The 72089-nt window shown below is 37.0% G+C and overlaps 1 protein-coding gene across 1 annotated transcript; it reads right to left on the bottom strand.

The window, feature by feature from the left end:
- Window positions 1-26214: 26214 nt before the first annotated feature.
- On the bottom strand, window positions 26215-26810 carry LOC131046984 (disease resistance response protein 206-like). The gene has a single exon (XM_057980800.2). The coding sequence runs from the start codon at window positions 26799-26801 to the stop codon at window positions 26217-26219; it is 585 nt and encodes a 194-aa protein (XP_057836783.2). The 5' UTR covers window positions 26802-26810; the 3' UTR covers window positions 26215-26216.
- Between the last annotated feature and the right edge of the window lie 45279 nt (window positions 26811-72089).

The raw sequence follows: 72089 nt of genomic DNA, 5'->3' as shown, positions 1-72089 counted from the left end.
GAGTATGAATATGTTGATGTTGATAAGCATTTATCTAATGAATTTTCTAAAGCACTTATCCTAGCTCCTAGACAAGAACACCGTGGCTTGGGATATGAACATAGCCCTTGGATCTTGTGATAGCTCCATCTGCTGTGTTGGATGTTCCTCCTCTAGCGTGTTCCCTACCTTCCCGAAATATTGATCAGCAAGATCGGGGGGTAGATGACATGCTAGACTAGCTCATTAGCATAGCAGACTCTCTCCTCCTCTCTTTTGTTACTTCTTCTATGTGTTATTCTCATTCTTCTATTTGTTGTCCTTGGTGTTGTCTACTTGAGGACGATGCAAAACATTGAGATCTCTTTTGGTCTCTCTCATGTTGACTCAAAAGACACATGTGTTCCCTTCTTCTAGGTGACCTTTCTTGATTGGGGAATGAAGAACAATTATGCATACATACATATGATATACATGAATTATCATACAGCATACTGACCCCAAGGAAAGCAAAGTCACCTCGTGCTTTGTGTTTTGTGTCTATTATCCTTGGGCTTATCTCACAATTGGGGGCTAAATCCTTGTGATAACCTGCTCCTTTCTCATTTCTTATATGTATCACTACCTTAAAGCAATCACCCTCGGTGAGGCATGTGCGATCGCTTTAACGTAGGGGGGCATACATCCCGTCCATATCTTTTCAAGATACTTGAAAATTTCTTGACAAATTTAGCTTTGCCTTGAAAATTTTTGATATCTTTCTTGCATGACTCATAGTGAGGGAACCTTACTACTGACAGTCATGGTTCTCCCTCGTGATCTTCCCTTTTACTTTGTCAATCGAAGTTGTAAGATCCTTAGTCCACTGGGGGCTTGGTGTATCTTGCCTCCTTGACGTGGTGAAAGTTTTTCAATGTTGTTTCCTTGTACTTTACCGGAAGTATGAGCGTACGCTTATACTCCCGCTAAAGTGGGGGCTAAATGTAGCATCCTAAAATTGCGACACTTGCAATTTCGACTGCATTTGGGTCTTCATGATGGTGAGACAACACGGAACCTGAATGGAGACCCCGAAACTTGTTCATGACATCAAAAACTGCATTTTTCAGCACCCTGGCCTGATCCCTCCTTGTACCCTGTTGTCCCGGGAGGTAGGACCATGGCACCCAGCGCCCTGGTCCCTGGCCCTATTTTGGACCCGGTCTCTTTTGGGGCATCGGGTCTTTAAGTTTGCAAATTGGAAAATAATGTTTCCTGGTCGGCCTAAGGTCGGGAAAATCAGTCTATCAGCCCTAATTGACAAGTATATAAACTACATTTCCTCTCCCATTTTGGTGGATGGAAAAAAGGCGGAAACGATATTCAAACATTCAAACATTCAAGCATTCAAGCATTCTTTCAAGCAATTGATCATTCTAAGTCTCCATTCAATGCTAAGTGTTGCATTCAAGACAAGGATTCAACCATTGAAGAGGAGATCACATACAACATACAACATACTACATACATTACACCTTCGCATGTAAGAATACAAACATTCTTACAACAAGGTATCAGTACTTGTTTACATTACAAACATTTACATTTACAGCATTCTCATTTCTTGGTTAATTCCAAAACCGGGGTTTGACCTAAAGGAAAACCCCTCATCCCTAACCCCCCAATCGTCCTCTCTTTTCTGTGTGTAGGTTGCAGGTACGTGGCTGTAATTGAAGATCTGGAATCCTTGTGCAGAGATGAACAGATCCCCCTTCGTTTCGCGGATTTTTCGGAGGACCGTGTGCACATCGGGCGCCATCGTCCCATCAACTTTCGCTCAAATTTGCAAAACAGCACCGTCTCAACATTTTACTGCTAATTCCAGGTCTGCAGCTTCATCCCATATCCCTATCTCTGTTTATAAGCGAATCTTTCCTACTTTACATGCATTCCTAGTTCAATCTTTCTATCTACATTCTTTACAAAAGAGGGTATCCTTGATGTCTTAACCCTTGAAACTCATATAGAATCCAATCTTGCATTGCGTGGGATTGGATCTTGTGGGTTTCAACCCCTCTTTTGAATGTAAAGTCTCCCCTAAGTGAAAACCATCAACCCTAGTGACTCTCCCTTTCTCTCTCCTTGGAGTTGGAGTAGGGGAGAACACCTAGGGTTCGATTTTTCCGCTTTACAGGAACCAACTTAAGAAGATGTGTTGTGATTTTTTTGAGTTTCCTTTATCTATTTGAGTGAACCACATTGAATGTTTTGGTCCAGGTGGCTGAATTTTCTCTGGTCGACCTTGTTAAGGTTTTTAATGAAGAATATTGTATAAATGAAAGTGAAAATGTGTAAATTGGTGTGTGGATTTTTGTGAATTAGATGTGAATAATATTCAAGTACAATTGAAGAAGAAAATGTGCAATTTTCAATATGTGATGAGCTTTGATGATCATATCTTTAGTATCATAAGTTTTGTGAGATAGCAAGCGAAGTATGATATGTTTTCCATGATATTGTTTGCTTGACATAGTGGTTCAATGACAATTTCATGATTGAGAGATCTTGTTCATTTCAATTTGTAACATATTAATATTTTATAATAAATTACATGCTCGTGAAGTCAATATGGTTTAATAATTAGTAGCTAAAGGGGTAATAGACGTAGGATGAATAATAGACCTTTAGATATAGTTGCATATAATTTACATTAATTTCCTTGATAATAGATTAATATAGTTAATCTTGGATTTCAAAATGAAATTCATATTTCATTTAATCTTAAAATTACCTATCCATCAATACCAAATGTCATATCGAACAACTTATTTGTGAATATGGACTATAATATAATATGGATGCATCTTACTCTTGGTCCCATGCATCCTGGGAATCCGATAAAACCAAAATTATGGTAAAAATGACATGATTATTTTTATTATAATAACTAGAGAATCCTTGGTCCCATGCCTCTCTTGCATGTGAAGGTATAACTTTGGTTATTTTACATGTTCACATTGAACAAAACTCAATAGAGAATCTACAAATGCATGCAAACACATAAAATAACCAAACTTTATTTCTATTTTTTCAAGACTCTCTTTCTTTATTGTAATCATTGTGTTGTTATCTTTCTCCAATTTCTCCATAAGTATCCATCGCTTTATTCATAAATTCCATAGATTGAGATAGTTTTCAATGTTGCCATACATCTTATTGAATATTAATTCACCACCAATTTCATCTTTTATTGAATTACTTGTCAACTTTTCACCTATCATGAGATTCATTAATTCTTTATAAATGTAATATTTCCTTCCATCATGCTGTAAAGCGGAAAATCGCGATCGAACCCTAGTTGCTCTCCCCTCTTCCAACTCCAAGGAGAGAGAAGGGAGATTCACTAGGGTTGATGGTTTTCACTTGGGAGACTTTACATTCAAAAGAGGGGTTGAAACCCACAAGATCCAATCCCACGCAATGCAAGATTGGATGCTAAATGAGTTTCAAGGGTTATGACAGCAAGGCTACCCTCTTTTGTAAAGAATGTGCATAGAAGAATTAAGCTAGGAATGCATAGAAAGTGAGAAAGATTCGCTTATAAACTGAGATAGGGATATGATATGAAGCTGCGGACCTGGAATCAGCAGTAAAATGTCGATACGGCGCTGTCCTGCAAATTTGAGAAAAAGTTGTCGAGACGATGGCGCCCGAGCGCCACGGTCCTCCGAAAAATCCGCGAAACGAAGGGGGATCTGTTCGTCTCTACACAAGGATTCCAGATCTTCAATTTTAGCCGCGTACCTGCAACCTACACACAGAAAAGAGAAGACGATTGGGGGGTTAGGGATTAGGGGTTTGCCTTTAGGTCAAACCCCGGTTTTGGAATTAACCAAGAAATGAGCAATGCTGTAAATGTAAATGTCTGTAATGTAAAACAAGTACTAATACCTTGTTGTAAGGATGTTTGTATCCTTATGTGTGAAGGTATAGATGTTGTATGTTGTATGTTGTAGTAGTATGTTGTAAGTGATCTCCTCTTCAATGGTTGAATCCTTGTCTTGAATGCAACACTTAGCCTTGAATGGAGACTTGAAATGATCAATTGCTTGAAGGAATGCTTGAATGCTTGAATGCTTGAGTATAGTTTCCACGCTTTTTCCATCATATCGAATGAAAGAGGAAAATGTAGTTTATATACTTGTCAATTAGGGCTGATAGACTGATTTTCCCGACCTTAGGCCGACCAGGAAAGATAATTTTCCAATTTGCAAACATAAAGACCCGAAGTCCAAAAGAGACCGGGCCCAAAATAGGACCCAGGGACCAGGGCACTAGGCGCCCTGGTCCTGAAGGACCAGGGCACTGGGCGCTCTGGTCCCACCTCCTAGGACAACAGGGTGAAAAGGAGGTTCAGGCCAGGGTGCAAGAAAATGCAGTTTTTAGTGTCATAATCAGGTTTCGGGGTCTCCATTCAGGTTGCGTGTTGCGTCACCATCGTGAAGACCCAAATGCGGTCGAAATTGCAAGTGTCGAAATTTTAGGATGCTACATTTAGCCCCCACTTTAGCGGGAGTATGTATGCTCATACTTCCGGTAAAGTACAAGGAAACAATATTGAAAGACTTTCACCACATCAAGGAGGCAAGACACACCAAGCCCCCAGTGGACTAAGGATCTTATGACTTCGATTGACAAAGTAAAAGGGAAGATCACGAGGGAGAACCATGACTGTCAGTAGTAAGGTTCCCTCACTATGAGTCATGCAAGAGAAATACCGAAAATTTTCAAGGCAAAGCTGAGCTCTCCAAGAAATTTTCATGTATCCTAAAGGGATAGACAGGGTGTATGCCCCCCTACGTTAAAGCGATCGCACATGCCTCAACGGGGGTGATTGTTTTAACATAGTGATACACATAAGAAACGAGAAAGGAAAGGAGCACATTATCGCAAAGATTTAGCCCCCAAGTGTGAGATAAACCCAAGGATAATAGACACAAAACACAAAGCACGAGGTGACTTCACTTTCCTCGGGGTCAGTATGCTATATGATAATTCATGTATATCATATGTATGTATGCATAATTGTTCTTCATTCCCCAATCAAGGAAGGTCACCTAGAAGAAGGGAACACATGTGTCTTTTGAGTCAACATGAGAGAGATCGAGAGATCTCAATGCTTTGCATCATCCTCAAGTAGACAACACTAAGGACAACAAATAGAAGAATGAGAATAACGTATAGAAGAAGTAACACAAGAGAGGAGGAGAGAATCTGCTATACTAATGTAACTAGTCTAGCACGTCATCTACCCCCCGATCTTGCTGATCAATGTTTCGGGAAGGCAGGGAACACGCTAGAGGAGGAACATCCAACACAGCAGATGGAGCTATCACAAGATCCAAACAAGGGCTATGTTCATGTTCCAAGCCACGTTGTTCTTGTCTAGGAGCTAGGATAAGTGCTTTAGAAAATTCATTAGATAAATGGTTATCAATATCAACAAGTTCATATTCACTATCAGAATGAACAGGAGAAGTAGCATTTTCATCATGAATAACATTTTCATCTATAGCATTATCAAGATTTATAAAAATAGGGTCTTTAATTCGCACAGGATCAAGACCATCATGCATCTTATGTTTAGGAAATTTTGGAGAAAATGGAATAATGCTTGTTGAAGGTGTTTTTGGAGATTGCAAAGTTTGAGAAGCAGCTGCTTGAGCTCTACGATGACGCTTTCGTCGACGTTCGCGTGCAGAACGATTTCGTCTAGTCTTAGTAGGAAGTGAAGAAGATTGAGGAGGAGGAATGTTCTCATCCTTATCACTTGGGTGTTTAGGTTGTGGTCTCTTAGGCTGGATAATAGGAGAAGAAGAAGGTCTCTTCTCTCTATAAAAAGAAGGAGGAGGAACTGCTCCATATAAGGGAGGAATATTTGGTTTAGGAAGGAGACCAAGTCCATCATGACGAGGAGGGATAGGTCTACTTTTAGAAGGTTTATTAGGCATAGACATAATCACATCCATAGGGATGGGTTGGGAATCTTCTTGAGGAAAGACATTAGTTTTATCTTTCAAAGGAAGAACTTCCTTCTCAAGAACGATAGGAATATCAAGTTTGGGTATTCTAGGTTCACTTAGAGATAGGATCATATATGTTTTCCATTTTTTATAAGATTTGAAAAGATGATCACTTCGCAGAGGAAGAGATTGGAATTGTTTAGGCCAAAAGTAATCAAGAGGAACGCTAGAAGTTCTTTCAGCTGGTTTAAAGAGACTATGATTGACAGTAACAACTTCACCATTATGGGGAAATTTCAAACACTTATGAATAGGAGAAGCAATAGCTTTCATGGAAGATAGCCAAGGATAGCCAAGCTTCACACGAAATTGTTCGGATGAAGGAATAATAGCAAAGTTCACATCAAGGGATTTGTTATGGACCTCAATAGGCAATGTAATAGAACCAATTGCAGGAGAAGAAAATGCATCAAATAGTTTCACAATCACATTTGTTTTGTCATATATTACTTGATTCAATTGCAAAGTAAAAAGAAATTCTTCAGTAATAACATTAACCATGCACGAAGGATCAATAAGCACTCCACGGCAAGGTGTATTCTTGACTTTTGCAACTATGTATAAAGGACCATCAGGTGCCCTAATGGTTTCACTAGAATCAAATGTGATGGAAGGTTCTTTAGGGTTTTCTTGCTGCTCTACAAAGTTAATCACATTTGGAGTCATAGACACAAGACCATCAGATGAAAGAGAGGAATCATTAGTCTCAATCGCATTAGAGGTATGAGAAGGTAATGGATCAATGAAAATCTGAAGATTTTGATTAGAAGGAGCTACAGATGTATTGCCTTTATCATTCACTCCAGAAACAGAAATAGTTTATTATCAATCAAATCTTGAATTTTACCCTTTAAAGAAAAACATTTTTCAGTATCATGCCCAGGCTGACGATGAAATTGACAAAAAGCTTTGTTATCAAAATAAGGTGAAGTAATCTTTGCAGGATCAATTTGCCTTATAGGAGGAAGAGTAAGCACATTTTGTTCCAATAACTTATTCATAATACTATGCAATGATTCATTCAAAGGAGTATACTTTCTTTCTTTCTTGAAAAATTTAGAAATAGGAGGCACACCTGATGCTGCATTCACATTGTTGTTGATGATGTTTTCATTGAATTTGATGGAATCTCTGTTCGGTTTAAACTTCCCAAATGGTTGTTGACTGCTATCACCCTTATCACTCGGAGCCATAGGATGTGATTGTTCCATTTGACTCACAGTCAGTTGATAATTGTGAAGAGTTGCACACAACTGTTGGAAAGAAGTAAACTCAGAAAACAGAAGTTTGTCTCGAATATCTTTTTGTAAATTAGAAATAAAGATTCTTTGAATATCATTGTCAGGCACTAGAAAAGAAATTTGAGCATACAAATGCTTATATCTACCAATGAAATCAGTCACTTTTTCTTTAACACCTTGTTTACAATGCATTAAATCAATCAAAGTAACTTTAGGACTTATATTGTTTTGAAATTGTTGAATGAAAGCATTTGCAAGTTGTTCGAAAGAAGTAATAGAATAAGAAGGCAACGAGCAATACCATTGTAGGGCTTTGTCTCTTAATGTTCTAGTGAACAATTTTGCAAGCAACCTTTGGTCATAAGTAAAATCAATACATATTGTTTGAAAAGTCTTAACATGTGTTAGAGGATCACCTTTACCATTATAAAGCTCCAAATGCGGGATTTCAACATGTTTAGGAGGGATAGCTCGAACAATGTCAAGAGAAAGTGGGCTCGCAACATCAAATGTGGGCACACTAAACTTAGATTGATTCATAGAGGCAATTTGTTGCTGTAAAGAAGAGACAGTTTGTGCAAGATTGTTAATGGTCGCTTCAGTCAAAGAGTTCATATTAGATGTATTAGATTGAGATGGAGGTGTTATGTTATTGAAAGAAGGTAAAGAGTAAGGTGGTGGGACTCTATGATAATTAGTCATAGGAGATGATTGGACAGGAGGAACACTACAAGGAGGAATGGAATGATTGAATGAATTGCCCCCTTGCATCATGTTCATTTGTGGAGATATAATAGGGACACTCATTAAAGGAGTGAATGAAGAAATCGGATTGAATGAAGGAAGAGGGTTAATTGAAGAGGAAGGATTGCCCCCATGACTGGTGATCACAGGAGGAATGTCTTGTGTAGAAGTAGTCATTAGGTTTGATGTAAAGGTAGGTATGCTAGCAATAGAAGTCATCAAAGGAATAGAATGAGTGACTTGAGTAGGAGGTTGTGTATAACCCAAATTTTCAGCACAACTCTTCATAGGCATCACATTCGAATCCACAATGTGTGCAATACCACGTAAAATATCAATTCCATTCTTATCACTTTGAAGCATACATTTTAGACCCTCAATTAAAGGAAGAGCTTGACTATCGGGGTATTCTTGAGACATCCATTGTCGAAAATCATCAAATTGGTTATCCAATTTCAAAATTTGTTCTTCAGAAACCTCATGGAGAGCTTCTTCATCATTAGGAGGATTAGAGGAATTACCCATGTCCTCGTTAAAAAGGCTATTCAAATTAGGTTCCATCTCCTCGGTAATTAAACCTCGGAAAGACTTAATTCTATGGCTTCGTCTAACGGGAATAGTGTAAGTAGGACTTATTGTTGTAAAATTCATGCACTAGAGAGAGAGAAGATTTTGAATTTAGAGGTAGCAATTTTCAGTAAAATCAGCCAATCTTCTAGATTTAAGCTGTTAAATATAATCAGGACAATCTCCCGAAATTTCAAAAAAAATGTTAGGGACCGTGGCGCTTCGGAGTGCACATGGTCCCAGCAACTTTTTTCGAAATTTGTAGGGATGAAAGTTATGATGATTTTAGAGCTAATCTGACAAAATTGAGTGATTTTACGATCTCTAGATAGGCCAAATTAAAGTTGCAATCTCAAAATTGAACCCTACCAAGATTGTCGAAAAATGCAAAAATTTGAATTTTGAAAAAGAGAGGGAAACTGAAATTTTGAATGTTATGATTTTAGAGGGAATGTCAAGAGCAATGCAAATTTTGAAATTTAAAAATTGACTCAATTTCACGCAAAATTCAATTTTGAAAGCGGAAATTAAAGTTGTTGTAATTAAGCACTTAATTTCAAAAGTCACAAATTGCAAGAATTTAAATAAAGCACTGAAATTTTTAATGAATGCAAACACACTTTTCATATTTAGGACAGTAAGAACACAATTTTGACACAAAATTTCAATTTCAATGATTTTTGAATGATTAGAAGCGTTAATCCAAGTAATCCCTAGACCAACTTTGACTTTAATTTTGAAAGTGTTATAATTGATAAAATCAGCCAAAATTCTGGATTTTAGCAGGAAAATACAGTAAGATCTAGCTCCCGAAATTTTGGAAAAAATGTCGGGGACGATGGCGCTTGGAGTGCACACGGTCCTCGTAACTTTTTTCCAAATTTTCAGGGATGAAAGATATTGTGATTTTATTGCGGAATCCAAAGTTACAGCTGATTTGGAGATGTTTTGATCAGTGAAATTGTCGGACAAAGGTTGAATCAAGAGGGTTTTAAAAATTAGGGTTTTGACACTTAACCACTTAATTTTCAAAATTAAAGCACAAATATGAATTGATAATTTGTAATAGAAGGGCAAATCTAAAACAAACATTAACATTTAGACATTTCGCAAGCTTAATTACTAAAAAGAAAATTTAGGGTTTTTATGCAATTAACCTCTAAAATTTGCAAAAGATCAAACATGGAAATGTAATCAAGGAATCCAATCTTCAGATCTAACCATGAATAATTAGAAAGGATGTTCACGTCGGGTTCACCAAAATGTAAAGCGAAAAATCGCGATCGAACCCTAGTTGCTCTCCCCTCTTCCAACTCCAAGGAGAGAGAAGGGAGATTCACTAGGGTTGATGGTTTTCACCTGGGAGACTTTACATTCAAAAGAGGGGTTGAAACCCACAAGATCCAATCCCATGCAATGCAAGATTGGATGCTAAATGAGTTTCAAGGGTTATGACAGCAAGGCTACCCTCTTTTGTAAAGAATGTGCATAGAAGAATTAAGCTAGGAATGCATAGAAAGTGAGAAAGATTCGCTTATAAACTGAGATAGGGATATGATATGAAGCTACGGACCTGGAATTAGTAGTAAAATGTTGATACGGCGCTGTCCTACAAATTTGAGCGAAAGTTGCCAAGACGATGGCGCCCGAGCGCCACGGTCCTCCGAAAAATCCGCGAAACGAAGGGGGATCTGTTCGTCTCTGCACAAGGATTCCAGATCTTCAATTTCAGCCGCGTACCTACAACCTACACACAGAAAAGCGAAGATGATTGGGGGGTTAGGGATTAGGGGTTTGCCTTTAGGTCAAACCTCAGTTTTGGAATTAACCAAGAAATGAGCAATGCTGTAAATGTAAATGTTTGTAATGTAAAACAAGTACTAATACCTTGTTGTAAGGATGTTTGTATCCTTATGTGCAAAGGTATAGATTTTGTATGTTGTATGTTGTAGTAGTATGTTGTAAGTGATCTCCTCTTCAATGGTTGAATCCTTGTCTTGAATGCAACACTTAGCCTTGAATGGAGACTTGAAATGATCAATTGCTTGAAGGAATGCTTGAATGCTTGAATGCTTGAGTATAGTTTCCATGCTTTTTCCATCATATCGAATGAAAGAGGAAAATGTAGTTTATATACTTGTCAATTAGGGCTGATAGACTGATTTTCCCGACCTTAGGCCAACCAGGAAAGATAATTTTCCAATTTGCAAACATAAAGACCCGAAGTCCAAAAGAGACCGGGCCCAAAATAGGACCCAGGGACCAGGGCGCTGGGCACCATGGTCCTGGGGGACCAGGGCGCTGGGCGCCCTGGTCCTGAAGGACCAGGGCACTGGGCGCTCTGGTCCCACCTCCCAGGACAGCAGGGTGCAAAGGAGGTTCAGGCCAGGGTGCAAGAAAATGCAGTTTTCAGTGTCATAATCAGGTTTCGGGGTCTCCATTCAGGTTGTGTGTTGCGTCGCCATCGTGAAGACCCAAATGCAGTCGAAATTGCAAGTGTCGCAATTTTAGGACGCTACACATGCATCATTTTTTGACAATGTGAACCTTTAAAACACTAAAAAATGTCTCCCAAAAGAAATGAACCTTCTCTAATATCACTTGATATGTATACTAGAAGAATATTCCTTAAGTAGTTTGTTAGTAGAGTATATTAATTCTTGAACTAAGAGAGTAAGTACTAAGAGTGGAATTAGATAGCATTCAATAAGGTAAATTAAATTAAATTATAAATGAACTTTATTGATTCATATTTCATGAGGAATAGTTTGTTATAATACATCTCATAGGACCATGAATGATATAAATATCATTCATTGTATTTGTATTATGAATCATTAATTTTTTTGACCATGTTAATACTTCTATGAGGGAAATGTATAGCTAAAACACAATCCTAAAAAATAAAAAAGATGATAAAAATTTTAGGACTATTTATTTATAAAATTGATTCAATCTTTAAGCCTTACCATATTTCCATTTAACTACTTATTCTTTTAATTGAAAAATTTATTTTAAAAAATAATTATTAAATCATAAGTTGTAAAATTAATTGAACTATTTTAAGTTACAGTTATAATTATATTTTTAAAATGCCAAATATATGAAACTATGAAATCGCAACTTTGAAGTTTCTTCTCTCAAACTTCTTTTTCATTTAATATAATTTTGTAATGAAAATAATAATATTTTCTAATACTAAATATGATCCCACTATGTATCCCCTTCCTACATGCTCTCCTTCAATATTTTTAGAAGTAATTTTAAAACAGCGATGAAGTGCAATTTCCCATTTGATAACTTGGTGGGAGCGAATAGTTATGGTTGGTGAGAGATGATTTTAGTTGTGGGAAGGAATAGTCATGGTGGGTGGGAATTTATAGTTCAAAATGAGAAGCATGATTAATCTACTATGGAGCAAGTGTATCTTCTCTCTTCTCTATGTTGAGCCCACATATGAGGTTCTATTTTTCAGTCTTTGACTCACTCATTCTAGCATAAATAAATAAATAAAGTTTAAGATTTAAGAAAATTTGAGATTGACAGTTAGATTAATTATTAAATTAAATGTGAAATATAAATAATTAAGTCAACTTTTTGGAATTTTAATATAAATTCTTATATACAAGTGTAATTTATCTTTGCAAGTGCATATAGGAACTTGTGTACAAATCTAAACTATAAATTATGGATTTGATCTAATTGGATGTGGAATACTAAAGTTCTATCATCTTGAGAAGTGCATATAGGAAATTTTGTGCAAACATAAACTATAAATTATGGATTTGATCTAATTGGATGTGGAATACTAGAGTTCTCTCATCTTGAGTTTTGAAGTATAAATATGCACAAGGATAGGTAGTGTTTATAAACATCAAGTTGGAGAATCCATTAAATTGTGAGGATAAAATTATTGTTATTTCAACAAATAATAAAACTTTACAACACCAACCAAATAATCAAAATATTAATAAAGCATGGATAGACCTAAGGTGACACATATTGATATAGTTCTCCAATAATATATTGCTAAATTTCTTTTATCTGTTTTTTCAAATCAAATTTTAGATACCTTCAATAGATTCTTGAATGATTACAAATAAATGAATAAATAAATTTAAATACAATATAACAAAACATATGAACCAATACAAAGATACATAAGATCAACTCATAACAACTAATCAATAAGATTGAAAAAATAAATTGAATTTTAAAAAACTAATTCAAAGACACTACAAAACTAACCTAAATCAAATATACATCTTTGAATCTAAAATAAGTAAAGACAATCCACATGACATGAATGTAGACCATCAAAAACTTATCACAAACCGGATGATTAAAAATTTCAGAGATTTGATCTTAAAATTCTGAGTCTAGCATTTCAAATATTTGAATGAATGTGATTTGACATACAAGACACTCCCAAGAGAATTTTTTCTCAGATTTAAAACAACAAATGGAATAAAACAAACTTTCCCAGAGTGCTAAAAAATGAAAGTAAGTAGTCCTCCAATCAATCTTCGTCATTCGAATGAGGTAAGAGATCAAGCCTTCAAACTGGGTATCTTCCACTCTTCATCCTTGGCAATACACATAGCTCGACTTCTCCTCTGTTTGGCCTAGTTAACTTTTATTTCTGTTCAAATCCCTTCCTTGTGAAAATCTATGGACATTGAAGAGCACACCAGGGCCTCTCTGATCACTCGAGCTCTCAACCACTTTTGCCAGGCCCTTCGATTGTGGAAATTCAGTCTTGTGGTCAACCACTTTTGCCTCCCGGGTAGGTTTTTATTTATTTTTAAGTGAAATAAAGCAGCTTCCTGGATGGTCCGCATGATGAAGAACACTAGCCTCGAATTGACAGGACTCAGAGTGGTCATTCACGAAAGACCACAAAATATTGCAATGATCATTAATTCAATATCTCATATACTAATAAAAAACAAACCTTCCACAACTAAATGTTTACAAAATATAAATGTTATGCTTTTGTCATAGACCCTTACATATACTAATTTTTCATCTTTGCCATGAAAAAAATATTTTAATTCAAAAATGTTGTACTAGAAATAGATATGATTTATATCTCTCATAGATAAATATATTTGACATCTTCATATTTGTTGTGCCTCAAGTCACATCCCTTGAATCTATATTGTGCTTATAATATAATTGACTACTTCCTAGATATTCATTCATTCAATCATAAAACCCATCTTACATCTAATTTATGAGTTAATAAATTTAATACAGCTATTCTCATTTCAATTCTCAATTTAATGACTAAAAATAATTTAATCTAATAATATTCCAAATGAATAGCCAATATCAATACACAACATACACAATTGAGAAATATTATATGACCCTTACATTTATATTACACTAATGAATGATAATGGAGTATAACTAGACACCCAAGATAGTCACTTCCAAAATAATAATACAATATATGGATAATATATCAATTTTATGGATATTATATGTTAATAGATAACCATGTAATGATTTTAGTTACATATTATAGATTTGATAAGCTATTTCATATAGGTTACACAATCAGGACAATGAGAAGAATTACACAATCTTCAAAGGAGAGATTAATCATAAGGAAATGCACTATAAACTCACATGGATGAATATCCAACGCAAGAAAAGACATTAGTTTATATAAAATGCATCTCAAAAGAAGTGGTAATCTTCAAAGAGAGAGAGAGAGAGAGAGAGAGAGAGAGAGAGAGAGAGAGAGGAGAGAGAGAGAGAGAGAGAGAGAGAGAGAGAGAGAGAGAGAGAGAGAGAGAGAGAGAGAGATCGCATATTCCCCTAAGGAGGGATTATTCATAAGAGACATACCCTGTGAAGAAACCATATCAACACATAAAATTAGATAGAAAGAGAGATGATGAAAAATCCATCATTGTCCCCCAAGAAAGAGGACAAAGAGGAAAATTATGCATCTTCTAGAGAGAGGTTATTTATAAGAGACAGATCATTTCAAACAAAGAATAGGTCCTAACTAAAGAACAAAGATATGCTTGCATGAAGGCTAACTTTATGCAAGAAAGGGAATCAAGTGATGAATAACACAATACAAAAGAATAAATAATTTTCAAAGAGAAAAGAAAAGGAAGAAGAATGAAGGTTTACAAAAAATTTCTAGGGAGAGATTATTCATAGAAGATGCACCATCTCAAGTAGTAAATAGGTTCCGATCAAGGAATAAACATCTTCTCACATGAAGGATAATTCCTTGCAAGAAAGGACATCAATTTTTGAATAATGCAATCACAAAGAACATAGTGAAACTTTAGGAAGAGAAAGATGGGAAATCATGTTGCTACGCCAAGATATTTAATTTTGAAGAAACACCACCTCTAATGACAAAGAGCCCCCCAATTAAGCTAACTACTTGTGTCATATGGTGAGGAGCAACATGAGGGTGAAAGGAGTGCTTAGGCACTACCTTTTCACCTAAAAAGAGAGCAAGATCTGTTGAAATACATATACGAGCATGATCGTATTGTTCTTGAACAAATTCTTTAAATGCTTTACACTTTATAAGAGAATGAGAACCACCATGATGAAAAAGACAATATCCATTTCCTTCTTTATGTTTATTTCTAAACTTCACAAAAGGAAAGACAACATTCTTATCATACTTCAATTTCCAAAAGATTCTAGTTGCTAAGCTTTCTTGATCATTAATAGATGTAGCTTCATTCTTTGGATATTGAGGGCAATAGTTGTTATTAGAAGAGGAAAGATTGCCATCCACGATTTTAACTTTACCACTATCAATAAGTTTTTTTATTGAATTTTGAAAGTCGGGACAATCATCAGCATGGTGATTATGGGTTTGATGGAATGGACAAAAATGAGCTTTTGAAGATGAAGCTCTTTTACGAGCATTAATGGCTTGTTGTCTTTCAAGATGATTTTTGAAGTCTTGAATCATAAGGAGTTCATCCATAGGAGATTTATTATCATTTCCTAGGCCTTATGTGGTGATTTGTGTGGGAGGGTTTATAGGGACTCGAATTCCTTGTTCAAATTTTCCAAGTCCTTGTCCTCTAAAACCTTGTTTTGATATTATGTTAAAGTCATGCCTATAAGAATCTTTTAATTGAGAAGGAAGGGGAACATTATAATAAATTTCTATGAAGTTTGTAGTGTAAGGATGCTTATAAGTAATGAAAGGATTAGTATATGAAGAGGGAATATCTTGTAAAGGAGGGTTTTCCTTTCTTTCATCATGCATGTCATCTTTGGTAGATTGGGAAGGAAGATCCTTATCATCTATTGCCTCATATTTGCTTAATGTTATATGAGGAGATAGATCATGAATAAAATGCATGACATCATCTTCTCTACAAATTCTTTGATGTTTAAGATAGGCTCTAGGAGAATAAGGAGGATCTAGAGAGATGGAAACACCAATATTTTGATTTTGCCTCCCTTGTGTAAGGATATGTGTATGAGTAGAAGATGGGGCCATGTTGCTCTTTAACGCTTGCTCTCTATTAGAGAGATCATTGATAGGATAATTAGCTCTTTCTTCATTCACATTAGATACGCTAGGAGAGCTACAAGTATTAGGTTTCTCATTGTCATCTCTAGGATTAGGATCTACAAAAGCTTTTAGGTGATCTACGTATGAAATGCATTTTCCCAAAAACATCACCATAACACAACATATATGATAAATGAAATCTTTGAGATATAATCTATGAAAATGAATCAACTTGGAAATTCAAAAAATGCAATATGTCCAAGTGCTATGAATGAAAACAAGTAACATGAAGTGAAAGAAGCCATATTTAACACATGATTATAATAAATGTATGAAAAAAGAAATGTAATCATATGTGAAATAGAAAATAGGTAAAGTCCATTAATTACCATGAGTAATATTGAAATTTAAGTCCAAGCAAATAAATTAGGATTTTATAAATAAAACCACTTAATTTGTGTAAATTGATGAGATTCAAATTTGATTTTTTTTTTTTTTTGAAAAATGTGAAAATGAGAATTTGAAAGTTGAGATTTAAAATTTGGAATTTGAATAATTTAAAATTTTAGAAAAATGATTATTCAATTATGCAACCTCCTAGGAAATTTAAATTTATAATTAGGGCCTTCAAAATAACCTCTTAATTTAAATTTAAAATTACCCGCTAGAAGATTTGAATTTACCCCAAAAAATTAAATTTAAAATTAGGGCTTTGTTTAATAACCTCTTAATTTTAAAATTTAAATTTGAAATGTGATCCACAAGAGAATTAAAATTAGGGTCTTGTAAAGAGAACCACTTGATTTAAAATTTGAAAATAGATGTAAGGTGGGAATTTGGAAATTGAAAAATTGGAAAATGCACAAGATTAATTTAAATCTATAAATTAGGGTTTGTTTAATCAATCGCTTAATTTTAAGATTTAAATTTGAAATTTGCTCCAAGGTTGCTATTTTGAATTTTAGTTTTAATTTAGCAACCAAATTTGAAGAGGGAAATTTGAAATTTAAACAATCCACAAGCTCAATTTTAAAAATTTAAAAATTAGGGTTTCTGAAATTAACCACTTGATTTTAAAAATTAATTATGAAATTTGACTTGTAGATCAAAATTTGAATTTCAAAATTGAATGAATGCTTAGATCTGAAATAATTAATCCAAATCATGCAAATCACAAGCTCAATTTTTTAATTTAAAAATTAGGGTTTTAATGAAATTAACCTCTAAATTAAAATTTTTGTAAGGAAATCAAAATTGCAAATGAAAATTTGAATTTTAAATTGCATACACTCAGATCTGAAAACAAAGATCAAAATTAAGAGTGTAAGGAGTTGGGTTCACCAAAATGTAAAGTGGAAAATTGGGAGCTTAGCCAATTCTCCACTTGGGAGTGGGGGAATTTACTAAGCTCAATTTTCACTTGGGGAGACTTTACATTCAAAAGAAGGGGATGAATCCAATAGATCCAATCCCAAAGGATACAAGGATTGAATACTAAGTGGATTGGAATGGAACTAACCCTCTTTTGTAAGTTGGTTGATTGAATTAAGACAAAGTGTTGAAAATGGAGATAAAGTATGTGAAAACAGTGAGCTAAAAATTTGGGATTCAACCGTGCACTTGGATTTGAGAAGTTTGAGATGATTCAAAGCTGCCTTGTGAAATATGACAAAAGTTGCATGGACCATGTGTCTAGACAGGGGCGCCCTCCTATCGGTCCTCTGAACTTTCTGTGCATTGAAAAGGGTTTTTCCGTCTCTCCGAATAAAGCTTAATTCCAGGAGTATAGTTGTGCACCTATTTCCTGCACACATAAAGAAAAAGAAAGGGGTTTGGAATAGGGGTTTTCCTAAGTCAAACCTCGGTTGGGAATCAACCTTGAATGAAATATTGCAAATACTTGAAATAAATGATGGAAAGGTATACCTTCAAATCTACAATAAATGATAATGATGCCTTGCTTCTTGAATGTAATTACATATGCTATCTGAAATGGCATGAACATGAAAAAACCCTAACACACACACATGCTTGCAAATGAATGATGCAATGTTTCTCCAATGGATGGATGAAGAGTATGTAGCCTTAAGGAATGAAGAATTCTTGATGTAGTCTCCCTGTCTTATGATCGATATCATGATCTTGTGTTATGATGATGATGGATGGGAAATGAGAGAGTAAAATCTCCTTATATTCTTGTTTATTGTCAAATATCTTAATTTTTTGACAAAGGCCGACATAGGAGATTCATTTCCCGCTCACATTTAAGATAGGTCCAAGGGAGAGGGGCCAAGATAGGTCCCCTTTAGGGGATCCAAGGGCACCATGCCCTGGTCCTTCCCTATTTTGGGGTAGGATCAAGGTGGTCATGCAAGGTGAAAGGTGAAAAATGAAGGTTGGTTGCATAAAAGAGGCATATGTAAACAGTTCCCAATCAATCATAGGGATTAGACCGATAAGGTGAGGGCCCAAAATGCGGTCAAAATTGTAGGGGGTGGAATTTTAGGATGCTACAATAATATATATTACAAATATATTGGATATTAGATATTATCCGATATCCAATACCTTGTATAGGAAATGGAGAGGGAGAGGGATAGGCAGAGAGAGAGAGAGAGAGAGAGAGAGAGAGAGAGAGAGAGAGAGAGAGAGAGAGAGAGAGAGAGAGAGAGAGAGAGAGAGAGAGGGTAATTAGGGGGAAGGGGAGAGGGGAGAGATGGAAGTATCAACAAAGGGAGATATGGTGGTTAAGGGAGAGAGGGGAGACAAGGAGAGAAGGGAAAATGAAGAGGGGGTTGGAAAAGGATAGGCGAGAGAGAGATTGGTAGGTAGATAAGGGAAAATGGAGAGGAAGAGATAGGGAGATAATGGGAAAGGGATCTTGAGAGACAGTAACTAGACTGAGGGGGATAGGGGAGGGATAGAAGTATCAAAAAAGGGAGAGGGAGAGATAGGGAGAGAATGGGCAAGGGATCTAGAGAGAGAGTAATTAAACTGAGGGGGAGAGGGGAGGGATGGAAGTATCAACAAAGGGAGAGGGAGAGAAGGGGAACGAGATAGAGTGTGGGCAAGGAAGAGGGGGCAAAGGGAGAGAAGGGTAAAGGGAGAGGGCTGAGAGAGGAAGAGAAGTGGATAGGGAGAGGGGTTGGGCGAGAGAGAGAGAGAGAGAGAGAGAGAGAGAGAGAGAGAGAGAGAGAGAGAGAGAGAGAGAGAGAGAGAGAGAGAGAGAGAGAGAGGGGTTAGCAAAGGATAGGGGAACCTTTCCCCTTTTGGACTCCTTTCTCCTCCCTCCCTTGGCCAACCCCCCCCCCCCCCCCACCTCTCTCTCTCTCTCTTCCTAGATCCCTTTCCCCTTTCTCTCCACATCTCTCCCTTTCCCCTTCTGGACTCCTTTCTCCCTTGATAATTATACATATTAGGTGAAAGTTAATTTTAATTAATTTATCAAGGGATAAAAAAGTTGTAATTATAATTCATTTAATTAATTTGATAATGTTATCTAACTTTAGTCAAAATTATATGAAATATTTGACTAAATGATTATAAAGCATAATAGATGGTAAATACTTTAATTTAATAATAATACATAATGTTAAATACTATTGATTAATAAATTAATAGTATAATCATAAAAAATAAGAATTATTTTAGCATCTATACTACCATTTATCATATTATTAATAGGTTGTATAGTCAAGGATGTGCATTTTACGTTCAATATTTGTACTTGAAGATTAATATTTCTACCTACATCCATGAAAGCCTTAAAAACTAATCATTGCTAAACACAAAAATTTATTCGAATATTTTCAAAAACATTTATTATTTTCATTTTGAGTATGTCATTTATGTCTCTCCATATGTACTATTCATCATACAATTTTAGAAGTTTTGGTCTTTTCCTTGTTACTAATCACTATGAGAAACCACTAATTTACTGTAGGTTAATTTTTTGAAGGATTCACATTTTTTAACATTACCCTTTTAAGATTATTTATGAGATATAAATATTAATCACATTGTTTGAAAATTTCATCATTTCTATTTTTCACTTGTTGATGACATAGGATTCAACTACTACACTTTTCAACTCGGATTGTAAATGGAAAAAGTATTTTAAAATTATACAAACTTGAAGAACACATTAACCTAACACTTTATCTCATGCCACAAGAAATGAAAAGATTTAATAGTGGTCAAGATATTGGGATTAAAAACTAATATATAGAAATCATTAACAATCATACAACTCAACAAAAAATGATAAAACTAAAAAATATTGTTGGAGTAATTTAAGGACAATTATTTAGTTATTTATTAATTAGGTCCTTTATTTTATTTTTCACTTAAGTTAAACTTTGGTGCTTTATTTTATCTAGGCATTATGATTTTTTTAGTTTGATCTCACTTAGAGGCACTTCTATTTAGCTTTTTTAGTTTGTAATTGAGCTTAATTTAGCTCCTACTTTGCATTGCTTTAGTTCTTCTAATTTTAGGATTAGGGAATCTCTTTCTCTCTATAAAGTAAGTCATTCATTCATTGTAATTGTACCACTAATATTTCATCTTTAATATTGAACCTTCAATTCTTTTGTGCATTATACAAAAAAAATTTGTTGTTGGAAAACATTCAATCTTTGCTTGATCCTTTTTGTGTGATAGGTATTTTTCTTGCTGATGATTCTTGCCTCCTGTGATTGATCATTGACTTCTACATAGTGTCAGAGCTTCAGATCTATCAAGTTTCTATCTACATGTGTGAGGGATCCAACCTGAGGTGAATTTTTTGTGCATGTTGGGTTCAAACGGAGGTTACCATTGCGTCCACAACATTGAAAAACTCCAAGATCAACTATTGTTTCATCAAAATATTAGCAATTGAAAAATCGGGTCAATTTAGCTTAGGGCACACAAATTAAAGAAAAATCTATGGGTAGCTGAAAAATCTAGGCACTTTGGTAGAAAACAAGCATCACCATCATGCTCAAAAGACCCAAAAAAACCCTAAATTGCCTGTCAAATTGTCAAAATCGAAGGTTGGAAATTTTTTGGTAGGTTTTTATTGGCACGCTTAATGGGGTAAAAAAAACCATACGACCATACCACTGCATGTGTCATTACCTACATCAATTTTTTTTTTTCAAAAAACCATGATATGGTAAAAAATTCCCATGCATAAATATTTTTGTTAATTTGTGAAGTGGTAATATTTGGAGGGTTATTTTTTCATTGAAAGAAAGGATCAAATCTGCACAAACAAGTATGTACCAAGCCTACATCAATAAGTATAGTGTTGACATCATCATAAGCTCCCTAAATTTGGCAGACCCACTAAATTTGGTGTCCTTCTAAATTTAGCAAACTCCTATTTTAGCCCTAAACACCTAAAAAAGTAGTAGTTGGTATTTTGCTGATAGCTTCATCATACAGAGTCAAAATTGGGAAAACAAGATATAATTGGAAATCTGATTCTGTCACTGATCATAATCTGGCGGTGCTTTTGTCAAATTATGAACCAATTTTTTGTACGAGACCTCCAAATTTAGTCTTCAATTTCATGCTTCTGAGGCCATATTTTGCACATCCGAACTCTATTGTTCAACTTCGATATATCGTCAGAAATCTCTTAGGGTCCTCTATCCATATATCAGGTCCTTTTTTCATATTGTGCTCCAAGTGTATTTTATTGATATTTTTATTTTTTCACTATATACTTAATTACTTGGATATTTTGACACTTTGGATGGATCTCTTTGTTGGAAAGGGTTCCATTTGATGTTCTTTACATGTGCTGAGATTATTTAGGTCTAATAATTTCATTTAAGGAGGTATCATGGGTTTTTCTATTCATCCTTCAATTGTCTGTTTGGCTAAGGGCAATTATGAGTCTTAGCGACATGGCATCTTGACACATCTCAGGTGATCAGATATGTTGCCTTATTTGTATGGACTCATACCCGAACCAACAACTTTAGGAGGTAAATAAGCTTGGGGTAATCTTACAGACCATGTTATAGGTGTAATTTGTTCTAGTGTTGATTATGACACTATGTGTGCTATATCGGACATTGAGTGTCCTCGCACACTTTGGACTCACCTTAGGGAGATCTTTGGAGACCCACAAAATCTCTCCATTTCTAAAGGATCATGTAGCGGATTGTCTTATTCCTCTTGCACATGCAAATATCATGCTCTATGATAATGATACTATAGAGGATCTTGAGTATATTAGAGATCTTGCATGTTCCGATGGATCAGAGGCCTATCTTCATGTTCCTACTCGTCACATTGAGATCCTATCTCAATAATCCTTTGTTGTTTCTGGTCATATTGGCATTGAATCATGCATAGCCCCTATTCATTCAGTGTAGCAGGACATTGTTCTTCTAGACACAACTATTTGGGATTCGTATCTAGCGGACATAACATCCTTGTTTGTGGAGTCTCATATTGTAAATTTCGAGGACTATTTTGAGGATATTCATCCCTCTTTGTTGATAGCCACATCAATGTTGTTAGCTCATCTTTATCCCCCAATGAGCTTGTTTGTCATCAAATTTTGCAAAGTCCTAATTTTTCACCTCCTACATTTATTACGCATGTACCTAATTTGGTTGTGGCATCCTCATCATTCATGGACATAGTAGCATTTGAGAAGTTTCCAAAGGTACATGTAGTTTGGACTTGGATTCCTACATCTTCCAATTTATGGGAGTGGCTTCACCTATCTCCAATGGATTGGTTTCTTCTAAAGGGGATTAGGAAGTGGATCATGTACTATCTTCAAGCATTCATCATTGGCACAAGAGCTAATTCTATATTGGTGGGATTCTTATCCTCATTCTCTCTCTTACGGGGGGATATTCATTGTATTTATGCGATCGATTTTGTACTTGGGGGAAAACTTGGAGTCCTTCATCTAGTCACATGTAATACCCTTTTTATTGCATCTCTCGCTTTTGGAGAGTGTTTTTTTCCCATGTGATTTTTCTCCTTTTCTCTGTTTAGAGAGGCCTCATTGTTGTGAGTTGCAGTTATTTGCATTAGTTTGTAAATGAGTACCTAATTAGGCCTTTATTGCCAAGAATCATTCATGCATGCATTTTGCATTCATCATTAGCTCTTTAGCTTCTCCCTAATTTTATCTTAAGGGGGGTGTTTAAGTAATTTAAGGATAATTAAATTTAAGGATAATTATCTAATTGTTTATTAATTAGGTCCTTTAAATTCTTTTTCACTTAAGCTAAACTTAGGTGCTTTATTTTATCTAGGTGTTATACTTTTTTAGTTTGAGCTCACTTAGAGGCACTTCTAGTTAGCTTTTTTTGTTTGTTGTTGAGCTTAATTAAGCTCCTACTTTGCATTGCTTTAGTTCTTCTAATTTTAGGATTACCACATCTCTTGCTCTCTATAAATTCATTCATTGATTCATTGTAATTTTACCTCTAATATTGCATCTTCAATATTGAATATTCAATTATTTTCTGCATTATACATAATTCTTTGGTTGTTATGAAGCATACAATCTTTGCTTGATCTTTTTATGTGATAGCTATTTTTCATCGAGATGATTCTTAGCTCATGTGATTAATCATCAACTTCTACAATTATCAAAGGGAAAGTCTTCCAAAGATTTTAGGAAAATATCGTATATTTACTAAATATTATCAATCCTTTCAAAAGAAAAAAATACCCTAGCAATCTAGAAGTTTTGGAATAAAAAAAGACTAAAGAGATGACTTGAAAAACAAATTAAGGTAAAACAAGAAAAAGGCAAGAAAGAAATAATTTGTTAGAAAAAAAAAGTTAGTGTACATATGAGGCACAACAATAATATCTAAACAGTGTGTTTTTCATTGTTTCTAGGCTTTTTGTTAGTTGTTGGGGTTGTTGTCGATTAGTTGTGATTTTAAATTTGGCAATGTTTTGTAAAAATGATTTTTGGTCCCTACAAATCCTGTTTACCCCCTTTGATCAAAAACATTATTCTTTAAACATTATTTGTAATCATTAGTAACACTCATTCTAATTTTATATTATCCATAAAAAGTGAACACATTCCTCATGCACTATTAAATAAGGATTACAAATGATTCTACCATTAAGAAATCAATCATTCCACCAATAGTAGAATTTGTTTTATACAAGTATTCTTTTATTTTCATTAGATTCCGCATAAACCCTTTTTTTAGACATTGTTATGTTCCCTTTAATTTTTTATTCTATTATTTATTTTGTATATGACATTACCATCTATCAATCAATTATTGCACTATAAAGAGCTTAAATTTTAACTCTATAAATGACCACTTATGCAAAAATTTAGTGGAACAGTATAGAGATAAAACTAATTTAACAATATTTTTTCTACAAAGAACAATAATACATAATTATCGGAAATCTATCTATTCTAAAAAGATATGAATAAATTGATTTAATAATAAAGTTGTGAACATCTTATATTTTGAGTTGAAGTTTGAATATAAATTTATTAGAGTCAACTACAATATATGATTAATGGCATCTATCTATTCCAAAGCATGTGAATGAAAATAATGATATATTAAAATTGAGAATATATTGTAGTATAAGTTGAAATTTAAGATTGGGGAGTGATGTAAATTTTAAATGCATTACAATTGATTATGCTTGTTTTGATTCTTGTGAATGCATGTAGTAGTTAAATTATCTTGCATTAGATATTAACTTTATTAAATATTAAATTGATGTAGTGTCCACTTTTTATAATTTTGTATTGAAAATATACTTTGAGTACATAACATTACAAAATGTAACTTTATACATAATTTTCTCCAAAACTCTTCCATCTCTAAATACTTAAAGATGGATTGGCTTTATCTTTTTATTAAAAAACTTTAAATTTGATATGCTAGTTAAGTAGTTGGTCTCATAAAAGCTAATGATGCAATTTAAACTTTAATCGTCATATTTTAATGTAAGATTTCAGACAATTGACTTGACTATTTTGAATTCAAATAATATAAATTAAAAAAATTATATACAATAATGAATATAAATTGATCGACTTTTTACTAAATCTTTTTTCTTATAGTTTAGAAACTTTGTTATCATTTATTTAGATCAATTATCTTTTTTTTCTTAATTCTTATAATTATAATATAATTTTAACTCAATACATTATATACTAATATTTTTTAATAGAAAATACTATTATAGTTTTTTTTTAAATTATCAATATATTTCTTTTTAAAAAAAAAAAATTTCAATAAAAGTGGATTATTCCACTAAACTTTTTTATTAATATTTTTTGTTTTTTATACAGGATTCAAAGAGCATACCAAAGGAAAGAACCCTAGGAAGAAAACCTCTAATCACAGCTCATAAAATAAACCTATAGTATCTAACGGATCAATTTATACAACCCACCCAAAACCACATACAAAATGCGGTCACAACACATATAATATCAGTTTTGCATAGAGCCCACATGACAATTTGCCAAAAAAACTCATCGGATAATTTTCAAATGTAGACTCCATAGTTGCTATCAATGGAAAAAGACAAAATTTTCCAAAGCCCTGTGCCAAATCCCATGAGCCAAAAACCTTCCTGCCAAAAAAGAAAGTATCAAAAAACCTTTAGAAAAACACTATTATATCAAATACCATGACCTCGAACTCTTGTCCAGACAACAAACATGAATACTTGAAATGAAAGGGGAAAGCGTGAATAATTCTCATCATAAAATTTTACATCGACATTACTCAAGAAAATCATATGACTATTGTTGCAAACCTTCCCATACCCTAGAAGGAATTTCTTCAAAACCCAACTCTCGCTGATTAGCATTGCTATCAATCACTAAATAAAATATATTTTGATTTATTATTACAAATAAAATAGAAAAAATATTAATTATAAGAACAATTTCAAATACCACCAACAACAAGATACTTAAGCTTCTAAAGTCTCTTTCCTCCACTAGGTGACGCTTTCTAAACAAGCACAAACATAAAACCATTTTATTCATTTAAAACGACTGACTGAAACAACATACAGTTTCAACTATAGGTAAACAGCCAAAACACATTATTATCTACATAAAGACTGTCCACTTAATAATTATCAGTAACACTCATAGAGTGTGATGTTAACCCTGACGCGGAAATAAACGTCTCCCTCGTAGGCATCCGTGTCAATAGTTGCAATTCCTCTGGCCATTAAGAAATCACCCGTTCCACCAACAACAGAAATATCTCTGTACTTAACCAAAATGGGGTCTGCTCCATTGAAAGTAATGGTGCCCTTATAATCTGTCGAGTTCAGCACAAATGTGAACCCAAGCCAGGCACTGAAAGTATTCTTCATGTCATAGATATAAAACCCCTGAGCTCTACCCACTGGAGGAGAGTGAAGATTATTGTCAAGAGTGATAGGATCGTCAAACACAACCACATCTCCAAAATTGAAAGGATCGGAAAAAGAAGTAAGATTGCCCCACTGAGGGGCTGCAACGATCGCAGAAGTTGCATTCTTAGCATTTTTGCCATTGTAGATTATATCATGAAAGTACAACACCAAATTCGTACATGGCTTTGGGAGTTGCTTCTTCCATCCATTCCCATCTACATTTCTGAGCATCATGGAAGAGAGCAGAAGCCACATATAGCACAAATGAAATGCTATTCTACCACAGTACTCAAAAGCCATATCTCTTAAAATCTTTAAAACAACTATACTAGATATCACTAATGCATATGACTTCGCAAGGTGGAATAGATGATTTATATAGCTTCCATCATAATTGCAACTTGACCATTGAGGCACTATTATATCTTTGCACTGTAGTCTAGGCATGTGATTTTTATTCAATCGATGAATACTCATTAGTCGAGCAGAGCGTACTTTTTAAATGAGAATTATACGCAAAGCCTGCAAGACGAAGGCAGTAAGTTTTGGCTTCATATGAACCATGGATTCCCCGAGTATGGATAAAACATAATAGGAATCTCGCTTATCATGAAATATGGTAGGTACTTACAATGCAGAGGAAAGCCTGCATTCGGAATTTTTGTAGACAGAAGGTAGTCTTTTACACGCAACTATCTGCAAAGCGTGCAGAATGAAGCCTGCAAAGCCTGTGAGTTTTGGCTAGAATCATTTGGCCCCATGTGAGTCATGGATTCCTCGAAATAAGATTCAGGGTAATGTTCAATGGAAATGTGGTAGATATTACGCAGGAGTAAGCCTGCTTTAAAACTTGTGGTAGAAAAGTTACTATTATACATACGATATTTGATTTATGGGAGAATATATATAAATAATTATATTTATTTTGTATTTGAAGATGATTGTGTAAGTTGGGTTTATTTTAGCTAGAAACTCTATATATATATATAGAGCCCCCACCTTATTGAAGTGTATGTAACCACTTTCATAAATTCATCTAATCTTTGCATCTATAGTTGGCCCTACAAAATTACATGAGATACAATTTGTGTGAGCTTTTTTTATTATTTAATTTTTGTTTATACATTGACCATTAGATACTATGATACTTGAGTAATCAAAGTAAGTTAAATAAAAGATATGTGTAGTTAACATAATTCATGTAGAGTTACATTTTTGTATAAAACAATACAACAACAAGTCTAATATGGTTGTTAATGTCTAGAGTAGAAGATAAGTCCTATTAATAGAAATGTGGATTGAAGTAGTTGGTTTTGAAGAGCTAAGATATTTATATCTACTGACCCATGATTTTGCAAAAGCATGGAGGACATGTTAGAATATTCTGATAGTGGATAGAAGTAAATGGTAGTGTACTTTTTTTAAGATGAGATATTATTCAAAAGGGGCTAACTATGCATTCTAATAAATTATGTTCCACATAATTTGAACAAGAATAAACATTTTAAAGGCCTAGATAGTAATATTGGGATAGATAAGACATTGCCTCATTTAATTAAAGATAGTTTTCAGAAATAAATACATAAGGTTGGAGGAAATTCATCAAAAACTATGAGTTTTGCCAATTTGCCAAGGGACATAACAAAAATCGGTTATTCCAACACCTCTTGGTATCATATAAGCTATTAGATGATATTTCTAATATAATTTCTTAAGATGTAGAATGAAAATGATTCAACTATGGTGTTGTGGGTAAGTCTTCCAAAATGACACATTTCACCCAATGTAAGAAAAGAAGGGATGTGGTACACATAGTAGACATTTTTTAAGGATTTGGCAATATTCTATGACTTACTATAAATTAAAATTTTAAATAGGAACACTATGTTAGTGGGATAAAATTAAACTTTATCTTAATATAACATCTGCAAATTAATGGATGTGAAATTGTTGTAAATGTGTTCTTAGGCAACTTTCTAATATTATTGATTGGAGAGAAAGGAAATAATTGGTACATGGTTTTATCATAAGTAAAGCTTACATTTAAAAACATGGTAAATGGGAGAATGGGAAGAACACCATTTTAGGTATAAATGGAACTAGCCCTATCTGTCAAAGATAATAAAACTAATAACAAAGACAAGATGAGTGCATATGTAGAGTTTATAAAACACATGAAGAATGTTAATGAGGAATTTTATGAGAACCCATATTGCAATGGCGAGTTACAAACATAAATAAGAACTAGAAAAGACTATGAGATTTTTTTGTTTTGAAAAGGAGACAAAGTGATAGTATACCTTAGAAAGGAAGGTAATTTTATGAGAACATATAAAAAACTAAAAATGAGAAAAAAAATGGGCCTACTAGAATCATAAGAAAGTTTGGCTCAAGAATTTTCCATGATGTGAAGTTTCAAAAAAACCTTGGTATATTGCCCAAATTCAACATCACCGATCTATATGAGTAGCATAAATCATATTTAAAGGGAAACATCACATAGGATTGAGGGAGAAACTATGTAATGCCAAAAAAAATAATAAGATCAATGAAATATTAGATATCAAAGTTAGAAATAGTATCAAAAAGTGAAATATGAGGAGTATCTAGTCAAATAGAGATAGAACTCAAGGAAAGACCTGAGTTCTATGTTTAAGGATGGGATGAATTAACTAGGATTCTATCTAGTGACTAAAAAGTGATGGAGTCACTTTTAAATATTGATGGGGTGTTTGATGTAGGATCATTCTTTAAGGAATACCACATCCCCAATATTCTCCTGGTTAGTTTGATTATATATAATTGACTAGTAAATTGTAGTTAATCCTTATAGTTTTGGTAGAACATTCATTGCAAGTGAGTATGAGGAAAATACAGGTTAGCCAAAATCAAATGCACACAATGTAATAGAAGACACAACAAATATGAAATGCATACAAATAAACTTTGTTTCACCTTCTTTCTTCACCTCCTCCAATTGAGCGGGAACTAGAATGTGCACCCAAGATCTCCACTTGATTTGCTTCTTAGGACATGAGGGATGTGGATTTCTCTCCACTACACAAAAAATGATAGGATTTGGATATTATGATGGATGAGGGATTGTGTGTGACAATATTTAGGAACAATATGGGTGTAATGGAGGACTTTGTGACTCAAATGGAGAGCATAACAATGTGCAAAAGATGGATATGATTGTGAAGGGAGGAGACTCCAATTTATAGATTGGAGGGGCACAAAATGGGTGGCAAGATTGAAGAGAATGAAGGGCCTAGGATTGGAAGTGAGTGGGAGAGGATTTGAGAGGACTAGTGGGAGATCCAAGAGATTTTCCATAAAGGCATTTATTGTCTCCATACTTCTCAACTACATGGGGAAAAGTTCTCCAAGTACCTTGAGAAGAGAGGAAAGAAATTTAAAATTCCTTAGAAGAGGACAAGAGGAATTAAAAGTTCTGAAAAAAGAGGAAACATGGGGAGAATAAAGGATAAAGGAAAATTCCTTGGGAAGAGGACACATTTTAGATGTAGTCATTGTGACTCATGAGCTTGTTCACTCCATGGATAGTAGTAAGAAACCTTTGATGGCTTTAAAACTGGATATTTCTAAGGCCTATGACAGAGTGTCTTGGGAATTTCTCTTTGAAGTTCTAAAGAGATTTGGGTTGAAGGGAAAATTATTAGACTTGATCGAGCAATGTGTTTGCACCCCTATGTTCTCAATCCTCATTAATGGTTGTCCTAAGGGCTACTTTTCTTTTGGTAAAGGACTTCACCAAGGTGACCCCCTCTCCCACTATCTTTCCATTATTGTTGTTGAAATGGTAGGAAGAAATATTAAAAAAACTTAGATGCGAGGGTGTTCTAAAAGTTTTCAAAGATGCTTCTTCTCTAAACCCTACTACCCATCAACAATTTGTTGATGATACCATCATCTTTGGTGAAGCTTATATTTTGAAGGCAAAGCAATGGAAAAAGATCCTAGACAGATATGCTAGCATCTCAAGCCAGCATATTAACTTTATTAAGAGTAAACTTTTTTTTTTAAATGTCAAACCCACCCTCCAACTCCAAATCTCCTCCATTCTTGGTTGTCAAAATTGCCACCCTCCCAGACTCTTATCTCAAGTTTTCCCTTGTTTCCAAAGGTCCTAATCTAATTTTTTGGAATGGTTTGCTTGAAAGATTTCAAAAGAAGTTGGATGGAAATGAAAACTTCTTATCTTGGTAGGAAAGATACAACTAGTTAAATCTTGCCTTCAAAATATGCCCATTTATTACCTATCTTTGTTCAAGATACTTGGTGTGGTTGCTGAAAAAATTGAAAAGATCCAAAGGAGGTTCCTATGGTCTGGTATGGAAGAAAAAAGTAGATTGTGTTTGGTCTCTTGGGATATAGTCTGTAAACCCTGGATTTTCAAAGGACTGGGCATAAGAAAGATTAAATCTTTTAATAAATATCTTGTTTCTAAAATCGGTTGGCAATTCACTGAGGAACAGAAAGACTGGACTGAAATTTAAAAAGCCAAATAGCTACATAGTAACCAGGAAGATAAAGTATTCAACCAGTAAGAGCTACCCATTGGTTCTTTTATCTAGAATAGTGTGGTTAAAATCAGACATAACATCAAAAGAAATGGCAAGATAATTATAGGTAGTGGAAGAAAGACTAATTTCATACTTGGGTGCTTGATCAGTCTCTGGATTCCCTCCCCCATTTGATGAATGTAAAGCAGTTCCTAATTAAAATTTTGGGGAAGAAGGTGTATGATTTTATAATTTGGGACAGGGGACATGCTTCTTGGATTGATCGAAGTGGTCTTGTCTCATCCAAACCAGAGATACCACCCTCCATTAGAAGGCTTATTTTGAAGGAAGTTTTCAATCTCTCTGCCATGCTTCCTGACTGTTCTATTTACACTCCTAATTGGAAGTATGAATGGATATGGAAACAGAGTGTGCCAGGGAATTTCACTATGAAGTCTGCCTACCACCTGGTAGAGGAAAGCGATGACAAAAATTTATTATGGAAGGCAATTTGTATTAAGGGGCTAATCCCAAAAATAAACTATTTTTGGTGGGTGACTATTCATGGTCGAATTCTTACTATTGATAACCTAAATAAAAGGGGGTTTTCTTTGGTAAATCGGTGTGAACTTTGTTACACTGATCTAGAAAGCATTGATCACATTTGTCTACATTGTAGCTTTGCTCAGAAGATTTGAGAAGAATTATGGAAGAAGCTTAATATTAGTTGGGTGCAAATCAATTACTTCAAAGACTTCTTGGAGGAGTGGCAAGTTCCCCCTTTCTCCCATCCAATTTCCAAGAGTATCTGACATCAAAGTCCCCCCTTCTTGCTTGGAATATCTGGAAAGAACGAAACAATAGGATATTCAGAGATGAGAAGAGAAGCAGTTTTCTCTTGGCCACTATCATTAATCAACAAATTAAGGAAAACATTAATGATGAGTCTGCTGGTTTGTCTAAAATCCTTCCCTCTCTTCTAGATCTCGGATTAAAACAGGTTTGGGGAATTAGACACAACCTCTTGAATGTGTTAATTAGCAAAGAATGATCCTGAGAAATTCTTGTTGTTGGAAATCTCCTAAAATGGGATGGATTAAGTGCAATTTTGATGGTTTCTCTAAAGGCAACCCTGGGATCTCGGGGGTGGGAGGTTTAATTTGTGATCTTAAAGGCTTCTTGGTTGTTGGGTTTGGCTCTGGTCTGGGGACTGCAGCTAACAACAAGGCAGAAGCTTGGGCAGCTTGGATGGGTCTTCAGTGTCTTTATGATATCTCTAAAAAGAATGTAATTTTGGAAGGAGATTCCAAACTAATTATTGACTGCCTCAATTTTGTAATCTCTCCTCCTTGGGAGATCAAAGAGAAAATTGACAAATATAAATGGCAATTTGGATTGTTTGAAAACATTAAAATATAGCATACCTACAGAGAAGGCAATAGGTCGTTTGACCTCATTCCCAATCAGAGTCTTCATATAATGGATGGGCAAATATTTAAGTTTGAATATAGCTCTAGAGAGTTGAAATAAATCCTCACACAGGAAAGAGGTTCATTTTAAAAAAGAAAGCGGGAAGTGGGAGTACGGACCTATTTGAATGACTTTGGTTTTATTTTATGCCCATTTTTTTTTGTAATTTTGAACTGTTAGTTGGGCCCACACAAGTGGTGTGCTTACGAGGAGATGACTCAGCACCTTTTGGACTAGGGTTCCATCAATTTTTGGATGGCTTACATAGACAATATCTTGGAAAGGAGATTTTTTGATAAAATCATGATGGTGACAGATGAGATTTGTGCTTGGATTTGGGATGATAAAGTATTTATTAGAAGGGTTGTGAAAAGGACTGATTTTTTCACTTCAAAAAACACGAATTGGAGTGATTTTTGCATCGCCTTTATGGGAAATGATGATCCTGGGTGTCACACATGTGAGATTTATCATTTGAGGGTTATTGGGAAAAGCATTTTTATGTTCTTCCCTTCCAAAAGAAGTTAGAGTTCTCATTTTAGCTTCTTTCTGCTCAATCGCTTTCAAAGCATTTTATATTGTTGTGCTTTCTCCTTTGATAAGATGGGGCGCCCTCTAAAACACACTGAATCGAGTAATTGTGTGGATTTAAGAGACAACAAAGAGCTATGGGAGCTCTTTCAAATGGCGGGCTTCACTCCGTTATTTCTGGCAATGAAGGGTTACAACAAAGAGCTCTTGGCTAGGGTTTGTAATTCCTAGAAAAATGGGGATGTAACAGTGAGAAGAATTACCTTTACGGTGACACCTGAGTACATTGCCGAAGTGACCCGATTGCAAAATGAAGGAGAGAAAGTCAAGAAAAAGAGCACCGGGGACTACAAAGTCTTCATGAAGAAATTCTTTCAGAAAGGCGAAAAATCAATTCCCTTCCAAAATGGGTATGATCGTTCAGCCCTCCCTAAACCTTATCCTTTGGTTAGCTATCATGCTATGAAATATTTTACCTTAGGGGGTCATTATCCCACCGTCCATGGTTATCAATTCCCCATTTTGAACCACATTAGGCACCATGTCAAAATATGTCATTATTTATGTTCTCATCCCTCAGTGCTTGTATTCAAAATGGGGTGAATATGCCCTTACATCAGGGTTTAATTTACCTGATGTATAAGTATGTCATTGATCATTCCCCCACCGCTAGCTGTATTGCCTCAACCTCTGGTAGTGAGGGGAGCTATAAGAAAATCCCCAAAAATAATCCAAGTTTAGTCTCTCAGAACTCTAAGGAGGCATCTATCCTCTCAAGTCCTGGTAAAAGAATGGGAAAAAGCCATGTTATGACCTTGGAAAAGAATTCCTTTGAGGTGGCCTTGTTGGATTTAACCCCAGACTAAAGGAAAAGTGAAATGCCTAAAAACACCCCGAGGAAAGCTAAGAGGTCTGGTAGTGAGTTTGCTGGAAAGAGCTTGACCATTGACCTGGAGATTCACAACTCGGAAGAGGAAGAGGTGAAAGGAACTAAGAAAGAAATAATTGAGAGTAGGTCAAGGGAAAGAAGATCGGCTAGGCTTCGCGCCAAGGAGAGAAAACAACCTACCAATACTGAGATTATTTTGTATAAAATTTATGACATTGAGTATGAGCCCGACTCTCAGGATAACTTTGAGGATGAGGATATCGATGTGGTTGAGGAGGAATAAACTGAAAGCCCTGATGAGAACATGGACGAAGAAGAGGAAATTGAGGAAGAAAACATCAAATCAAAAAGTGAATAGGAGTCTCCTTTCAAAGAGCACAACCCAGTCTCCTCTAAAGATATGGAAATGGTTCCCTATTCACCTTTAGGGTTGACCCAGGAGGATAAAAACATTGTTGAGGATCAAGTGAACAATATGAAGAAGAAAATTGCAAGGCTGGAAAAGAATTATGAAAAATAAGATAGCAAGATGAAACTTTTGTGTGACACTTTCAATTCCCTTTTCATTATCAGATGGGATCATGAAGAATGTGGTCCTAGGCATGGTTTCTGGTAAAGGTAGACTGAAGAAAATTAGGAAAAATAAGGGCAAGAAGGGAATAAGAGAGATGACAGAGGATGACGAAGATGATCAGCAGGAGGCTTGGAAGAAGAATTTCAGCAAGATTGAGTGTGAATGGAGTATGATAAAGAAGAAGTAATGGTGCCCTAGTTTTTTTTCTATTTTGATCTTTTGGTTATGTTTTGCTTCAGATGGTTATTGGGGGCCTACGTGCCCAATTTGATAGACTTTATGCTATTTAATTTTACTAAGACTAACTCGGGTTTGGTTGATATGGATAATGCTGGAAACTAAATTATTAGTATAGCTTATGTTTATAGGTATTATGATACTTATGCTATTAACTTTGGGTATGATACTAGCATCCGTAGGAATAGTCTTAGGGGTAGGAAAAAATTTGATCATTTTTTATTAGTATTGGTTCCTTTCTGCTATCTATTTTATAGTTGGTGTTTTGTTTATGTTGTAACTTTGTTTCTCTTTCGGTCAAGGTCATCTCCTTGCTAATCTAATAAACAACTATTATAACCATATCAACAATTGGATGTGGTGAGAGTGGTGAGAGCTCTATAGCAAAAAATGGATCCCTTTGAATCTCAAAATCAATAGTTTGGGTGGGAATGGGAATAGGAGTAGGAGTGGCAGATGTGGTGCTAGAGTTTTAGGAGTCAAAGTTGCTAGTGATGATGAAGAGGAGGATTAAGATGGTGGAGATGGCTATATTTGTCTCCCTCATGCTGGGTGTTCCCCTCCTTTTGCAATTCTTATGCTTGTGGGGATGTCTCCTCCATGCTTTGGCTTCCTCCCGATGGGGGTGCTTTTGCCCTATCTATGTTGGGTAGGCTTCTTCATGGATCCTTGATGCGAGGGCAAGGGCCCTTGTGATTTGACATGGATTCTTTCATATGTTGACCCTTATGTGGCAAGAGTGGCTGATTGTATTATGTACCCTTTCTCTTGCCATTTAGATTCCCTTTCAGCGGTGTGGTGCTCGCTTTGTTGGGTTTTCTCTCTTCTTGGAGATGTGCGGGGCTAGTGGGGTTAGTGCAAGATCAAGGGGGGCCAAAAAGTGGCAATGTGAAAAAAATAGCCTTCTTCACTTGCCTAAAAACACAAAAATTCATGTTGACTTTTTGCTTGGCCTGGGTGTCAGTACACCTTGGCTTGGTAATTACCTATGCAAATCAGATATCTGATTTTTATTTGTAATTTTAATTTTAAAAATATATTATATATTATTATATTGTATAATATATAATACGTATTATATAATATATTATTATATTATATTATATTATATTATATTATATTATATTATATTATATTATATTATATAATATGTACTATATTATATATTATATAATATATAATTATATTTTATAATATAATACAATATAATATCTAATATAATATAATATATAATATAATACAATATATAATATAATATAATATAAGATTATATATTATATAATATATAATATTAGATTTTTTTTTTCTTTTTTTTTAATAGGTATTTGGTCGAAGCCTGAAAAGCTTTTGACTAGAGCTATGAACTAGTGAGGCCATAGTAGGGGGCCCCATCCCCATTACATATCTTTGAATTATTATTATTATTATTATTATTATTGTTGTTGTTGTTGTTTTGATTAGATTGACCCCAAGACCTTCCCCATCCTATGGAAGGCCAAGAGTCACAGCATAGAATTCCTCTTTAGATGTCCCTATTGGGAGTTGAACTTGGGTCTCCACCATGAGAACCTAGTGTTTTAACCAGTTAAGCTCAACCCCTTGGACAATATATAATATTATATTATATTATATATTATAATATATATAATATATAATTATATTTTATAATATAATACAATACGTATTATATAATATAATAATATATTATATAATATATTTTTATATTATATATATATTATTATATTATATATGTTATTTTAAAATAATTTAAGTATAAAAATCGGATATCCGATTTTCTAAGACAAATATATTTCGACAATGACAGCTCGTCAGTCATTTTTAACTCACGGGCTGTGCAATTTTATCAAAATCCGATATCCAGTGCACCCGATATCGGTGTTTTGGCAAAAAATTACTAAAATAAAGATTGAAAGGTAAGAATTTTATCATTTTTAATCATTTTCATTCAATTTTTGGATTTTTTGTTAATGTTTATTTGTTTTTTATTGAAAATATGGTTTTTATCATGAAAACTAGGTTTTTTTAAATCAAATACCTACTTGTTTAAATTTGTTAACTAAATTTAATTATTTACATCCAATTAGGTTAAAAATGGGGGATAACAATGAAAATGCTGACCAACCACAACTGCAACAACCAAACCCTCATTTGCCAAACCCCCCCTCAATTCAAGATTTGATTGCACAAAATTTGAATGAATTGAGGGGGATTGCAGAAGTATATCGTAGGATCCCTCATCTAAACCCAATGTTTGATCCTCTCACGTCGATCATAAAGAGTATAGAAACCATGACTGAGGAGCACAATACCACCCTTTTGTGGCGAGATTCTATGAGGGAAAAATATGCAGATGGCTTGTCGTATAAGGATATCAAGGATCTCGAGATATCCAAAGCCGATATCGCCTCATTGTTTGCCAATTCTCACACTGGTCAACCCGTAGATCCCAAAAAAACAAAACTTTCTATTAAATGGTGCACAAATGATGGGATTGTGAAAAACTTTTGGGATCGTTGGTGGATGGTTTTCGACAAACCACCCAACAACAATCTTGATATCCCCTTCTATTTCATAAAAAAATTGTATGTTGAGTTTGTTTTACGCAAAAATGTGAACTACTTTGACATCCAAACTTTCCAGGGCGTAGGTTTAGGTATGCCCCAAAATAGACCTGGGGCAGTCAGAGTAGTCCAAGGCCCATATGTCCCCCCTCCTCCCATTGATCCCCCACCTGCAGTGCAACATCCTGATATTATTTGTGAGGCAGCTTCACGGACCATATCGGCTATTCACTCTTTGAGTAGCCTTTTGGTTTCTCAGGCTGGGTCAGCAGCTTAGCCTACTCTTGATGGTAGTGGTGCATCTAGTGGCATTGATATGTCATCCTTGGCTCCACACATATGTGTGCCCCATAGTTGTGTCATGTGTGGGCACGTTTTCTTGGGTCCAGTTGGACAACTCGTTGATCCTCCTGTGGACAGTGCAAATTATGAGGTGCATGAGATGCATGATGCACCTAATATTATTACACAGACTAGAGGATACCCTAGCGAGTCCTCACATGCTAGAGGCCAGGAAGCACTGTCATCATACATTGATGATGTAGTGGTAAGATTTGTATTTTCACAGTTCATGTTATATTCTAAGAAAATATTTATAATCTAGATAATATTAAGTACTAATTTTTATTTACATGGTCTATTTAATAGTTGATGACCAAGGAGGAGTTGAGATAGATTCAAGAGGGCACCTTGTCGGCCATTTCATTTGGCCTCGATAGCTTGACGGTACATATATTATTGCACCTAGTCATTTGTATTTTATTGTACATACATGCTCATCATTTATATTGGTATTAATTAGATTATGTAGTAACTTGCATATATATCTTATTTTACTCTTGTAGGGCACAAGCAACACAAGTGCGGGGCAGTGTGATTTAGGATCTGGTAGTGCAGATGGAGACAAGGGAAAGGTAATTGAATGCAAATATGATTGAATGAATAGTTTAAATAACTTATAGTGATTATACATGTCTAGACATAGATTGATAGTTTCATATACTTGTGGTGTATATATACAAAGAATTCTTGGCTTCACATCCTTGATGACTACACCCAGTATACCTAAAGAAGAAGAAGAGATGCCTCAAGTAGATGTGTGTTTGTTTTATTTTTAGATTAGTAGATATAATTTGTTATTATATGTTAACTTGTATCAATGTCATGTTTCTGAACATATGTAGGTTGTGTATGAAAATATTCAAAACATACCTCCTCTACCGAAGACATACATCAAGAGTCCTGCAAAGCTGAAGAGAAAACGTGGAGATGAGGTAAACATTATTAGTTCAATTATAGTTCATATTTATGTTAACTTTTCAAATGTGAATTATATAATATAACTAATATTAATCGTGGTTTGTTTTTCTTGTGCAGGATCCTTCAGAGCCGAGTAGTGCAGTGAAGAGGATCGATTTTGATGATCCATCAGCAGCTTAGGATGTTATAGATAGTTTTGGGATGCTTACATATCTAGTTGGCATGTATATTTTGTATATGGACATACATTCACGTATTTAGACATACATTTTGTTTCAGTTGGCATTTATGTCATATTTGTGTATGGACATACATTTGTAATCATTTGACATTTTTTATACATATAGAAGTTGATATTCAATCATATAAATTGTTGCTCATCTGTGCGTGGTGTTATCATGGAAATCTTTAATCTTCATTCCAATAATTAACAATGGTTAAAAATGGTTATTTAATGAACAATACAATTCATTTCATTTCATCATAAGTGTTATTTGTATAATGAACAATATAATTCATTTAATGAACAATACAAAACAATTCATTTAATGATCAATACAATTTATGAACAATACAATTCATTTAATCAACAATACAATACAATTCATTCAATGAACAATATAATTCATTTAATGAACAATACAATAAAATTAATTTAATGAACAATACTTGATACAATTCATTATTACCCTATGCATGGTCCTATTTTTCCCCCCACCTCGGTTGAATGCTCGGGGTTTTATTAGGGCAGCAATTTTTTTAGTTGGCAAAAAAATCGTCAGTCTCACTCAATCGAATGTTGTCACATGGCCAATTTCTTGTTCAACTCATCGCGATGATGAACCGTTGGCTCTGACATGTCCAGTTAGGCATTATTACCCTATGCATGCTCCTATTTTTCCCCCCCCACTCGATCGAATGCTCGGGGTCATACCCTACTGGCGTCGTCCCTTGAGCACACTAAGTGCTAAAAATTATCAAACTTTGACGGGCCCTAACTCGGAATCCGTGGCACCTGTGAATGATCTGTTTGAACCTATGGGGCCACGAGAGGGGTCCCTACAAAATCCTATCTCGGTTTTTCAAGTTTCCCTACAGTTTTATTAGGGAAGCAATTTTTCGATTGGCAAAAAAATCGTCAGTCTCACTCAATCGAATGTTGTCATGTGGCCAATTTCACGTTCAAATCGTCGCGATGATGAACTGTCGGCTCTGACATGTCCAGTTAGGCATTATTGCCCTATGCATGCTCCTATTTCCCCCCCCCCCAACTTAGTTGAATGCTCAGGGTCATACCCTACTGGCATCATCCCTTGAGTGCCCTAAGTGCTCAAAATTGTCAAACTTTGATGGGCCCTAACTCGAAATCCATGGTACCTACAAACGATCCGTTTAAACCTATAGGGCCACAAGAGGGGTCCCTACAAAAGCCTATCTCTATTTTTCAATTTTCCCTACAGTTTTATTAGGGCAGCAATTTTTCAGTTGGTGAAAAAATCATCAGTCTCACTTAATTGAATGTTATCGCGTGGCCAATTTCTCGTTCAGCTCATCGCGATGATGAACCATCAGCTTTGACATGTCTAGCTAGGCATTATTACCCTATGCATGCTCCTATTTTGCCTCCCCACTCGGTCAAACGCTCGGGGTCATACCCTACCGGCGTCATCCCTTGAGCGCCTTAAGTGCTCAAAATTGTCAAACTTTGATGGGCCCTAACTCGGATCCATGGCACCTGCGAACAATCCATTTGAACCTACAAGGCCACAAGAGGGCTCCCTAAAAAAGCCTATCTCATTTTTTCAAGTTGCCCTATGGTTTTATTAGCGCAACAATTTTTCGGTTGGCAAAAAAATCATCAGTCTCACTCAATCAGATGTTGTCGCATGGCCAATTTCTCGTTCTGCTTGTCGCAATGACAAACCATTGGCTCCGCCATGTCCACTTAGGCATTATTCCCCTATGCATGCTCCTATTTTTCCCCCCCACTCAATCGAACAATCGGGGTCATACCCTACCGGCATCGTCCCTTGAGCGCCCTAAGTGCTCAAAATTATCAAACTTTGATGGGCCCTAACTCAGAATCCGTGGCACTTGCGAATGATCCATTTGAACCTACGGGGCCACGAGAGGGGTCCCTACAAAATCCTCTCTTGGTTTTTCAAGTTGCCCTATGTTTTATTAGGGCAGCAATTTTTCAGTTGGCGAAAAAATCGTCAGTCTCACTCAATCGAATGTTGTCACGTGGCCAATTTCTCATTCTTCTCATCTCGATGACAAACTATCGGATCCAACATATCCAGTTAGGCATTAGTACCCTATGCATGCTCCTATTTTTCCCCCCCACTCGATCGAATGCTCGGGGTCATACCCTACCGACGTCGTCCCTTGAGCGCTCTAAGTGCTAAGATTATATATAAACAAGCATTACACTATAGACACATAAAGATCATCAATATTTCCATGTATTGTATACACATAATTACCATTACACTTGCATGCGACATCCATGAAGGGATATGCAAACATGATTTTTTTTTTCATTATTAATACAACTACACTAATGTACTCATGTACAAATACATGGACATTATCATCAATATAACTAAACCAATTTGCTCATGGACATTGTATATCATCATAACAGTGTAACATCAATTCACATCCATATACAAATACAACATACCACTTCATCTGCATCAGACGTCCTCATGTCCTAAGAGAAAAGCTTATGTACAACAATGCCTACATATAAATGAAGACCAAAATAAGTAACGTTTTTTATGCGGAATGAATGTGCTACAAGAAACAAATTAATTATAACACTTAATACAAACTAGTTTGGAAAATTATAAATAGATCATTTGAAACATTTTTAAGATGCACAAGATTGTATAATTATGAAAATTACCAGTTTCTCTGCAAAGTATACAAGCATAACTTTGAAGAAAGACTCATGTTGATTAAAGCCCTTCTCACTACATTTCTCTGCATGGTTGAAGATGATGGTAGATATGGTCATTTCTAAATAGAAATACATTCACTTGAATTAATGTTTATGCACAAAATTTTATCTCATTAATGCACAAAGGAATATGTACCATCACCAAGAGAGGGTCTTGTCAACGGCGAATGATCTAGCATGAACCTGTATTTTTAAGAATTGTTAGTCTACACATAAAATGCATGGATGAACATAAAGGCTTCATGATAATCACTTCAACTGAAATGCATGATAATAATTGAAAAGGTCAGATTATATACCACAAAAATACGTCCCTTCGAATTATATCAACAGAACCCACTATGTTGACGCAAAAATTATAATGTGATACTATTGTATATCATCAAAAAAGACTTGCATGAGCATAAAGGTTTTGCGATAATTATATCATCAAAAATTGTCAAATAGTGTTCTCTAATAACAAAAATTATAAGGCTCATCAAATGCATGATAATAATTCGTGTTGCAAAAATACATCCCTTCCGATTATATCGAGTGTACCTACTATGTGCATGCAAAAACCATGTTGCCAAAAAAAAACGTTCATCAATAGACTTGCATTTTCAACACATCCTTAATATACACGTAACAAACTTGATCATTAAGGTTTAATGATCATTGTTTGAAATGAAATGCATGATAAAAAAAATAAGGCACCATTAAAGACCTACTACTCAAGTGTGCCTGAAGGTCATCTCTTTGCTTAAGAGTATCCAATATTGCTTCATGATCAACACTAGTCACTGTCCATAGCTCATTGGTCTTTGGTTTTGCTTTATGCTTCAACAACTTGACATTTGTAGCTATAATAAGGTGTGAATACATTATAATGGTTTTGTGTCTCTTATAGTCTTCAAATGTAGGTATGTCATTCTTTCTAATCATGTATGTTCGCAACCAAGTTCCCACAACAACAACTGAACCTGTAGGATATGTGAACCCATCATCATCTATCATTGGTTGTGTTAGCTTTTGTTTTCCCTGTACACATCGTGCCAACCAATATTCTGATCTCTCTTCATTCCCTTGCGATGCGACAACTGCAAAAACATGTCCTGGCTATACAAGATTTGATAGACAATCATACTCAAGTGAACTTTCCATGTCATCGTTTGACAAGGATATTGTTTGAGATAAAGGAGTTAGATAGTGGGGAACCCACGTATCAACCCACTCACTTGACTTGCACTAATCCCAATCACACCAAACACAACTCTAACAAAAACAAGCCAATGCTCGTGTCCCAATGGTCCATGTACTTGCATCTAAGCTAAGAAATGAATGCATCTTTGAAGAATCTTTAATTGTTTGACAATCCAATCTATCTCCCACTATTCCCTCCTCAACCAACCAAAAGAATCTACTCACTGTTGAATCAAGAGTACCTCCATGTGACAATGTTGAACTACAGCAATCAACAATAGAACATGCATCAAAGAAATCTGCACCTGAAATCCTCAATTGCTCCTTAACTAGAGCTCTCTTCAAACATGCACCTGCTCCATCATGCTCTCCCTTCCCATGCCCTGCCTCAAAAAAACACCAAATATGAGGTATACGCCTCTCTACATGCATTCTACTCAACCAATAAAACTTAGGGGCATTCTTGAATTGATCCGTACAGTTATCTAACCATATTATATGTCGGTCAATTGTAATATCTTTCTCATGCAATAACTCAAAAAAATTCTTGAAAGAATGTTGCACATACTCGAAGGAGTGTGATCTATCATCACTCATATAAAAATGATACTCCCTGATTATCTTCCTATCCTCTTTTGTACTATTAGGAGCATTTTTATATGTAATGTGAACAAAAATAGCAATCTAGACTAAATTGTAGTACTAAAAGTGTACCTCATTTTGTGGTTGCAATGTATAGTTCTCTGCAAAATCAACCACCGATACAATAGTGCCAATCGGGAAAGAGTTCTTACACATCCTGAACTGTTGATCCAACCACTGTGACCTATGGGTGTGCCTTGAATACTTGTAGAAAATATTTTCCTTAAAATCCAAAATAAAATCTGCAATACTCACTTCTCTTGAGACTAATTTGCATCTAGAACCTTCACCTCCACTCTTCAAAGTATATTTCACTGTCTCGTATCTTTTTTTCTCAACATAATTCTTTCCAAACTCGTGTTCGCTGCCCTCATGAAAACATGAAACAAACTTTGACAACCCACCACATTCTGAGCACTTCTCATTCAAACAATCATTTCTATAGAAATAGCAGCCATCATCTCTAGGGCATAAAAATAGATCTTGCAAGTCTCTTGATGATCTCGGAAATAGCATTGCACCACACTCCTGTGACATCTCATTAGTATGCATCGTAGAATGAATATGACATAAAATTTCATGGTACATTGAAAAATCCACATGGTACTTGCAACAACAAGTACTCCTCCTTCACATTGTCAGTCAACTTTCTATCAACACATGGAAGCCTCCCACCAAATGCCCATGTATCTTGTTGAAGTGGATCGTCAAGTCTTTGTCTTCGTGCAAGTGCTCTATCCAAATTTTTACGGTTTATGTTAAAATCAACACAAGTTTGTCTCATTTGACGAACCTTCCTCAATTGATGGCTTACTAAGGAGGTTGTAATCACTCTTCGAGCGGCTCTCTTATCTGTTTCTTTGGTATTCTTTCCAATAGAATTGAGAGCGTCAAATAGATTTTTTGTAATAATAAAATTTCTCTCCATCTTCTTGTTCATACGAATCTTCAATTTGTTTAGCAATGGTCTCATCTTTATCATCTTTAGCAATTGAACAAAGAGTTGACATTGCTTGGTCAATGTCTTATTGCTAAAATTTTGGTTGAAAAGTTGTGTAGCCCACAACCGAACAGTTCTTGTTGACCTCTTGCCTTCAAGATTCACAATAATGTTCTCATCAATTTCAAATAACCATTTTGGGGTTCTTGAAGGTCTTGAATTTGGAATTTGTCTTTCATCCATGAGAGGGTCTTCATTTCTAAAGTAATTAAGTGTTACATATGGTTCACTTGGTTGAGGAATTCCACCTTCAATGTTAAAGTTTTCCACATTTTCACCTCCTATGTCAAAATTTTCCACATGTTGATCATTTTCATTATTACTTTCAACATTTCAAAATTTTTCAATATTTTCACTTTCAAAATCTACATTTTCATTTTCAATAACTTGTGGCACATTTTCAAATTCAATTTCCTCTTCACTTTAAGTAACATTAGCAATATTCAACATACCCTTGTCTTCTCCTCCTATGACATTCTCTATCTCTTTCTCTATACACTTCAATTTGGTCATTTGAAAGTTTTCTTTTGTGTTTAGACTTCCGACGACTACTACTCCCCATTTCCCTCCACACATATGCTCTTACATGATTGACAATGTAAGTTTTCACTTTAAGAATCTTCCAAAAGCACAAATTTGTCTCTACCTGTCTGAAAACCCCATGATCCTTGACAGAATATAGAATATGCAGACTGTGGGCCATTGGAATCCACAAAATCGCCCATAAGGCTTTTTTTTTCTTTTTTTTTTGGTACAAAAATTGGATATCTGATAAAATCGGATATCCGATTTTAATGTATAAATTTGTGGTCCCCAAAAATTTTCCCATTGCCCGCCTTTTATTTACTGAACTGCCACATTAATGGTGATGGTAGAAACCTGATATCGGATTTTATTAGTCATATTCTAGAAAGAGGAGAGGGAGAGAGAGAGAGAGAGAGAGAGAGGGGGGGGGGGGGAGAGGGTCATATGGTGTCCCATGAACCCTTATGACCTCTTAGGACACCATATGACCCCTAAGGACAACAATACGACCCCTTATGACATCATATGGTGTCATTAGGGGTTCATATGGTGTCCTAGGACACCATATCACCCCTTAAGACACCAAATTGTGTCATTATGGTTCATATGTTGTCCTAATGGGGTCGTAAGACACCATATGACCCAAAGAGACCCCTTAGGATACCATATGACCCCTAACGACATGATTTAGTGTCTTAAGGGGTCCTATGGTGTCGTTAGGGGTCATATGGTGTCCATAGGGGTCATATGGTGTCTTGGGGACACCATATGACCCCTAATGACACCATATTGGGTCGCTTTGGGTCATATTGTGTCCTAAGGGGTCGTAAGACACAATATGACCCCTTAGGACATAATATGACCCAAAGCGACCCAATATGGTGTCATTAGGGGTCATATGGTGTCCCAAGACACCATATGACCCCCTATGGACACCATATGACCCCTAATGACACCATAAGACCCCTTAAGACACCAAATCATGTCGTTAGGGGTCATATGGTGTCCTAAGGGGTCGTAGGACACAATATGAGCCCTTAGGACACAATATGACCCAAAGCAACCCAATATAGTGTCATTAGGGGGTCATATGGTGTCCTAAGAGGTCATAAGGGTTCATGGGACACCATATAACCCCTTAGGACACCATATGACCCATAATGACACAATTTTGTGTCTTAAGGGGTCCTATGGTGTCCCAAGACACCATATGACCCCTATGGACACCATATGACCCCTATGGACACCATATGACCCCTAACGACACCATAGGACCCCTTAAGACACCAAATCGTGTTGTTAGGGGTCATATGGTGTCCTAAGGGGTCATAGGACACAATATGACCCAAAGTGACCCAATATGGTGTCATTAGGGGTCATATGGTGTCTTGGGATACCATATGACCCCTATGGACAACATATGACCCCTAACGACACCATAGGACCCCTTAATACACAAAAGCATGTCATTAGGGGTCTTATGGTGTCGTAAGGGGTCGTAGGACACAATATGACCCCTTAAGACACAATATGACCCAAAGTGACCCCAATATGGTGTCATTAGGGGTCATGTAGGACAACATATGACCCATAATGACACAATTTGGTGTCTTAAAGGGTCATACTAAGACACCATATGATGCCTATGGACACTATATGACCCCCTAATGACACCATATGGTGTCATAATGGGTCGTATGTTCTCCTTAGGGGTCATATGGTGTCCCATGAACCCTTATGACCCCTTAGGATTCCATACGACCTGTTATGACACCATATTGGGTCACTTTGGGTCCTATGGTGTCTTAATCTCTCTCTCTCCCCCTCTCCCCTAATCTCTCTCTCTCCCTCTCCTTCTCTCTCTCTCTCCCCTAATCTCTCTCTATCCCTCTCCCCTAATCTCTCCATCTCTCTCTCTCTCTCTCTCTCTCTCTCTCTCTCTCTCTCTCTCTCTCTCTCTCTCTCTCTCCTAATCTCGCCCCTAATCTCTCTCTCTCTCTCTCTCTCTCTCTCTCTCTCTCTCTCTCTCTCTCTCTCTCTCTCCTAATCTCGCCCCTAATCTCTCTCTCTCTCTCTCTCTCTCTCTCTCTCTCTCTCTCTCTCTCTCTCTCTCTCTCTCTCTCTCTCTCTCCTCTCTCTCTCTCTCTCTCTCTCTCTCTCTCTCTCTCTCTCTCTCCCTCCCCCCTCTCCCCTCTTGCTCTCCCTAATATCATATACTAATTTATTTATAAATTAATATATTAATAGATTAATAAACATTAGATTAATTATGGGCAAATCTAGTTAGAGAATTTACTGATTAAAATCGGATATCCAATTTTTGTGGTCAAAATTTTCAAATTTCAAATTTTGGCTTGGGAATGCTTTGGTATTTGGCTTGGAAGTGACAAGCCTGGAAAGTCAATTGAAAAAATGTGTTTTTCAGTATTCCTTGATTTTCCAAACTTTACACTGGTGGCTGACGAATTTTTTTTGTAGCCAAAATTGATTAAATGAAAAGGGGTTTTTAAGAACGTTCCTAGGTTTCCAACAATATAAGGCTTGTCTTATTTTGACTTTAATAAATAATTATTATTTATTTTCTAATTGAATTCTGACAATAGTGTTGATTGATATACTGATTGAAAAACACTCATAACTTTCAAATAGTATAACATTTTTTGAATCCGAAACATGCATCACATCCTATGCATCATCTACTATAGGGAAAAAATTTTAAAAATTAAATTTCATAAGGTTTTGACCAAGTTAAGAATTTCTGAATTTTTGAATTTCTGAAAAAAATTGTAGTAAAAATTCATAAATAATTATTTACTTTATAAAAAATTAAAAAAAAATATGTGTCACATCCGGACATGAGTCTAATACTTATATTATAAAATATTATAAAAAAATATTATAATTTGGTTGTGATTAGGGTGGTCAGACATACGTCTACTTCTTATTTTTTTCTTGAAATTTTAGTACCACTGCATTGATTGAAATTTCAAATTTTCATCAAATAGGATTTTTTTTTTTTCAAAAAACAACTAGTAGCTTAGAAATTGCATTCAATTTTCTATATATTCTCTTCTTACATATTTTAAAAATAATGTTCACAACTTATTCAAATATTCATGTCAAGTTGCATAACTCTGATTTTCTGAAATTTCATTCCAACTTAAGGGCCCATTTTGGCACACCATGATCCTGCACATACCCAGTGGTGTGGTGTTCTCTCCTTTTTAAGCCTCCCCATGATTGTGGCTCTACGTCTAGAACCTTGTTGTGTCGTTTTGTTCTTGGGTGTGCAAGGGTTTTGGGTGAAGGATTACTTGTGTTGCACAACCCTCTTCTCATACCTCCCTCTTGCATATGGGTGGTGTTATAGGTTGCACCCTTGTTGATGGTTGGGGTCTTTTCTCTTGTTTCTACCCTGCTATGTGGGGCTTTGTTAGAGATCTTTTCTCTTTCCCTAAGTGTTGATGTTGTTGTTGTGACTACTTGGTGGCCCGTTTTGTGTGATGGGTCATGTTGTTTGGGGCTTTTCTTTATGTTCCCTCAATTCCTATTTTTATTGCAAGTGTTGGGTGGGGGATATTCTTGGAAGCTTTATGGCTTCTCTCCTATGCTTTGTGAGGAGATTTTTCTTTTGGGAGGTGTTGGGGAACCACCTCTGGAGTCCTACCTATGGATCTTTGAGTTCTCTACAGTTCTTGCAGTTTACATGCTTTTCACTTTTTTGTTTGTTGTTGATCACAATTTTGACTCAAGTCCTCTTATTTGTCAGATGGAATCTAGGAATTTTAAAGGGCCCATTCTGGCCATGATCCATTCTTGGTTAAGGTATGATTTTGAGGGTGTTATGCTTGTCTCTCTTTTTTCCAAATGGGCTTCTATTCTTGGCTAGGCTCTGTCTTGTATGGCTTCTATAGAGGTGAAGACTACCCTTATTGAGGTGGGGTCTTAGTTGATAGCTACATTTAGGGGATGGAATTTTTGGCTCTAGTTGTTCTCTTTCATGTATCTTATTAAGGTGGGAGAATTTCCTATAGAGGAGGGGATCAGAGGGAGGATGGTGGTTGTTCTTTGTGGTATTCTTTCAATGGTTGTTGCTCGACTGTTGGATTGAGGTGAGTTTAGGCTATCTGTTGTTGTATCTTCTTCTCTAGTGCTCTTTTTGTGGGATCCTCTCCTATTGAGGTGGAGATAATTTTGGTAATTGAGGGGTTGTTTTGTTGTTGGTTTTCGTAGATTAGATGTTGTTGGATGGAATAGGGTACCATTTATGGACCCTTTGTAAAGGTTTGGGGAACCTGGGTAAAATCCCTCTTTTGTGTACCTGGTTGCTCAGGCTAGATGAGGTTTCTAGTTGATGGGTAGTTTGTTGCCATCCACTCTTTGTCCCTCCAATTAGCTTTCTCCTAGAGTGAAATTTTTGGTTCCTTTTGAAAACCCATGAAGGTTTTTGGGTCCTTATTAAAACCCATGTTTGGAAGTTATTCTACTTTGGTGGGCTAGTTGCCTTCCCTCTATGTACAAGGGTTTAGGACCCTTTTGAAATCCTACTTGCCTAATCTCTATAACAGGTCAAGACCCTTTCCTTGATCACCTTAATAAAAAACTATTATAACCATCTTTCACATGCTTTCACATTTTTTTAATATTGAACTAACTACTACAATAGAAATTAGCATCATTTTTTTTAAGGTAAAGCACAAATGCATATTTATATTTTAGTTGGAATCATAACTATAACGTCAAAAAAGTAGTGAAAATAGATCTAGAATAGAGAGAAAAGATCAATTTGTATGAAGAAAAATCAACCTACTATAAGTATCTAGCTAAAATATCGATAGAGAGAAGGGCTCAATCTGTCATGATTTACATCTCCTGATGCATAGTGTTTATAAAGGGAAAGCATGGATCCATAAGACATTTAAGTGTAAATCATTAATAGACCACCCCTTTAAAAGCATAAAATGAGGGACATGAACCACTATATTTATAGAATAACTACTAACTAAGGTTGATAATCGAGGAAGAAAAAACATATTAACAATCCAAAACTTATAAAAAATCAAAATGAGAAAGGGTACAACATTTAGAGAATAGAATAGAGTGACATCGAACTAATCCTTGGGATTATTTTGTACATCTCTTAATCACCTACATTCTGCTTTAGGTTATTATGACCGTCAAATTTGTATCCCACATAGAATCCTTTAGGGTCTTTTCTAAAGCTGTAATTGAGATGCACCTTCTCAACCTTGAGGTGATGCAGTTGATGCACCACAAACTAGTGGAGAGAATAGAAAAAATGTAAGAATTAAGTAGCCTCAGATGAAGAAATTATCTCCAAGAAAATCCCTATTTTACCCTCAAATAACTTGCAATTGTTCAAGTTAATGCTTATCTTCATGGCGTTATACAATTTTGCAATTTTGCATATTGGGTTTTCTTGTAAAGGTAAATATTTTCTTGGAAATACTTCTATAGCCCAACCCTTGCCATTTGACGAATCACATTTCTTGACAACCCTTTCTAAATCATCAACAAAGATAAAATATTGTTTGGCATATTTAGAGCACATGTGCATCAAAGAACCAAAATTTTGAAGCACATGAAAAGTATTTGAAAGAAACAAAGAGACCACCTAAGAAGAATATTACTTTAGACACACTAGATTATATTCATAGGTAATCACTCAAAGAGTCTAATCGATACAAACTACAACACCAAGTGGAATGCTTACTAATCATATACCTAAATAAAGAAAATAGGGAGAGAGAGAGAGAGAGAGAGTTACCAACCAAATATTATTTATATCAAATCAAGCTCATCTTATATTCACCAAAATACATACCATTCATGTGTATTCCTAATCATGAATGAACTTCATTTCATTAATCCTAAGGAACGATTCATCATTTAAACATGTAATAAAGTCAATAAGCATGATCATATAGTAATATTTCTTCTTTTATAATGCATAGAATCATAAAAAAGGAGGGGTATATACACTTTCATTCAGATCTATAAACATGATCATCCATATGTATAATACTATATTTGCATTCAGGAAGACACTAGAAATTACAGGGGCAACTCAAGGCCACTACATATCAAATTAGTAGTCACTTTTATTATTAGCATACACAAGAAATAGATACACATAATATTAGTAATCAACTTTAATCCAAGAAGAGATAGCACCAGCAGATAGAATCAAACAAGCTCTAGGGTCTTCATGACCTTTTCCAAATAATACATCCAAGAGGACAAACACATAAATAGGAAGAACTGTATCTAAATTGCCACACCAATACATCACACAAAACTAATGGCAATAAAGTTAATTATAGATCCAAGTGTACAAACTTGGGCTTTGATACTAGTTGCAATGCTTCGCCAAGGAACCCCAGAGAATAGCAACTAACAAAACCATTAAACATAGCATTTTTTTAAAAATAAAGTACATTACAACCATTAACTCATTATGAAATTAAATTATATAAACACACAAGTCAAAAATAAATATTCACATAAACTAGGTCCTCGTGTGGGTTCCTCAAAATTGCTACTAAGGTAGCACTTTAAATTATAGCTAATAAACTTAATACATAATGAATACCATAACATTACAAAATGCATGAGCATACATGTCTAACACTAGGTTCATTTTAATCACCAAACTAAGTGTTCCTATGATAACCTTTGCAAGGATATAATGATCCATTTAATTAAACAAGAGTGGTCAGTACCCACACCAAACCACTTAACACTAATCTAGAATTACATTCTTTTGATTACTACATATTACATTACATTACGTCAAGTTACATCAATCTCCTCAAGGGAGTGTTCAAACTACAAAGACAATAAAGAAAATTACAGTAATAGAATAGCAATGATAATTAAATACATAGCATCTCCTAATACATCACTATCAAGTACTACGAGAAAACTAGAAAGAAGACATAGGATAGATCTCATCGGTCCCCAATGGAGGTAGGAAACAATCTACCAACCATGTGGAACCCTTAGGTCCACCCCACCATGCTATGGACATAAACACGAGGCCCCACACAACACAGGAAAACAAGGTTGGAAAACAACATCCAAGGAGACATAAAGGTACACATGAACAATGAAAGACTTAACACAAGGTTTCACTACAGGCTTCAATCATGACCACGTAGTATAGGGTTCTCACATCTACAATTAAGGAAGAGTGTCATTGCATATCCCCAACATGGGTTGTCCAGGCCAACCTCTCTAGGACCTAACCCACACTTGGTGACTCACGTGGAACCAAATAATCCTTTACATAAGGATAAGAAAGTTTGATTATGCTAGCTCCAAACATCTTGTGGACAAACAAACTTTCTCTCTTTTATCCTTAGTGTGTACAAGCATTAAGCCCATGTGAGAGGTAACATAATTGTCTTGATTAATTTTTTACCTATTTATTTAATTAGGTTATCACTTGTTAAGGAAACTCACAATGGGTTATCTTAGCTAGCCACCTTAGGGCCCCGACCCCCATTAAAAGAAACTCTCCCTAAACTACACCTAGACACATACAACACAAGGTTTCATTCCAATGAATTATAAGGATCAATTGGATAAAAAAGTCATAGGTATCATACATAAGTCCATGATCAAGAATTTCAAAACATCTGGTAAAGGGGAAAATTGGATCCTAGTGACTCCCCACCTAGGAGAGAGAAAGAAAGCCATTGGGATGATTTTCACTTGGAAAGGAACTTTACATTCAAGAGAGGGGTTGAATCTGATAGATCTAAATCCAAGGGAAACAAGGATGTGAATTCTGAGTGGATTGCACGTGGTTGAAGTTTGATTTACCCTCTTTTGTAAATGAGAAAGTTGACTTGTTGATTATGTGGAAAAGGGAGAAGAAATGAGTGAAATGAGGAGCTACCAGTTCGGGATCACACTATAACTTCAGATCTGAGCTAATTAGACTAATGTGGATCTGTCCTGCAAATTTGGAGAAAAGTCATCGGGATCATGGCGGGAATGTACATAGTCCTCCACAAAATCTGCGAAACAAAAATGGTTCTTTTGTCTCTAAAAATGAAGTCTAAACCTACAATTACAGTTGTGCACCTATAACCTACACACAGAAAAGAGAGGGAGAATCGTTGTGGATAGGGGTTTGCCTCAGTCAAACCCTGATTGAGGAATCAACCTTGAAAGAAAGTAATTGAAAATGCTTGAATGTAAACAACGAAAATTTATACCTTGTAGATCTGCAACTTGTTGATGGTGATTGCTTTGCTTCTTGAATGTAATAAAAAATGTTGTATGAAATGGCATGTAACATGACAAAAACCCTAACACACACACATGCTTGCAAATAAATGTTGTAATGTTTATCCAAAGGATGAATGAAGAAGACTTGAATGTTTGAATGCTTGATGATGACCTTGAAATCTTGTATCTTCTCCTTACACTCTCTATCTTTCTTTTCATTTTCCATCCATCCATGAATAAGGGTATTGAATTCCCTTTTATACATGCCTCAAGGATTAAGTTTCAACCACCGAAGGCTGACAAAGAGGAATTGCAAACCCCAAAGACAAATTGTGCATAGGAGATCAGGAAGACCTGATGTAGGGCCACCCTAAGAGGTGGGGACATGGGTGCCACACCACTATCCTAGGGGGACAGGGGTGTCACACCCCTATCCTTCCCTATTTTGGGGCCCGAAGAGGGTCTAGAGAAGACATAGGTCATGAAGGAGAAAGCATGAAGGGTTGAAAATGCAGAAATAGGTCTCGGTTAGGGAACGAGATGTCGTCACCAAGGTGAGGACCCAAAATGTTGTTAAAATTGTAGGGGTCGCAATTTTATGACACTACTTTTAGCCCCTACTTTAGTGGGAGTATGGATTACGCCACTACTGCCAGTAAAGTAGAAGAAAAGAGAGAGATAAAGATGAGAGATGCGAAGAAATGCCACAAGGAGTATAAGACACCACTAATATTGAGGATCAAAAATCCCCCAATTTTAGGGTCTCAACTCATGCCAACATATGCAAGAGCACACAAAAATAAAAGGCACAAGACACTAAAAAAAAAAGACAAAGTGCAAAAAGACACATGACAAGAACAAGACACAAGATAACAAACAAACTAGTTGAAGAGATCTTGAGCTTAGATGTCTCAACAACTAATCAGGACACAAAGACCAATGCCATCACATAAAAGAGAAAATCTATGGGTTCTTGAGAGGAAGAAGAGAGAGAACATGAATACACACTTTGGTGATCAATGAGAAGAAAGGTTAAGAAGAAAGAAACCATGGATGTCTCGCCCCTAAAAATAGGTGACCCATGGAGAGAAGAACATGGAAAATATCACCCGTAGATCTTGTCTAGGTGATCCATGTAAAGAGAGAGAGTGAGAACACTATTAGTTCCACTCAACCTCATGCCCGTGTGTGCAATTGAGGTTCAAAGTGCCTCATAGGACTCTATGTCTGAGTACACTACAACCTAAATAGAATGTATTGTACAGGTGTCAAGAAAGGTGTGATATCTTGCTCTAAGAGTTTTTGCTTTGGTTCCGAGAATAATCACCCCACATAAAAGAAAAAGTGGCGTCATCTTGCTTTAAGAGACCGTGCTCTGGTTCCAAGAATGACCCACTATACAAGAGAAAAGTTACGACATATTTCTCTAAGAGGTTTCCCTCTGGTTCCAAGAATGTCTCACTATACAAGACAAGAAGAAGTGAAGACATCTCACTCTAAGAGATTGTGCTCTGGTTCCAAGAATGACCCACTGTACAAAAAGTGACGACATCTTACTCTAAGAGGTTTTCCTCTGTTCCAAGAATGTTCCACTATACAAGAAAAGTGATGACATCTTTCTCTAAGAGGTTTCCCTCTGGTTCCAAGAATGTCCCACTGTATAATGCATGAGAGAAGTATAGTACAAAGGAGAAGTGTGGGTGTATATGGTGAAAATGGATAACAAATAACAACAATATTGAAAGACTAAAATGAATCCAACCACTAAACCCTAGCCTAACAATGAACAAAGATCCACCATAACATATGAAGATTACCTAAGACAATGCAAATAACTCAAAATCACAAAGATTATACCATCACATGTCCAATAGGGTTTTGATCTCCATTCTTCCTATCTCCATTGATCTTGCTTGATATACTTAATCTCAGATTTTTGTATGCACAAGAGCTCAACAAAGAACGGAATGTGGTTGCAAGTGGAATTGTAGTGTAGTCAATTGATCAAGTAGTTAGGATATGTCATTAGGGTTTGACAATGAAGAAAGCATCTCCTTAAATAGAAGACACAATAAGAAATGTAGGGTTAAGATTGAGAGGTGTAAAAAGAGAGGTCGGCTAGGATTAGAGGGTAGGTAAAAGAAATACCAAAATAATGAAAGAGGTAGGTAGTGTAGGAAATAAGAGATGAATGACATGTGTCATGTGTAGAAAAAGATAATGAATTAATTAAATAAATAAAGATTTATTTAATTAATAGAAGAATAAGACAATTAAATAAATAAAAGTATTTATTTAATTTAGGAAAGGGATAATTTAAATAAATAAATATATTTATTTAAATGAGAAATAAGGCTAGAAGAGGATAAATGAATTAATTAAATAAATAAAAATTTATTTAATTAATAGAAGAATTAGGCTTAGATAATTAAATAAATAAAATATTTATTTAATTAGATATGACAATTTTAGGTGTCTACATTTTGCCCCTCTTTGAGACAATGCGGCTTGTCGCGTTGTTTCAAAGAAGATAAGATGAACTGATACAGAGTTTCCCCAAGATGGGAATTATATGCCCCCTCGAGAGATTGGATGAAAATGTCTGAAAAGATTGCAGACAATCTCTCGATAAGAAAGAAAGGCTAGAATGGAATGGCAGGATAAAGTGACAAAGTCACGGGATGAGAAAGACTGACTCGGGAAATGAAGGCCAGGGCTAGGGTAGGCTATAAGATAGACCACGGGCAAAAGACATCCTCATTGTCATCCACACCCTTAGAAGATCACAGTGCAAAGCGAGAAAAGAGCAGCAGCAGTCAGCAGCGATGGCATTCATTCATAGATTCGACCGTGTCCGCCGATTCCAGCGACCAGCCGATGCAGGAGAGCCTGTAAGTACCCGAAAACCTCCTCGTACTCTCACGCATTTTGAGTTTTGTCATAAATGCATGTTTAGGAGCAATAAATGCGCTAGGAATAGGATATTTAAAAAGTGCAAAAACGCGCAACCGCGTCTGTGTCAGCGCCAGGCGCGTCTGTGTCGGGTCCAGGCGCGTCTGTGCCTGGAACCGCGTTTGTGTTGAATGCGGACGTGTTTGTGAAATGTAGCAGCGTCTGTGCTTTATAAAAGCGTTTATGTAATGTAGGGACATCTGTGTTCCCTGGTCGCGTTTGTGTCTGGCATAGGCACGTTTGTGTTCATAAAACGCGTCTGTGTTGCAGAAGCGCGTTTGTGCAGTCTATAAGCGCGTTTATGAGTTAAAAGCGCGTGTGTGTTGTAAAAGTGCGTTTGTGTGTTTAAATGCATGGTTTTTAGTCTTTTAGGTCAAATCGGCAGTTCTGTGATGAACATATGCTGTCGATTGGATAAGCTGCTGAGAGGATACACTCAAGCAGGTCCTCTAGAAAGATTAGGATAGATCCAGGCACTTTGTGATGAACAGGGAGCACCAAGATAGGCAGCACTTTGTGATGAACAGGGAGTGCGAATGTGAGTGACACTTTGTGATGAACAGGGAATGTCATACACGTAGTACTTTGTAATGAACAGGGAGCACTACTAGGATAAATAGCAACACTTTGTGATGAACAGTGAGTGTCACTAGGATAGATAACTAGATGCATTTAGGTAGCAAGTAGCATTTTGTGATAAACAGTGAATGTCACGATAACTGACAAGATTGATTGTGTGACTGCAGGAGTATTTACTGATGTTAGAGTCACGGGAGAGATTCCCGTCGACTCAGAGACTGCGACCAGAGTTGTCGATTCAGGACATGATTTCCATTGAGGAGATGGGTCTCACACATATGCTCTATGTGCCTGAGTTTCGGGCCAACATGGGGTTGCTGACTGCGTTGGCCGAGAGATGGCACTCGGAGACGTGCACGTTTCACCTACCGATGGGTGAGATGACAGTGACATCAGAGGATGTATATAGGATTCTGCATGTTCCTATTGATGGAGAGTTGATTCCCTATGACCGTGACGGTGACAGGGAGGCATTGAGACGGGTTTTTCAGGATCCCGATTTGGAGATGCGAGCAGGTCATGTAGCCTGGGATACCATGACTGCCACAGGATTAGCATTGCCGGCAGTTATTGGGGGAGTCATCAGTGGGTATTTGTGTCCAGACAGGGCCACACGAGGATTGGCAGTGGGCTGGGGAGGGGCATTGGAGACGCTGATGGCAGAGCACACTAGGTATGCATGGGGGCCATGTGTCCTGGCACATTTGTATTATGAGCTACATCAGTTTGTGTACCACGGATCAGTGGGTTTGGGCAGAGGCGTGACTCTCTTGCAGGTGTGGGCCTATGAGCACCTTCCCATCACACGGCCCATTCATTTCAGAGGCAGAGGACAGGGACAGAGTTTCGTGCACCTGTATGACATGATCACATCCCAGCCTCGGATTGGGAGATTGGAGCATTGGAGGCGAGTCATTGATGATATAGACATGGTCATCTGGAGGCCGTACCTAGGGTGCGAGGAGTGGGAGGATGACGCGCTGGAGCTACCCTATGTGTTCAGGAGCAGGTATCTGATTGGGCGGACGCCCTATATTCTGGAGAGGCAGCTTGTTGATAGGGTGTGCAGGCAGTTTGGGCGGATCCAGCGGATGCCACGTGGCTCGGGCATGTATGCCCGTACGGTCAGAGATCAGGTGCAGTTTGGCCCACTACTATCATATGATCAGGTGGTGACGCAACTAGCGGAGATGATGCCGATGCCATGGGACATGTGGCCAGAGGTAGATGATGCAGGGATGGACGCAGAGTACTCTGTGTATTGGGCAGAGCATCCATTTCCCAGATTGACAGATCCGGCAGAGCCACTGGATGGAGAGGGTGGAGGAGATGATGATGATGGAGGAGGGGATGGAGGTAGGGGCCGGCGGAGGCGGAGGGGAGTGGTGGGAGAGAGGCGGGTGGCACCTCGGAGGGAGGGAGGACAGGAGAGAGTAGCTCTAGTGGTGAGAGGACGGGGTGGACTGCCCCTACAGGTGCCAGCAGCACAGGGTCCTAGACAGGGACCGAGACAGGTACAGGCAGAGGGACAGAGACAGGTGCAGCCACAGGTACCTATACAGGCACAGGGACAGGTGCAGGCAGAGGTTGAGGGACAAATGCAGCCAGAGGTTGAGGGACAGGCACCTGTAGGGGAGGAGCCACAGGCGGAGGCGGAGAGCGGAGACTCTGAGGAGGATGAGGTGTTGAGGCTGCGGGAGATCTGCCAGGGCCAGGCAGATGAGATTGAGGATTTGGTGCGGGAGAGGAACCACCTCAGGATCAGGGTCCGAGACACAGAGCGGGAGAGGGATCAGGCCATCCAGAGATACACAGAGGTCGAGACAGTTCTGAGGGCAGGTAGGCGGGCAGCAGAGGATGCAGGGGCAGGCTACGCATATGTTTTGCGAGCCGGAGAGGAGATCGCCTACTGGAGGGATCTATACTATGCAGCCATGCTAGCAAATCAGTGGGCTAGGAGCTTCCATAGATCGTCGCGCACAGCGACGGCTACGGGAGGGAGCCGCAGGAGACAGGCATCCAGCGGTGGGGTTATGGGGCCTCCACCACCACCAGAGAGACAGGGGGATCCCGGGGCGGGTCCTTCTATAGCTCAGACTCCGTCGAGGCCAGGCGGCTCCGAGGGAGGGAGTTCCTCATAGCTATAGTGGGCTCCCATTGTATCAGTATATGTATCATTGTTGTATTGTAGACACCTGCGGGTGATTCTTTTGTAGCCATATGACTCTTTTGACATCATTGTATCATGACATATTTTGATTATATATGAGAGATGATCCATTTTTTGTGGCAGCTATATGCATGTGTACCTTATGTGATGAAATGTTCTTATGTGATACATGTTTTATGATATGGATGCTTATATGATGCAATGCCATATATTTTTGTTCTTTTATGTTGTATATGTAATGCATGATGCAAATGTGAATGTATGTAATGCAAATGAATATGATAATGCAAATGATTATTTACATAATGAAAATGTGAAATGTGCTAACATGTGTTGTATGCAGGATGTGATGCAATTGTGATATCTATATGTATGTATGAAATGCTTATATGTGGTGATGTAGGTGTAACTATATGACATGCAAATGTTTTTGGTGTGTCATTATACTCAGTCATGTGATAGCGGGCTACGCGGACTCGAGAAGGACAATGGAAGTCAATCAAGAAAGGGGGATGGAAGATAGAAGATATGAACGTGAAAGAGCTTCTTGTGCGTTATCATCATTGAGCTTATTATGGCAGAATAGGTTATGACAATCGAGGCATTTGTTCGGCCCAGAAAGTCATTGTACCTGTTTGCATGGAGATAAGACAATCACAAACAAGGAATGCCCCAGTTCATACTACACTCATAGTGTCCTCATATCCTTGGACAAGTCATAGCATTACTAAAAGACAATCGACAGACAGCAAATACAAATAGGTGACGATACCCCATCCTCGCCTTTCTAGTCAAAGACATCCTGGAGATAGAATCTCTAGTCAAAGACATCCTGGAAAAGCTAAAAGACATGTCACCAAAAAGATAAAATCAAAAGAAAACCAAGACTCGACACCAACATCCACTGTAGTCCTCAATTTTAGTGTCTCTTGTCACCTGTTTAAGTCTTATTTTGATTGTGGTCACAATGTTTACTTTCACAAAAAGGATAGATTAACACTGAACCATATGTTGTCTGAGTCTGTTGAAAGATTTGATTTTGTTGAAGCCCATTGTTGCTACTGTGTCTCATCTAAAACTGACTGAATCCATGAAACTGATACTTTATTGTGGAGAAGGCGGAACTTTATTGCGGATCTGGCGATGCAGATGCTGCTTTATTGCGGATTGTGCGCGGATAGACTTGAAGGAAGCTGGAAAAAACTGTACTCCTCGAAACATGTGATGTTCTCAGTTCCACACCCATTACTAGACTTAGGAATTGGCCGTAGTCACAGATAGGATCCGATTTATTATGGATGAAAAGGGGGTGAAAAGGGAGGGTTATGGATGGCTAACCAATCTTAGGTAGATCAATAACAAGCCATGATGGGAATGGGTAAGTTTATTGTGAGTGAATAGGTTGTGAGTGTGTGCAATGTGAAAGATGAAAGAGAATCCTGAAGGAGAGAGGAGCAAAGTCTCTACGCATGGCGTTGGTGACCCAGTTTTCACCATGGTACTTGCCCAGGGCGCCACCGAAGTGGTTTTCACCGTTGGACGAAATTATTTCTCTTTACTTTTTTCGATTTTTCAATTTTTTTGTTGTCACAAGGCGCCTGTTTGCCAGGTTTTCACCAAGTAACGATTTTTTTGTTTTATAATTTTTTTGTATTTTTGAATTTTTTTGACTTTTTTGTATTTTTGAATTAGGATGTTCCGATGAGCTATGTGTAGAACCTGCGAAGGTGCATGCTGTTGATAGGATCCTCCAAGGGTTCGCCTTCTGTAGTTGAGAGCTGATATGCCCCAGATCCATATGCTGCTGTGATGATGTAAGGACCAAGCCAGTTTGGTTCGAACTTGCCCTTCTTATCTCTGTCTTGCTGATTTTTGGGGTTCTCTCTGAGGACTAAGTCACCTACCTCAAATGTGCGAGGCTTGACCTTGTGATTGTAACTGCAACTCATTCGTTGTTGGTAAGCCTTGAGATGATTAAAAGCAGTGTGTCGTCGTTCCTCCAGCAGTTCTAGTTCTTGTAAGCGAGAGACCCTGTAGTCTTCATCGTTGATTATGTTTCTCAAGGAGACCCATAAAGAAGGTAGCTCGACCTCAATAGGCAAGATGGCTTCAGCGTCGTAGACAAGTGAGTAGGGTGTAGCTCCTGTAGGTGTGCGGACACTGGTACGATAGGCCCAAAGTGCGGGATTGAGTTGGACATGCCAGTTACGGCCAGCGTCGTCAACTGTCTTTTTAAGGATTTTGAGAATTGTTTTGTTAGACGCCTCAGCTTGGCCATTACCTTGGGGGTAGTATGGTGTGGAGAAACAGTGAGAGATATGGAAGCGCTCACAGAGTTCACGAACATCCTGGTTCTTGAAAGGACGTCTGTTATCAGTGATAATGGAAGTAGGAATCCCGTATCGGCAAATGATGTAGTTCAGGATGAAAGTAGCGATTTGTTTCCCAGTAACTTGTGTGAGAGGCACGGCTTCAATCCACTTTGTGAAATACTCTGTGGCTGTGATAATGAATTTATGTCCATTGGAAGAAGGAGGGTGAATCTTGCCTATGAGATCGAGTCCCCACTGACAAAAGGGCCAAGGAGATGCAAGTGGCTGTAGTTCTTGTGCTGGTGCATGTATAAGGTCTCCATGAATTTGACACTGCTTACACTTCTTGACAAACTGATATGCATCTTTTTCCATAGTAGGCCAGTAGTATCCAGTTCTGATGAGTTTCTTGGCCAAGGTAGGACCACTAGTATGCAGACCACATATCCCTTCGTGCACTTCTCGTAACGCAATCTGAGCTTCGTCACTCTCTAAACATCTAAGAAGGGTGCCATCTAGACCTCGTCGGTATAGGATATCAGCTAGGATAACGTATCGGGAGGATTGGCGAATGAAAGTGCGGCGTTGGTTGTTCGATAGATCGGGAGGTAAGATATTGTCGCGAAGGTATGTGAATATGGAACCATATAACTGGGATTCACGACCAACAACACATATCATTTCCGTAGGAGTGATCTCATATGACGGAATCAGCAGGTTGTCAACCAGGAACTCATAGCGAGTCTCATTTTGCGGTAGATCAATGAGCGAAGCAATTGTAGCCATGGCATCAGCAGCACGATTCTGTTCTCTTGGTATCTGCTCAAACTCTATCTTTGCAAAGTGTTGTTTCAGATCATCTACCAGTTGTTTGTAAGGCATTAGCTTTTCATCTTTTGTTTGATAATCATCAGTTGCTTGACGGATGACAAGTTGAGAATCCCCAAAAACACGAAGTTCTTGGATCTTCCACTGAACTGCAATTCTTAGCCCAGTTGTTAATGCCTCGTATTCCGCTATATTGTTGGTGCAAGGAAATGATAAGCGGTATGACTTTGGTATAGAATCGCCTTGGGGAGTTATAAAGAGTATACCCGCTCCTGCTCCATGTCGTGTGTATGAGCCATCAAAGTATAGTTGCCATGGCTTTGCAGGTGATATTGTTAGAATGGACTCATCTGGAAATTCTGACTGTAGAGGAACATCATCTATCATGGGAGCATCTGCCAGTTGATCTGCGATGGCTTGTCCTTTTATGGCTTTTCTGTCCACGTATTCAATGTCGAATTCACTCAAAATCATTACCCACTTGGCCAGTCGCCCAGTAAGTGTAGCTTTGTTGAGAAGATATTTTAGTGGATCAATTCTGGCAATCAACTTAGTCTTGTGAGTGAGCATGTAATGTCGTAATTTCTGTGAAGCAAAGACCACAGCGAGACATGCACGCTCAATACGTGTGTAGTTCAGCTCATATCCCACCAATGTGCGACTGATATAGTAAATTGCTTTTTCCTTGCCATCAGGTATTTGTTGTGCTAGGAGTGCCCCCAGTGCTGTTGGAGTAGCTGATATGTAAAGTAGCAATGGTTGATCTGGAATTGGTGGCATCAAAACTGGCGGGTTCAAAAGATAGTCTTTGAGTGCCTGAAAAGCCTGTTGACAGTTCTCATCCCATTTGAACTTGATGTTTTTGTGTAGCAGGTGCTGGAAAGGATTGCACTTATCTGCAAGTTGTGCTATGAATCTTCGTATGGACTGGAGTCTCCCTTGTAAAGACCGAAGTTGACTGATATTCTTGGGTGGCGGCATGTCCAAGATAGCCTTGACTTTTGCTGGATCAGCTTCTATTCCTCTTTTAGACACAATGAATCCTAGGAGCTTCCCGGAGGTTACTCCAAAGACACATTTCTTTGGGTTTAATCTTACCTTGTATTTTTCCAGCCTATCAAAAGCAACTGAAAGTATGTCCAAGTGTGTATTTCTGTCTATTGATTTAACCAAAAGGTCGTCAACATAATCTTCCACCGTTACATGCATGAGATCATGGAAGATAGTAGTCATAGCTCGTTGATACGTGGCACCTGCATTTTTCAGCCCAAAGGGCATGACATTCCAACAGAAGGTTCCCCATGGACAAGTAAATGATGTTTTATGTTGATCTTCAGGTGCAATCCTAATCTGATTCTATCCAGAGAATCCGTCCATTAAAGATAACATCTCATGGCCTGCTGTGAGATCAACAATTAAATCAATGTTTGGTAATGGGAAATCGTCCTTTGGACAAGCCTTGTTGATATCCCTGAAGTCTGTACATATTCGGATGCTGCGATCTGGTTTGCTAATAGGTACTAAGTTGGAAATCCATTCAGGATAATCAATTGGGCATATGAATCCGACATCTAGTAATTTCTCCAGCTCTGCCTTGACTAATAATGCCACTTGTGGATGCATTTTCCTCAATTTCTGTTTTACTGGTTTTGCCCCCGGTTTGACTGTTAAATGATGCATTACTAAATCGGGGTCTAGTCCAGGCATATCAGCATAAGACCATGCGAAGTTGACTTGTTGTTCCTTAAAGAAGCTTATGAACCTTGCTTTCTCGGCCTCTGTCAATGATTGAGCCAAAAATATGTTATGTGGAACCTCTGTTGTACCAATGTTTGTCTTTATAGCCTCCTCTACCAACATGGATGATTTTTCCTCGTATGATGCTGGGAGAATGTCAAGCCTTCCATCTTCGGGCGCCTCAGAGAGGTTTTCACCCTCAGATACGTCCTTTCTTTTTACTTTTTTAGAGTCAGATAGCGCCACAGTGTGGTTTTCGCCATAAGACCCTTGTTTTGTTTTTATTTTCACATTTTTGCGACTAGAAGGCCCGACACCCTCACCAAAGTATGCCATGTTATTAAGCTCTATGGCGTATCCTGCTTTATGGTCTCCAAGAGGAAGATCATCGCGAATGCCAAGATAATAGACAATAGCTTCGTCATTTTGAAATGTATCAAGCTGTGCTGGTCCATCCTGATCCCAGTCAATGAGTTGGGGGTGAATGAGGGGAAGGTCTTTAGTGTTTTCAGAGTTCGCAAGGCTAATAGTGAAGATGTGGTTATATTCAGGTATGTCAAGATAGTCATCGAGGTCATCAATGGCACTTTCCTCATCAGTTTCGATCGTGAGTGAGTCCAAATTATCATCACTAGTAGCACCCTCAGGGACAGGTGTCCTCATCCTATGTGATCTTGACCTAGGGCCTTGAAATGAATCTTGTGCGGGATCCTTATGGGTCGGTTCTTGACCAACTCTGAATTTCTTGTAAAACTCCTCCTCCTCTGTAGGTTCTTCTGGCTCTCTAAATGTCTTGTTGAGCTCATAGTCACTGGAGGATTTGTCTGAACCCCATTCCCATTCATTGGAATCTGTAGAATAGTCATCTTCTTGTTGAACTTCAGCCACTTTGACTCGCCATATCTATTTTGTTCTTTTATTGTGAATCTTGGGATTTAGAAAACCAAGCCCCTTGGAGCGTTCCCTTCTTGTAGTTAGCTCAGGTTGTAAAGGCTCCATGACACCTTCTTTGCGTAGTCCGAGAGGACTCTTTCCATCATACCCGAATCTTTGCAAAATTTTGAAACCTTTGCCATAGTTCTCACAGGGTATTATATTTTGATCATGTGTATCCTCTTCAGCGTCCTTATATAGCATTTTATATAAAAAAATTTCCTCTAGTTCGCCCCATTTTTGAAAGACGGTAGGATCCCATTTGAGTAGCATGATGGAGATTTTCTTATTAGGATGTGGCCTCCCATATTCCTTGGGAGAGGTCATGACTTGTCGTAAGAACATTGTTTGATTCAGAGTGTATTCTCCCATGCCTTTGTCTTGAAACTTGGCTCTAAGTTCACCTTGTTTGGATGTCGAGGGCTTTAATGACTCAGGATCGATATATGCTGAAGAAGGAGTAGCCTCACGATTGCTGGGAATGATAGTCTCAGTATGTGATCTCAAGTTATTGCAACATATGAATGGATTTGGATCACCATTGACCATTACCTCGACTCCATTATGAGGAAACTTAATGCATTGGTGGTATGTTGATGGGACTGCCCTCATTTCATGAATCCACGGACGTCCTAGCAATATGTTATACGTGAGGTCTAGATCCAGGACTTGACAAACCACGTCCTTTGTGACTGGCCCTATTCTTAGTGGTAAGGTGATTGTACCCTTGGACGAGCGCTCTTCATCATCATAAGCCTTAATAGTGATTTGGTTTGTAGAATTTACAGCTTTGTCAGAATATCCCAATTGTCTGATGGTGCTCAATGTACAAATATTAAGACCTGCTCCTCCATCTATCAGGACTCGTTTTATTTGGTGTTTATGTATGAAGGCTTCAATATGTAGAGGTGCATTATGAGGCTGACTTATGGAGGCGTCATCGGCTTCTGTGAATGTGAGGGACTGTGGAACGGATAAATATCCCACCATGGCTTGAAACTGGTCCACGTTCAGATCAGTAGGGACAGTAGTGTCTCTCAAGGTTTTGTCAAGGACAGCCTTATGTGCAGGGGATATGCGTAAGAGCTCAAGAATAGATATGAGTGCTGGTGTTTTCCCTAATTGCTCTACAAGGTCGTACTCAGGCTTGGTAGATGAAGAATTGGTATTCTTAGTAGAGGCACCTGGCAATGTAATCTTACCTTGACGGGTTGTAACATGACATTCAGAGGTAGATTCGGACGAAGATCCCACACCTTTTAGGACAATTTTGGGTTTCTGAGAAGGATTCTCAGGATTTTTGTTTTTGATAGTAATGGTAGAAATATGATTGTCCATTGAGATATGATTAATAGTGGAATCATAATTGTAAGATGCTCTGGTGTAATTGGCTTGGTCATCTGTGACTTTGCCTTTTCCCTTGTCATGTTTTGGGAATGGTTCCTTAAACACCTCATGCTCTTGGTTAGATGAATGTCCCTCAATCTCAATATCTCCTCTGTCAATGAGATCTTGCACAATGTTTTTCAATCGATGGCAATTACTTGTCTTGTGACCCTTGCTCTTATGAAATTCGCAAAATTCATCATCATTCCACCAATTCGGTTTTACCTTTGGTTCATATGGAGGAAAATCTGGGACCGTGATCACTTTGTTTGCTACAAGCTTTTTGAATACTAATTCAAGTGGTTCTCCCAATGGAGTATACTTCCTTCGTGGTTTAGCAACCGTTTGATTGTTCACTTGATTGTTGGTAGAACTTGAACCAGAAAAGATGAACTTTGGTCTTACTGTGTTGGCATCAACAACACCATCATTAACTGTGTTCTTGTTCTTGTTCCAAAATTTTGGTTTGTCCTTTCCTTTGAAGTCCTCTTTGTTTTCTTTGAATAGCTTGATAACTCCTTGTTCAATTAAGACCTTTTCTGTTGCTAGGCCCTTTTCAATAACATCCTTGAATGTAGACAAACAAGCTTTTCTGAGATCATAGCCAATAGCCTTGTTAATGTTTTGTGTGAACATCTCTACCATTTGTTTTTGCGGGATCTCACAAGAGCATCTGCTAGCTAAGTTTCTCCATCTTTGTAAAAATGACGCGAAAGATTCTCCTTCTTTTTGTTTAGTATTGCACAAGGTAGTAACTGAGACATCTGTTTCAATGTTGTAAGAGAAATGCTGAATGAATGCCTCTGCTAAGTCGCCCCATGACTTAATACCGGGAGGTAATTGAGAAAACCATTCCATCGCATGATCTCCTAAGCTCTGTGGGAACAACCTCATCAAGTATGTTTCTTCTACTGCTACCTCAATGCAAGCTGTGAAGAATTGTCTTATGTGTGCCTTGGGGTCTCCTCTCCCTCTATATTTGTCGAATTTTGGTGTTACAAAGTGCGGAGGAAACGAAGGCATTGGAATGCTCTTATCGAAGGGATAAGGGCATATATCTCTCATAGTATATGTGGGTTTTGATGTGCCCATGTCTTCCACTTTCTTTTGTAGATCTCTAATTTGTTGCTCCAAATTATTTTTGGGAGGAGATGGATTTCTTGTAGCATATCCCATGTTTGAAACACCCATTTGAGGAGGAGCTTGTTGCATGTATGGATGATACTGATCGTAAACATGTCCATATGGAGGTCTATATTGTTGCGACATGTATGGAGCACTTGGCATAATTTCTTGCTGAGGGACCCCATATCTATTTGGTGTATATAAACCATATTCAATAGGCCTTTCATTTTCCATTGTGTTGCCCCCAACTTTGGCATGAGGTCTCCTTGTGTCAAAATTTTGAGGATGTCCTTGTGTATCCATTTGTCTTGGTTGACCCATATCTTGAGCATGTGTTTGAGCATAGGGCCTCCATGATGGTCTTTGAGTGTAAGTATCATACATTTGAGCTTGTGTATGTGGGATTGCTAGTTTCTGAAGCAAAACTGATGGTGACTCCGGCATCATATTATTTGGTCCTCCACTATTAGGTTGAGTTTGTTGTGAAGGTCTACTTTCCATAAGTTGAGATAAGTCAAAATCATGTGGTATTTTGGTGCCACTTTGTGCCATCATGTTTAGGAAATATTGACGATCTCTCCTCATTATCTCTTCAACCAATCTATTGAATTGAGGATCCATTATAGATTCTTGTATGTCTGCTGATAGTATTGAAGAATTGTCAACATTGTCATTGTGTGTAGCATTGTTGTTTATAGCGTTTGCGCTTTCCACATTTGGATTGTGTCTATAAACATTCATGTCTGGTAATGTAGTGTGCTCAAGATTGTAGAAGACATCATTGTCATACTCATAAGAACTCACGTTTGCAGATTCTTGAGCTTCTTTAGCTATTCTCCTAGATTTTTGAAGACGGGTTTCAACCATGAACTAGGTGTTTAGCAATATGTGAGAGACTAGATGGAAAATATGAAAAGAGTATGGAAGACCAAGAGTTGTATGGAGTGTAAATGAATCTTGAGGTGTACTTGCAATGTCCAAAGTGTAAGACCAAGTATGTAAGTAGTAGAGTAGGTGTGACTTCCAAAGAGAGGATAGTTTCTCTTGATGAGGTAAGTTGACCTTGACTCTAAGTAAGACCAAATGAGACCCAAAGGTAAGAAACCTTGATGAGGGACCACTTAGCAAAGTGTAGTAGTATGTAGTGTGTTGACAAAGTATGATGAGGACAAGCAAGTGACCTTTTGACTCAAGTTTAGACAAGTATGAATGTAAAATGAGATGTGAAGCAATGATGGACTATGTGAGACCTTAGAACAGGCTGAATGCTAGATGAAATCTGAAGAGACAACCTAGGAAGCTCAAGTATGCCGAAACTGATTTCTTTTGTTTGTTGGACTATGAAATTTTCAAATCCTGACACAGACGCCTCTGTATACTTCACAGACGCGATTTTAAGACACAGACGCTACTCTGTTTGACGCAGACGTGATTCTGAGATTTTCCTGTTGATGTTTGCCGGGACTGTAACAGTTTTTTGCAATTGTGGACACAGACGCGCCTGTATACTTCACAGACGCGATTCCCAGACACAAACTTGTCTCTGTTCGACACAGACGCTGATAAAAATACAGACGCTATTCTGTACTTCACAGACGCGTTTATCCGACACAGACGCAATTTGAACAGACACAGACGCGTTTCTGTAACCTTCGTGCAATCTTTCCTATCTGTGAAGTTGTTTTGTTGTGACCAAATCTAATTGTTCGACTGTTTTTTGTGACAAGAGGACACAGTGTTGATGACTCAATGTTTGCTAGTGTTTAGACTCCAAAATGACTCCAAGAAAGTGTGTTGTTTGATGTAAAAAGTTTTTGCATACACTTGAAGACACAAAAGACACAATGTTTTGCTGTTTGGTCTTGATTGTTTGAAGGTTTATCATAAGTCAAGCACAATTCTTATGGCTGGCCAAGACAATAGTTGTTGATCCCACATGGGGTTTTACCCCCGAGGCTACGCTATTCAGAGCGGATACTTAGATGCTTGACCTCACTGGCTCCACCCTCGGCACTCACTTCTCGGGTCAACCAAACATCAGTCCCCATGAAAACTCCCCATGGCAAACTTTGTATCTCTACTAAGAACCGTATGTGTGTGGGCCGCTACCAGAGGTCCGACCTCCTGCCCCAACAACTAGAAGGATTTGGGCTTCTAAAACAAAAAGGTGCTAGTAAGGGCATCCGCTCGTGTGGCCATACATGCGGCACTTTCAGCTCTGTAAATACAGAAGGCTCCCAGCCGGTAGGGGTTACGCCCTACAAATGATCAAATAAATTTGATCAAACGGGTTTATGGGGAGACATAGTGTCGATATGAACTAATCAGCACACGTTATTCATAGTTTTCACCATGAATACATTTGATTATAGTGGTTTGGATGAGGTGGGTTTTCCTCGCTACCACTTGGGTCGTTCTCTTCTCACTAGTAGTCCTAATGACCACACGGGAAGACAGGCCCTCTAAAGATTAAACAAAAAGAGCCTATTGCTCAAGACACAAAAGACAATGATTCAATTTTAGTGCACCAATTGAAGTGTTTGCTAAGCTATGAAAACAAGGCACACAATAAAAATTACAAAACCCTAGCTAAGGCCCTGCAACAAAATTGTTAGTAGTTTGGATTGTTTCAAATGATAACCCCTTCCTGCAAGCACACAAGTTAGGTAAAATTTTAGAAAACCCAAAAAGACTTTGTGAAAAGGGGCCTTCAACAAAAACGTATTTGCCTCCAAAGCAAGCTGCACAAACCAGGTTAGCTAGATCTACAAAGGTTAGCCGAAAATCAACCAGATCTGAAACCCTAAGTACAAAATCCGAAAACCCGAATCGAAAAACTTGAAAAATTTGCAAAACAGAATGCACAGACGCTGTTATACCAGACACAGACGCGTCTGTCCGACACAGACGCGGTTCTGTGATTCACAGACGCGGCCACAGAACACAGATGCTTCTTTCGGATACAGGCGCGATAAGATGATACACAGACGCGATTAGGAATCACAGACGCGAATTTCGGAAACCTGCAAAAATAGAAAATGACAGAAACACAAACGCGATCCAAGATATCGCAGACGCCTCTGAAATACAAAAACGCGATCCGAACACTCGCAGACGCGGAAAAAACCTAAAATGTCGTCGAAATCGTCCGATCTGCAACTTCAAAAATGCAAAATCTGCAACAAAAATGTTAAATGCAAAGGGACAAGAGTCCCACCGGGCGTGCCAAAATGTATATGGTGAAAATGGATAACAAATAACAACAATATTGAAAGACTAAAATGAATCCAACCACTAAACCCTAGCCTAACAATGAACAAAGATCCACCATAACATATGAAGATTACCTAAGACAATGCAAATAACTCAAAATCACAAAGATTATACCATCACATGTCCAATAGGGTTTTGATCTCCATTCTTCCTATCTCCATTGATCTTGCTTGATATACTTGCTCTCAGATTTTTGTATGCACAAGAGCTCAACAAAGAACGGAATGTGGTTGCAAGTGGAATTGTAGTGTAGTCAATTGATCAAGTAGTTAGGATATGTCATTAGGGTTTGACAATGAAGAAAGCATCTCCTTAAATAGAAGACACAATAAGAAATGTAGGGTTAAGATTGAGAGGTGTAAAAAGAGAGGTCGGCTAGGATTAGAGGGTAGGTAAAAGAAATACCAAAATAATGAAAGAGGTAGGTAGTGTAGGAAATAAGAGATGAATGACATGTGTCATGTGTAGAAAAAGATAATGAATTAATTAAATAAATAAAGATTTATTTAATTAATAGAAGAATAAGACAATTAAATAAATAAAAGTATTTATTTAATTTAGGAAAGGGATAATTTACATAAATAAATGTATTTATTTAAATGAGAAATAAGGCTAGAAGAGGATAAATGAATTAATTAAATAAATAAAAATTTATTTAATTAATAGAAGAATTAGGCTTAGATAATTAAATAAATAAAATATTTATTTAATTAGATATGACAATTTTAGGTGTCTACAGTGGGTACCCCCCTTAAGATGTCAACATAGACTAATATTGATATCTTAAGGAAATCAAATCAAGGGTACCTATCTTCATCACAAAGAAGATATCCACTATGCAGCAATGTCATAAATCCAAGCAAGAGAGGGAATACTCTTAAAGCAAGGATAAGATTGTTGAAAAGAGATATCTTGTTGTAAGTGTAAAGGTGATCCTTGGAGGAGAAGAGATCTTCGTTCAAAAGACATCTACCCCCAAGAGGAGTTGTCTTAGACAAACATAACATCTTCTAGAACAAGACAAGGAAAGAACAAGAATGCAATCCTTCCTCTTATTTCTAGGTGAAAATGGATTCTTGGTGAGGGATGAATCACTTTTAGCCCCTAGAGGGATGGGTGAATTTATCATAGATGTACATTACCAAGTGCGAGGGAGGTTGTAATCAAGGATTTACACCTCTTGTATAAGAGAGAATCCTTGAACCAACAACCAACAATTTTGCACAAAGAATGACATCAAGTAATAGAATTCACACCATCCACTTAATAGGAAAAAGTGGACCCTTAGAGAGAGAGAGAGAGAGAAGGATCATTGCCCCCCAAGCTAAGGGACAATGAGAAGATCTTACACAATCTACTAGAGAGATTAAACATGAGCAAATGTGCAATGAACTTACATGAACGTATGCAAGAAAAGACATTAGTAAATGTAAAATACATGTCTAAAGAAGTGGTAATCTTTGAAAAAAAGAGAGAAAAAGCAGCATAGATTTCTCAAGGGGGATTAATCGTAAAATATTACCATTGTAAGAAATGATAATCACATATGAAAAATGCAGCCCCTAAATGAAAAAATGATAAATGAGAAAGAAAGAAAGGAAAAGGAGTGAAAATCCTTGCCCCCCAAGTGAGGAGAACAAGGAGAAACATT

Source organism: Cryptomeria japonica, chromosome 9 (genome assembly GCF_030272615.1).
Source record: "Cryptomeria japonica chromosome 9, Sugi_1.0, whole genome shotgun sequence".
Lineage (NCBI taxonomy): Eukaryota > Viridiplantae > Streptophyta > Pinopsida > Cupressales > Cupressaceae > Cryptomeria > Cryptomeria japonica.
Note: the sequence above shows the minus strand (reverse complement) of the source record. Positions and strands in the feature narration are given on the sequence as shown.

Bases quoted from the DNA above. Each gene is read 5' to 3' on its own strand.
- LOC131046984 (XM_057980800.2), bottom strand. From the start codon at position 26,801: ATGGCTTTTGAGTACTGTGGTAGAATAGCATTTCATTTGTGCTATATG.